Source organism: Nomascus leucogenys, chromosome 4 (genome assembly GCF_006542625.1).
Source record: "Nomascus leucogenys isolate Asia chromosome 4, Asia_NLE_v1, whole genome shotgun sequence".
NCBI lineage: Eukaryota > Metazoa > Chordata > Mammalia > Primates > Hylobatidae > Nomascus > Nomascus leucogenys.
This window is the reverse complement of record NC_044384.1, coordinates 48,342,810-48,407,005: the sequence shown is the minus strand read 5'-3', so window position 1 is coordinate 48,407,005 and position 64,196 is coordinate 48,342,810. Positions and strand designations below refer to the sequence as shown.

The 64,196-nt window shown below is 36.3% G+C and overlaps 1 protein-coding gene across 2 annotated transcripts; it reads left to right on the top strand.

Moving 5' to 3' along the window:
- The first annotated feature begins 14,129 nt into the window (after positions 1 to 14,129).
- Positions 14,130 to 52,304, top strand: DSG4 (desmoglein 4). 2 transcript variants are annotated; one of them, XM_003261967.2, is made up of 16 exons: positions 14,130 to 14,306; positions 22,393 to 22,428; positions 23,947 to 24,078; positions 25,630 to 25,785; positions 26,138 to 26,282; positions 27,911 to 28,077; positions 28,333 to 28,467; positions 29,399 to 29,584; positions 36,549 to 36,820; positions 38,155 to 38,294; positions 40,809 to 41,027; positions 43,476 to 43,772; positions 46,814 to 46,953; positions 47,107 to 47,170; positions 48,618 to 48,844; positions 50,233 to 52,304. In XM_003261967.2, the coding sequence occupies exons 1-16, from the start codon at positions 14,259 to 14,261 to the stop codon at positions 50,998 to 51,000; spliced, it is 3,132 nt and encodes a 1,043-aa protein (XP_003262015.1). In that variant the 5' UTR covers positions 14,130 to 14,258; the 3' UTR covers positions 51,001 to 52,304. The 2 variants fall into 2 exon arrangements, with proteins under 2 accessions (XP_003262015.1, XP_003262016.1); XM_003261968.2 differs by lacking the exon at positions 47,107 to 47,170 and having other exon boundaries at positions 48,494 to 48,844.
- The last annotated feature ends 11,892 nt before the right edge of the window (positions 52,305 to 64,196 follow it).

The following is a 64,196-nucleotide window of genomic DNA, read 5'->3' as shown; positions in this document are numbered from 1 at the left end:
TGAACAGATGATAAAAAGCTGCATTTTTAGTTTTTATTTAATACTTGTAGCATCTTTATACTTTTACCTTTCTTTCTTTCATACTCTGCGTTTTTATTTTTGCCTACACAAGCATTTTATTTCTTTTAAAATGACTTTTCCTCTTTTTTGCCTTTTAAATCATACCCTTTCATCTTTACTGGGATGCATCTCCTTTTGTTCCCCAATGCCACTTCCAGACTACTATCAACTTCATCTTTCACAAAATCTTACCTCTTTCAGACTCGTATGATCCTTTCCCTCTCTTCTCTTCTTCATAATGTCTCTACTTTTAATGAAGTCTCCAATATCCTGGCCTAAAGTCTTTTGTAACTTTCTTAACTTCTGAGAGTGTTCATAGTAACTTAAACATCCACATTGATGAACCACCCAAGGCCCAGATTCTCATTTCTAGACCTCCATTTCCCCCCTCCACTCAGCTGTCATTTCCTTGTCATAACCCAGCATATTGGTACCTGGAATGCCTCAGTTTCTGTCTCTACAGCCTCTGACCATTTCCCTCTCATCCTTCCAGCTCATGGGCTCACATTGTTATCATTCCTCCACTTCATCAAAGCTTCAATGTGTTGACTCTCACCACTTTCTCATTGTCACCTTCACCTCTCTGTCTAATCTAGCTTCATGAGTCCAACTAGAGTCACCTCTTTGTGAATGCCTTCAACCTACTTGCCCTGCTCTCAGACCTTTTGCCCTCCATTTCTATCTGCACACAAACAGCCAAACAAATTATCCAAGTGAGCTGACTTTTTAAATATTAAGCACTCGATCTCAAATCTCAGCATAACATCAGATACTTCCCTGAAATCCTATCTGCTTCTCTTAAAGATGTCCCATCTCATCATACTAGATTGCTACTCTGCATCTTCTCTGTCCTCAAACCTCCCACACCCCCTCTTCCTTTCTCATTCTTTGCTGATGATCTAATCCTATTGTTCATTGAGAAATCAAAGGTCATCTAATACATTCATCTTCCTCTGCGAAACCTCCATATCCACCTCTATTTGCACCCATCTTCTCCTCCCTCCCATGGGTTTATTCCATGGATTTGTGGCCTACTCATACGAAAACACAGTCCTCCAGTTCTGCTAAAATCAAGGACTTTACTCCTCCCTTAATAGTCTCTTTCCTATTCTTTTTCCTCTTTCTCTCTCTCTTTCTGTTTCTTCTCCTTCTCTCTCTCTTCTCATCTTCTCTCTCTCTTTCCTCTCTTTCTCCTGTCTTTTTTCTCTCTCCACTCTCTCTTTTTATCTCCTCTTTCTCATTCTCTTCCTGTCTCCTCTGTCTACCATCTCTCTCTCCTCTCTTCCTTCCCTTTCCTTCCTCTCCCTAGAACATTTTCATCTGCACCCCTCCTTGTAGCTAAAGCCTCATTTGTTTGCTTGTTTCATCAAGCTTCTTGAGGTTCATGTACACATGTTGTCTTTTCTTTTCCATGTCCCATCAGACTTCAAAGTCCTCCCATCAGATTATCATAATGGTCCTTACCAAGCTTGTCTAAGATCTATGCATTGCAAGCACAAGGCCCACTTTTCTCTTCTCCCTCTTTCTTAACCTCTGGGAAAAATCTTTAAAAAGTAACCCTTCTCTCCTCCTTGAAACACTCTTGTGTCTTGGCTTGTGTAACATCATTATCTCCTGATATCCTTTGTATTTCATCAGCCAGTCTCGCTCATTCTATTTCCCTTGTTTCTCATTTATCCAATCCAAAGTTTGGTTCCAAGCCCTCTTCTCTTAACATTTTACACTGACTCTGTGAGACCTCATCAATACCCCTTTTTAAATGTTCAAAATTAAACTTATAATTTTACCTCCAGAGTTTCCCCATTCCAATAATTATTACCCCATCTACCCATTACTCAAGCCAGAAACTAAGTACTCCTTGATCTCATTCTTTCTCTCACTACCCAAATTTTATCCATTAGGAAGTTCTGTTTATTTTATAACCAAAATATATATTAAGCCACTTAATAGTTTGTATTAGTCCATTATCACACTGCTATAAAGATACTACCTGAGACTGGGTAATTTTGAAAGGAAAGAGGTTTAATTGACTCACACTTCTGCATGGCTGGGAGGTCTCAGGAAACTTACAATCATGGTGGAAGGTGAAGGGGAAGCAAGGACCTTCTTCACATGCCAGCAGGAGAGAGAAGCATAAGCAGGGGAAATGCCAGATGCTAATAAAACCATCAGATGTCATGAGAACTCACTCACTATCATGAGAACAGCATGGGGGAAACCACCCCATGATCCAATCACTTCCCTCCCTTTACACATGGGGATTATAATCCAAGATGAGATTTGGGTGGGGACACAAAGCCAAACCATTTAATAGTTTTAATCCGTATCTGTCACCATCCTACTGGCAACGGCCTCCTAGGTAGTCTCTCTGCTTCCACATCAGCCCTCTTCAAACAATTTTCTATAGATGAACCTATGTGGCCTTTTAAAATATTAATTAGGTTGAGTCAACCCCCTATTTTAAAAATTTCAATGGATTTCCAGTGAATGTCCCAAAAAAGCCTGCAGGGAGCTGCCTGAGTTAGTATTGGTCCACAGTGGATGACAGTATTTTGCACTATGATTGTTGTAATGGAAAAGTTGAAAAGAAATGAATTAAGGAAACGGTTTTTTTTTCTTTTTTTTTTATTATTGTTATACTTTAAGTTTTAGGGTACATGTGCACAATGTGTAGGTTTGTTAAATATGTATCCATATGCCACATTGGTGTGCTGCACCCATAAACTCGTCATTTAGCAGTAGGTATATCTCCTAATGCTGTCCCTCCCCCCACCCTCCACCCCACAACAGTTCCCAGAGTGTGATGTTCCCCTTCCTGTGTCCATGTGTTCTCATTGTTCAAATTTACAAGAAAAAAACAAACAACCCCATCAAAAAGTGGGCAAAGGACATGAACAGACACTTCTCAAAAGAAGACATTTATGCAGCCAAAAAACACATGAAGAAATGCTCATCATCACTGGCCATCAGAGAAATGCAAATCAAAACCACAGTGAGGTACCATCTCACACCAGTTAGAATGGCCATCATTAAAAAAGCAGGAAACAACAGGTGCTGGAGAGGATGTGGAGAAATAGGAACACTTTTACACTGTTTGTGGGACTGTAAACTAGTTCAACCATTGTGGAAGTCAGTGTGGCGATTCCTCAGGGATCTAGAACTAGAAATACCATTTGACCCAGCCATCCCATTACTGGGTATATACCCAAAGGACTATAAATCATGCTGCTATAAAGACACATGCACACGTATGTTTATTGCGGCACTATTCACAATAGCAAAGAGTTGGAACCGACCCAAATGTCCAACAACGATAGACTGGATTAAGAAAATGTGGCACATATACACCATGGAATACTATGCAGCCATAAAAAATGATGAGTTCATGTCCTTTGTAGGGACATGGATGAAACTGGAAAACATCATTCTCAGTAAACTGTCGCAAGGACAAAAAACCAAACACCGCATGTTCTCACTCATAGGTGGGAATTGAACAATGAGAACTCATGGACACAGGAAGGGGAACATCACACTCCAGGGACTGTTGTGGGGTTGGGGGAGGGGGGAGGGACAGCATTAGGAGATATACCTAATGCTGAATGATGAGTTAATGGGTGCAGGAAATCAACACGGCACATGGATACATATGTAACAAACCTGCACATTGTGCACATGTACCCTAAAACCTAAAGTATAATAATAAAAAAAGAAAAAAAAAGATGAATAATATATTTAATAGTCATTAAAACCGAAATAAAAATTAAAAATTAATATAATACAAAATTTCAAATACAGGTAGACAATTATCACAAATTATGTGTTATAAAGCACAGAAGCAAACAAAAAAGAAAAATCTTATTTAATAACTATCACTAAAAATTAGATATTAATATATAGAAAAAATCAAGTCAGATCTACACCTCATACTATAGGTTTTAATAAACAAGTTAAAGATATAAACTAGAAATTCTGAAAGGCAGAACACACTCAAAGAGGATAAATTACATGCTATTTTCTTTACATAAAACTATCTAATTTAATCTCCCAAAATTCACTAGGGAGGGAAATAGATTAGGAAATTGTAATTTAGAGAGCTAAATTAACTCGCTTATAGAAACAAACCAAGTTAACAGAAGTTTTGGAATTTGAAGCAGATCTAAAGCTGTACATGTCTCAATATGCCTCAGTGACATAGTACATTTACCTAAACTATAAATAGGGATATAATTATATAACTATTGACAAACTAGAAGCCATAATTAAGAATAAATAAGCTAAAAATATGTACATTTCAACTTCTACAAAATAAAAACTGACAAAGATGATAAAAATGAAGACATCGAGAATGTGCAGTAAATGATATCAGAGTTAAGACATTCTTACTCCACTCAGCTCTACGAAACCAATAAATAATAAATAAAATAAGAATAGAAAATAACCCATCTTCAAAAAGAACCTAAAAATGGCTATTAACCCCTCTGCCCCAAACAAACACACAACACAAAGAATGTCTACTAAATACAGTAAAATTTGTATTCAAATTAGTAACATTTAGAACTAGTTAATTTTCCTTCAGATCTCTTTCAAAGTTGCTATTGCCTGAATGTTCATGTCCTCTCAAAATTAATATGTTGGGTTCCTAATCCCCAAGGTGATGGTATTAAGAGGTGGGACCTTTGAGAGGTGAATAGCTCATGAAGGTGGAGCCCTCATGAATGTTATTAATGCCTATATAGAGTAAGCTTGCTGCATCACATTACCTGACTTTAAACTATACTATAAGGCTACAGCAACCAAAACAGCATGGTAGTGGTACAGAAATAGATACATAGACCAATGGAACAGAATAGAGAACTCAGAAATAAAGCCACACACCTACAGCCATCTGCTCTTTGACAAAATTGATAAAAAATAATCAAATGGGGAAAGGGTTTTCTATTCAATAAATGATGCTGGGATAGCTTGCTAGCCATATGCAGGTGAATGAAACTGGACCCCTACTTTTCATCATATACAAAAATCAACTCAAGATGAATTAAAGACTTAAATGTAAGACCTCAAACTGTAAGAATACTAGAAGAAAACCTAGGAAATACCATCCTGGACATTGGCCTTGGCAAAAAATTTATGGCTAAGTCTTCAAAAGCAATTGCAACAAAAACAAAAAATTGACAAGTGGGGCCTAATTAAACTAAAGAGCTTCTGTACAGCAAAAGAAACTATCAACAGAGTAAACAGACGACCTACAGAATGGGAGAAAATATTTGCAACCATGCATCCAACGATGTCTAATACTCAGAATCTGTAAGGAACTTAAACAGTTGAACAAGCAATAAACAAATAACCACATTAAAAAGTGGGCAAAAGACATGAATGGACACTACTTAAAAGAAGACTATACAAGCAGCCAACAAACACATGAATAAATGCTCCACATCACTAATCATCAGAGAAATGCTAATTAAAATCACAATGAGATACCACCCCAAACCAGTCAGAATGACTATTATTAAAAAGTTCAGGGAAAAAAAAAAAAACAGATGCTGGCGAGGCTGCAGAGAGAAGGGAAAGATTATACACAGTTAGTGGGAATGTAAATTAGTTCAGCCACTGTGAAAAACAGTTTAGAGATTTGTCAAAGAATTTAAAACAGAACCTACCATTCAACACAGCAATCCTGTTACTAGATATATATCCAAAAGAAAATAACTCAGTCTACCAAAAAGATACATGCATGTGTATGTTCATCACAGCACTACTCACAATAGCAAAACATAGAATCAACCTAGGTGCCCATTAATGGTGGACTGGATAAACAAAATGAGGGACATATACACCAGAAATACTACACAGCCCTAAAAAAGAATGAAATTATGTCCTTTGCAGCAGTATGGATGCAGCTGGAGGCAATTATGCTAAAGTGAATTAATTCAGGAACAGAAAACCAAATACTGCATGTTCTCATTTACAAGTAAGAGCTAAGCATTGGTACTAATAGACATAAAGATAGCAACAATAGACACTGAGACTACTAGAGTAGGGAGGGAGGCAAAGGGCAAGGGTTGAAAAACTATTGGGCCCAGCACGGTGGCTCACCTGTAATCCCAGCACTTTGAGGAGCCAAGGCAGGCAGATCACAAGGTCAGGAGTTCAAGACCGGCCTGGCCAACATAGTGAAACCCCGTCTCTACCAAAAATACAAAAATTAGGCGGGCATGGTGGCGGGCATTTGTAGTACCAGCAACTTGGGAGGTAGAGGCAGGAGAATCGCTTGAACCTGGGAGGCAGAGATTGCAGTGAGCCAAGATGGAGCCACTGCACTCCAGCCTAGGCGATAGAGCGAGACCCTGTCTCCAACAAAAAAAAACAACTAACTGTTGAGTACTATGCTCAGACCTGGGTGATGGAATCAATCACACCCCAAACCTTAGCATCACACAATGTACCCATGTAACAACATGTACCCTCTAAATCTAAAATTAAAGTTGAAATTATTTTTAAAAAAGAAAATACAAATTTAAATTCCAAATTTAAATTAAATTATGGAATTATATGTTATGTTATATATATTTATTAAAGTATAGTTTATTTTTTATATATGGGGCTACAGAGTGTGTTCATTTTTTGTTTGACATTTGTCACTCAGCACAATTATTTTGTGATTCATACTCAGAGTTTTGTGCATCAATAGTTCATTCTCTTTTTAAATTGCCGAGTAGTATTTAACTGTATACGTATAGTACAATTGTTTAAACTTTGTTCATCTGTTGATGAACATTTGCATTGTTATCAGTTTGGGGCTATCTGAAATAGAGTTGCTATAAAAATTTGTGTACACATCTTTGTACAGATTTATAGACATTCATTTCTCTTGGGTAAATATCTGGGAGTAGAATGAGGTACCACTATGTGCTTATTAGAACGGCTAAAATTAAAAAGTCTGCCATACCAAGTGCTGGTGGGAAAGCAAAATGATACCTCAAGTTTGGAAAGCAGTTTGGCAGTTTCTTAAAATGTTAAACATGCATCTACACCATGACCCAGACATTCTACTCCCAGATATTTACCCAAGAGAAATGAATGTCTATAAATCTGTACAAAGATGTGTACACAAATTTTTATAGCAACTCTATTTCAGATAGCCCCAAACTGATAACAATGCAAATGTTCATCAACAGATGAACAAAGTTTAAACAATTGTACTATACGTATACAATTAAATACTACTCGGCAATTTAAAAAGAGAATGAACTATTGATGCACAAAACTCTGAGTATGAATCACAAAATAATTGTGCTGAGTGACAAATGTCAAACAAAAAATGAACACACTCTGTAGCCCCATATATAAAAAATAAACTATACTTTAATAAATATATAACATAACATATAATTCCATAAAAAGTAAATTAATCTCTAGTGATAGAAAACATATTAGTGTTGCCTGGGAATAGGGTAGCTGGGTAGGGTGGAAGGAAGGATTATAAAGTTGCATGGGGAAACTTTTAGGGATAATGGATATGTCCATTATCTTGGTTGTAATGAACATGGATGGAAAATTCCTAAACAAAATAGTCACAAACTGAATCCAGGAATATACCAAAAATACTAGTGACCAAATTTGAATTTGTTACCAACAATGCAAGATTAGGTTAACATTAGAAAATCAATCCATATAATATACACAGTAATAGATTGAGAAGAAAACATATAATCATCCCAATATAGATGACATGTTTGCTAAAATCCAGCATGTTCTTATGATTAAACATTCCTAGCAAATTATGAGCAGGAGATTTTCTTAACCTTATATGCAATTTCTATAAAATCAATGAAACAAATATTATACCTGATAGTGGAATATTAAAAGTTTTCTCTTTGAAATAAAGAAATAACAATGATGTTCACTATCACAGCTTCATTTAACATGGCATTGATGGTTCAAAAAGTAGGAGGGAAAGCTGATAGGGACTGGAAGAAAAAGAAAACTATCATTATTGTCAGATTAAAAGATCGTGTAGTCAAAACTCCAAAAGAATCTTTGGATATATCATTCCAATTTTAAATATGGATTTAACAAAATTACTGGACACAAAAATCAAAAGGCTGAAATCAATTGTATTTCTATCTGCAAGAAAACGTAATTAAATAAATATAACATTTATACTAGCATCAAAGAAATCTCAAGTACCAAACAATATGTATTTTAAATGCCTCTGTAAGACCTTGACAGTGAAACATAATTAAACTGTATTAAATAAACCTTAAAAAAGAGATATGTTCTCTGTTTATGTATTCTAATACTTGAGCCAAAATTGAAATTTGATTCTTTCCAGTTTACTTAAACATATTTTGCAATCCTAATCAAAATCCTAGTTCACCTGTGAAATAGATAGCTGATTTTAAAATGTACGGGAAATACAATTGGCCAAGAATAGCCAAAACACTTGAATGGAGCAAAGTGGGAGAACTTTCTCTATCAGATATTAAGATTTACTACAAAACTATGCAATTAAAATGAAATTAGCAATGACATAAGAATAGACAAGTAAGTAAAAGGAAAAAAGAGTATACAGTTTTAAAAGATACACACTTTTATGAACACTTATTTTTATTTAAATTTTCAATATTTTATTATCATTATTTGTATATTATTTATTTTATGCACAGATTTTGACTTATTATAGCTGGTATTGTAAGCAGTGCAAAAAAACACACTGTTTTCAATGAATGTGCTAGGACATTAAGGTATCCATACAAAAACAAAGATGAAATTGACCCTATACCATTTACAAAAATCATCTCCAGGTAATTTAGAGATGTAAACGTGTAAGGCAATATATTATAGGTACATAAAAAGCTTTCTTAAACAAGACATAAGAGCATTAACTATAAAAGAAAGACTTGATAAATGAGGACTGAAAATAAGAGTTTCTAGTCACGATAAGAACTCATTAAAAAATTTAAAAGATGAACCACAGAATGAGTTCAAAATATTTGTAATGCATGTAACCAACAAATAATACATAGATATGCATAACTTAGAGCACTAAAAATTATTTTTAGCAAACAGAGCAATGCAGTTTAAAAAGGGGGAAAACACTTTAATATGCAAATATTAAATGTTTATATTAATATTTAATATTAATAACATTAACTAATTTAATATGAATATTAACAATACTAATAAAGGAAAAAATGCAAAGGGCCAATAGACATATGCAAAGACGCCCAACACAGCAATAATCAGAGAAATGCAAATGAGATATAATACTCATCCTACAAATTAGCTAAAATTTAAAAGTCTAATAATGCTTTTGATATTGGTGTTGGTGAGCAAAGAAAACTCTCCTTAAACTGCTGATGGGAGCTCAGTTGGTATTCTCTAGCAGGCTAGGGAATTCATGTACGTTTGCTGACATAAAGGAGACATGAAGAAGCAAGCAGAGATGATGTGATTGCTGGAAGGAGGACATAAGCCAAAGAGTGAAAGCAGCCTCTACAAGCAGGAAATAGCAGGGAAATACATCTATTCCTAAGAACCTCTAGCAGGAACAAACCTTGCTCAAGATTCATTGTGGACTTCAGACCTCCAGAACAGTAAGATAATAAATTTGTGTTGTTTTAAGTCACTAAGTTTGTGATAACTTATTACAACAACAAACTAACAACAGAAAGCAGAATTGTTTATAAAAAGCTATCCTATGCAAAAACATAATAATTATCAATTGCAAAAAAATCAAAACAAATTCAAAAAAATGCAAATTAAGTGAATTGTGACATGTATGACAGAGGCTGGTTTCTCTCATATACAAAAGTATATGAAAGAACTAGTATTAAAGACATCAGCAGCCCAGTGGAAAACCAGGAAAAAGGAAATAAATATTTCAGATAAAAAGAAATATAAATGGCCAATATCTCCCCCCGGCCCCTGGCCCACCCCATGAAGAGATGCTAATCTTATTCACACTAGAAAAATGTTTTTGACTGGGTGCCGTGGCTCACGCCTGTAATCCCAGCACTTTGGGAGGCAGAGGCAGGCAGATCACTTGAAGTCAGGAGTTCAAGACCAGCCTGACCAACATGGTAAAACCACGTCTTTACTAAAAATACAAAAAATTAGCCGGATGTGGTGGTGGGTGCCTGTAATCACAGGTGCTCAAGAGGCTGAGGCAGGAGAATTGCTTGAACCCAGGAGGTGGAGGTTGCAGTGAGCCGAGATTGCACCACTGCACTCCAGCCGGAGTGACAGAGGGAGACTCTGTCTCAAAAAAAGAAAAAAGAAAAATGTTCTTGTTTACCTGGTGCCGTTTCTCCCTGGGCCACCCATATGGCCAGGTGATTACCCTGATTCAATAATTCTTCAACTTCAGTCTGCCTCCCCAGAATTACCTAAAGAGCATGTTAAGAATGAATAATTCCAGATCTCATTCCCAAAGATTCTGATTCACTAAATTTGGGGCCAGGAAATCTGCATTTTCTACATAATGGCCTAAGAAATAAATTTCAAAAAACACTGCCTACCTTTTGACCTTCCTATTGCTGGATCTCTTCCTCAGACATCCTGAGCTGACCAGATTCCATAGTCGAGCCTGCCAGATATATAACTAACAGCATCAAAGGTTAACCACGTACATGATACAACTTTGTCATAAGAGGGGCACTGCCAGTGTCACTGAAGAAACCGGAGGGACATCTAAGTAATTATCACACTGTAGAATGGCTGCCACTTTAGTCATCGGGAGGCAGGAGGCAAACTAAGATGATATTTCCGAGATAAGTATGCAGCAAGTATGCAATAAGTATGTAAGTAATACGCTTTATTTAATATAGAGCTAGAAGCCACACTCTTCTGTCTCCACTTATTTGGAATACATCCCGTATCTGTGAATTCACAGAGATAATTGACTAGCCATCTCTGTCAGGATGTAAGCATGATTTTAGGGTGTAAACTAACATCATCTTTATGGAAATAACATAACTCTTTATGAAACTGATGTTTAATCTCTATGATTTCTAACACCCACTAAATAACCTGGTTGGCCGGCCCCTTGTTGCCATACATAAGTTGCCTTTAATGAGGGGACAGGATGTTTATATCTTCATTGTGGTAGGTGAACAGACATGTGTTCACAGCAATGACTCTAGGTCAAAACATTTACAAGCCTTGTTTACCTTTTGTCTCCCCCTTCCCAGGCCCAGGCTGATGAAAACTTTTCGCTTGTGTCAGCTCTAGAAACAACCTGTGCTGCATTTGACCAACGTAATTTAGGACCATAAATATTTTTTAAATTTCCTTCCCCCTAACTCTTGCTTTCAAGAAATAGAATTGTCCTTGGATACTTGAATAATATCCACTAGTAACCCTAGACTGGAATAATTTGATGGAAAAGTTTGCCCTAATGTCATTTCCAGAATATCTTTGTCTGTATAAATTACATTTCTGTTTTTCAAAGAGAACTTGTATTGGCATGTATTGAATTCCTTGCCTTCTGTGGCATTGATTTGAAAAGTACAGATGTTAAAGCTCTCACTGTGTTCTACACAGATGTGATGTGGAGAATAAAGGTGTCTTGCTACTTTATACAATATTATAGAAGCATAGTACAATAATTAAATATCAGTAGCATCCCTAAAAGCCAATGTATGGTTTCATCTGAGCAAATGAAATGTCACTGGTTTGACATCAAAAATAAATACTATAAAAAACTTGCTAAAAAATATTCTGCTCATAGAACCAACAGTTCAGTAAAGTCTAAAGTATGGGAAAGTCTTTTAAAGCTAATAGTACTTAACCATCCACTATTTTGCCTTCACATACATAGCTAATAATGAAAAGTGGCTTGGTATTTATATAAACTGACCATGAATGAGGAGATGGAATTCTTGCCTATCTTTGGCCCTAATGAACCACACAGCCTCTCTGGACTATCACTATCACATGGGTAGGAGAGAGGGAAGATAGGAGAGATTGGATTATAAGATCTCTGTGGTATCTTTAAGCATTAATGTTTTATGCTCTGTTTCTATAACGACTGATACTCTTCAAGAGAAACAGAAGTAGCTACTCTTTATCTACACAAGCTCAGAACCATAACCAAGTTTTGTCTTTGGGAATTCCACTGTAAAATCATCCCCTGTGGGAAACAGTAGCTCACACCTGTAATCTCAGCACTTTGGGAGGCCAAGGCAGGAGGATCACTGAAGCCCAAAAGTTTGAGACCACCCTGGACAATATAGCAAGACCTTGTCTCTACAGAATATTTTAAAAATTAGCCAACTGTGGTGATATGCACCTATAAATCCAAGTACTTGAGAGGCTGAGGTGGGAGGATCACTTGAACTCAGGAGGCAGAGGTTGCTGTGAGCTGTGATCAGACCACTACTGCACTCCAGCCTGAGAAACAGAGGAAGACTCTATCTCCAAAAAAAAACTTAAACAAAAGATCATTCCCACAGATCTCCAAGGAGTAAACAGAAATGAAATGATGGGGCTTCAGGTAGTTCCTCCTTAGTTACTGAAGAATCTTTTAAGTATGTTCACAATTATAATCTGGATTCAAATTCTGGATTCCATTGAAATCAGGAGTTTCAAATGGAGAAAGCTAGAGGAACCCACATAAATGATCTAGTACCTATTTCTATTGCTTCCTGTTTCTTTTCTTGAAAACTCATCCTATAAATAGCATTCAAGTAGATAGAAAATCTTGTATTTAAAAGAAATCATCTATAGTGTAAACAAAAGGTAGAAACCTTTGTGAAATATCTCCTTCAAACACAACAATAGAGAAGAATATTGTTTTTCCCTTGTGAAAAGCAATGTCACATAAGGACCTGGAGTTGTTTCATTAATTCTCTTAGGCAAATTAAATTATCTAATTCAACATGACATGAAATAATGCAAAACTAAATTACTTTATCTGTCTTCCAAAAATGCTAAAACTACTTTTCTCAAGAAACTAAGCAATACTTAGAATACATTCTATTACCAGGGTCAACCTTGTTTCTGAATTACAGTGATGGGATAGTGAAGACAGGAGGCAGTGTCCCTTTGAAATTCTCCAACCAACATCTATTATCTATCAATCAGAGAACAGTTAACTACATTTTCTTTTAGTTTATTGATGTTGCTGCCAGCCTGCAATGTTTGCATCAGGACACTCTATACCCTGTTTCAAACCCATGCTAACAAAGGAAAAGGGAGACATGAAAAAAGGGAAATAATATTCGAAAATATCCAGATCCCACTCTGGGCTTTTTTTCATTAAATTCTCACGTTTCCAACTTCAGTTTCTCCTTAATAAATATTTGTGATGGTGTAAAAGGTGTTCCTCACCCACATTATGTAGTTTTTATCAGTGGTAATACTATGAGAAGTGAGAATGTTGTATTGTAGTTACTTTAAAATGATTTTGTAAATATCATATTGTAGAGGTTTGACTGAATAATCAAGAAAGAAAATGCCAAAATATGGAAACAAACATACTGGTACTAGTCAAATCAGAATTCCTTCATCTTAACTTTGTTATTTCAGAACATCTTTAAAATTGAGAGTGCAGTTCAACCACAAGACATTTTAAAGAGAGAAGCAGGAATTAACTGAATTGAAATGAGCATCATTATTCTATCTTTCTTCCTATACCATACTTGAGTCCTGATGACTTTCAACAATGGCCTCTGCTAAAAGTATCATTCCTTGAAGTGGGTTCTGTAGTGGACATGTATGTGTATGTGTTGTCAGTATATGTAATTTTGCTTTTACAATGTTGGCAGTAAGAAGAAGCCTTCTAATTTTATTCAGCATGATGATAGGCCCTAGCATTTTAATTATTTTTTATGTTGTGAGTAATTTATTATTCACTGGCTATCTTCCCTGTAAATCTTGTCCTAGCTCTGTAGGGTTTTTCTTTGGTGTCCAACAAAGGGTTTCATTGCAATAAGAATCAAGGTGTGTCTAAATTCTTACCCAGAGCCCAAACAATGCCAGTCTTCCAGACAAGCCTGGGAGTTTGGGGTGGGGAAACAGAGTCATTATAGAATATCTTCATCTCTCTGCCCAGAGATCACCAGAGTTATCACCCATGCCCTCCTAAAAGGGTGTCTCGAAGCATATCTTGCTGTAGAGCAGAATTTGGAACTGAGAAGACGAGGGCTCAAATTGAATCTCACAGGATTTGTGTGCAAGAGAAACCCAAAGGAATGGATTGGCTCTTCTTCAGAAACATTTACCTTTTGATCATTCTAATGGTAAGTAGAATTTAAAGAGGTGGGAAGGAAATGCAGCCTCAAGGTCTTGTCTCTGTCACCTGTCGGGCTTTCTACATGGGATTTATTCCATTTTTAATCCCCTTCCTGCAAAGAGAGTTCTAGAAGTCCAGCCTCTGTTAATTTCAAACAACTCTCTCCGCCTTGAGGAAGAAAATGCCATAGAGAAGCGGGGTGAGAATCTGGCTGAATTAAATTTATATGCCCTCATAGACATAATCTACTTCACTTTAAGTGTTAGGACTATTCTAAAATTTTAAATTGGAAACAAAATTCATATTCTATGGTCATATAAATAAATCAGATAGATTGCTGTGAAAACTCCCAGTGCAAATGGGTTCTAAATTTGAAGGGAAGTTAATCAAGCCCATTTCTTTTCAGTAGTTATTTCCCTATGAGTTTCTTTCAAAGTGGAGGAATGACAGCCATGTTGAAATTACATTGCAACTAATGATGAAATATTAAAGTCATGAGAATTTTTTCCAGTCAGATATTGCTAAAGAAAAATGAAGCCCAGCCATCAAGATGAACCTTTTCTGGAATTATGAATGCATTCCTACAGACCAGCAAAGAAATATTTAAATGACTTATTTCTTTACAATAAACATGGCATTTTGGGTATTACATTACTTCCCTCTAACTTTTGGGTGCCCAAGGTGTGACATGATTTCCAGACAGGCAGCATGCATAGCAAGTATCCTACCCCAGAAAGAGATAATTCCAACTCCAAAGAAGAACAAAGTTCCAGTTGGCCAATCACCAAACTATTGCCAATTCTGTGAAGATAAGAGGACAGGATTATTAGGAATTGTACAAATTTTTCAAAGTAAATTAAGACAAATGCATTATAGTTGGCCACACTTCAATCTCCCAAGAGTATCCACGTTAGTGCTACAACCTAAGCTTAGAAAATGATTCCCATCCTATTCTTAGGCAAGTGGCAATTATACCAGACTCCTCTGAACATCAGTTGTAAGAGACAGAGAGTAGCTAGGGCTGGGAGAGATGGGAGCACATTATTGTCCAGGAGGCACAGTGAGAGCTACTCTTCTGGAATTCACATTTCTAAACTTCAAGAGCAGCGCAGGAGCCAAACACTGCCAAAAGGCACACAACCCCAAGCTCAAAAGGGAACGTGAGAACAGTGGTAGAATATTGCATCCTCTGAGTTTAGGAGACAGATTATTAAACAAGACCATTTTTGAAAAATATTTTTAAACTTAAAAACACAAGACAGAAGGGCAATATTCTGTTATGATGATCATTATTTATTTACTAAATAAAATAAATGTTACTAAAAGAAGAGGCAAGAATCAGACTTGGTCTTCAATAGAAATAGTATTGGATATACCTCTTGTTCAATAGAAATATTATTAGGATATACCTCTTGTTACTCTTCTACTGAGTATATTAATGCTTTGACTCGGATAAACTTTTGGTTTCTTGTAAGGAAAATTGTATGTGTCAAGATTTTAAGGGCCACTTCTGAGCACTAAATCTTGCCTCCCATTGCCTTCTGCACAGGCATGTTTTATGATAATATTATTTAATTGAAGAGTTGATTCTTCTTGATCTTGAAAGAGTATTATATTTCAGACTCTCAAGATCTTTTTTTGGTAGTATTTATTTATTTTCCTTGGTAATACTAGCATTTTTAATACTTAATTCCTCCTACTCCTCATTGATATTGAAGTCTTTGTGTTTGACATTTCATGGTAATTGTGAAAAAGTTCTTTCAGTATTTTTTCTTTATGCATGTCTAATAGATCCCTTACCATATCAATTAATAATATCTGGAATTGGGAGGTAGAGACTTCTATCATATTTCAAAATTGAAACAAATACAAGAATTGTTTAAGGAGAATCAATATGATGTTATAGATATTATAGGAAAGTAGGCATGCCTACTTCTCTTTAATTTCCTGAACTTGAACTCTGCCCCTTCTTCATTAACTAAATCAAAGACTCTCTGGGGCATCATTGCAGCTTACACTAATGAGGGTGTGGCAGCCTCTCAGAGACTCACAGGTAGTTTGTGTCAGCTACATCTCAACCGCAAAGAGTACTTTAAACAAAGTTCTGACTGGCTAACCAGCAAAAGGTACTCAAAACTCTAGATTACAATAGGGCATTGATTTTATCACGAGTCACTTGGCATTTTCTTCCTAAGGGTGCTTATCATGTTCTTCTCCTACAAAACAGATAGGGGTGGTGAGGGACAATCAACAGTGAATCGAGACTCAGAAGTCCCGGGTTTGAATCACAGCTCCTCTTCAAAGTGGCTGTGTAACTTTGGCAAAAGCACCCAACTTCTCAGGGCTACCTTTGACCCCATGTGAGAATATATGGTTAGACATGATGTTATTAAGTTGCTTCCACTGTAGAAACTCTGCAATTCTTAAATTATCTCCACTGAATACTTATGTAGTAGAAGTTCATTTCTGGCTCATAAATAGTTTTCATAAATTTGGCTGGAGAATCTGAGGATTTAGGTAATGCTATGGATTGTATAAATTTTATAAGGAAAGAATCACTTAAGGCAGGACAGTTATTAGCTGGAAGAGACCTATATTATATCAAGTGGATAAGGTCATAAAAGACAACCATTTATCAGATAAGAATTTTTCTCTATGTGTGGTGACCATTCGTGCTACATATAAGCTGTAAACACTTCCATTAAATAGCCTAATTATTGGAAGTAAAGAAGGTAGGTGGCTAAATATAGCTATTATCTCATTGCAAGTTGAGAGCAGGCATCAAAATTTGAAAACGTATTTAAAACTAACTTAGCCACTTATCAATTTAGTTCTCACATGCACTCAAATATGTTATTCTGAAACATGGAACAGAAATTTGTTTCTATTTACTTGTCAGGCAAATTTCCAGAAATATGATGAAGAGAAAAACACCTTATCCGATTTGGTTTGATAGTTGTACTAAACAGAATACCCTAGATTGCTTTAAATGATTGGTTTCAGTACTGCTTATTACAGAAAGAATGTACTCATCACCACAAAGATTACATCGAAGCAAATCTCACCTCTATTATTGTTTTGTTGATATAAGTGGCTAAGGAATTACTAAATGTATTTTAAATCAGTGGATAAGTTTGTATTTTTTGCCTTCAAATTCCTGCAGAGTCCATGGGGAGAACCTCATATAAAAAAAGTTTTATATCCCAAGAGATATCTAGTATTACCATGACCTATAAATTAGTATAGTTTTCTCAAGACTATCTACCTATTGACTTGTAGGATAAAAATCCTGCCCTAAAAAGATTTCATGGCCCTTGGGATTCTACCACCCTTTTCCTTTTTGAAAGATACATTTTTTGTAGCAGGGAGAGCTTCTGGATCCTGAGTACATAGTCTGATGACTCTCTTCTAGTTCTTAAGTATCCAGGAAGGAGTTCCTTGTAGAGCAATGAAACCGTTGTTTAAGCTGCAGTAATGTTTCCTTTCCTTCCCCAAGTGGGAGCACAGTTGGAATTCCTCACTCGTGGAAAGCAGCTCTGACTACAGGGTGTGTGACAACAGTGCCTGGAGGGAAACCTTCAGACGTAACTTGCATGAGAAATGTTTGCCCTTCTTTTCTACGCAGAAAATTACATGCCTTACAAACTAAGATGCCATTATTGATACACCTTCAATTATAAACAAAAGTGGTATAATTAGGCTTGAACTTGGCAACTCTATCATAGACCTGGTAGGATGGTAACTGCTTTACTCAATTATTATTATAAGCGTTATTCAGGAAAGAGCTGCTTATTAATAAGATGGTCCTACATATGCGGATGACTTCAAAACTGACTACTTCAAAAAGGTAAGTCATGGAGATGAAAAAATAGCCTTGTTCTGTAGCTACTACTTTAAATACACTCAGAATGTAAGAGAATAATATCTATTCCAATATTGCAAGAAGCATATATTATATGCTTAAAGTCTACATATCTTATATAAAATCATCATATTCTCTCTAGAAGTAAGTATTAAAAGAGAAAACAAGACCCAGAAAAATTTCTACAATTTTCTAAAAGTTAGATGACAATAGAGTATGGTGTATCCTATTATTCCTCTCTGGAATATATACATTATTACAGGTCAAAACTTGTCTTGCACACAGAGAGCAGTGTCTGTCACATGCTTTGTCAATGAAAATGTTTCAATGAATGAATGGATTTAGTTTCTAACTTATCTTTCTTACCAAGTCACTTAATCATATATTTCCCACCCACATGTTGATGAGCAACTTTAACATGGTTAGTGAGCTTTAAAAAGAGCTCGAGGATTTCAAATTGAGACAAGGTGTTGGTTCTCTGAAGCTGCCAGCCACTGCATTGCCATTCCAACACCTGACACTAACAAAACATTTCACAGTTAACAAAACCATTTGAAGAGATTACAAAAGTCTCGAAAGGTAAATTTTACAAATTAAAAAAAAAAAATGTTCATGGGATAAATTAGTCAGACAGCTCACAACTGGGACAGTCAGGATGTGAACCCAAAACTCTTTCAACTCTGCCAGCATTGACTCTCTTCTCCCCTTGGGCCAATGCCCAACCCTATACATTCTTCCTTTACATTGCCTAATTCATCCCAATATCTTTTTTTATTTTCCTGCTTGCCCCCTATTTTAACATGTCACTCTTTCTAGGCCTGTGTCTTACTCTTCATTTCTTTCTCAGAAATTAGCAGAGACTGGAATTTTAGTTTCTTTTTTGGGATTAGAGGCACCCGCCACCATGCCCAGCTTTTTGTTTGTTTGTTTGTTTTTGTTTTTCTATTTTTAGTAGAGATGGAGTTTCACTATGTTGGCTAGGCTGGTCTCAAACTCCTGACCTCGTGATCTGCCCACCTCAGCCTCCCAAAGTGCTGGGATTATAGGCATAAGCCACCATGCCCAGCCAAATTTTAGTATCTTAAGCATGTTTATATTTCCAGCAAAAGTCCTGTTCAAGTTTTTGCCATTAATGCAACCTATCAAAAGGACATCCAAAAATAAAGGGAGACAGGAAACCGTCATCAACCAGGCCCACAGAGACTATAATATATTTAGGATACCACACATCTCTCTGGGTTATGTTTGCTCCCTCAGCAGCACGTGCCTCCAACTCCCTTTTCTAGTACTCTACCATTGTGATAAGTGGCTCAGCCATTTCCTTTCTGTGTGTGGGTCTTTTACTCAGGGCCTCAGGTCAAGCCACATCAGCGGATGATGCCTGGCCCACATACTGCTCTGAAAACGTGACTCTTGGGCTGGTCCAAAGGTAGTGAGTTATCTCAACTGATTGTTCACAGTCACTTGCAGGTCAAGCTCCTTGTCCTGTTCTTTCCCCCTGTCTCACTACTGCACTTGACTAGTCTTAAAAAAGAAAAATTTTTAAAAAGACTTTTGTAGGCAAGGAATTTCCACAATTACCTAGGAGTCCATGACTACTTTTCACCGTCTAACTGAGGTTCATACAGTTATGTTGTGCAGTTTAGGAGGCTGATGTCATTCCATACTTCTTCCAAAACACTCATTAACAGGTGTTTCCTAGAAAGTGAGGGCTCCTGATGGGGCTTATAATTTCATAGGGCCTGGGAGTAATACCTGGCAAGTTCCTTCTGGGAGACCTGTACATAAAGTGACAGGATTTGGAGGGTTTGGCTTCTGTTACCCTCATCCTTAGAGCCAGCTGAGCAGGGAGCGGAAATACCACAAATGTACTGTGGAAGCCTCCATCAGCACAGCATAGGTTCTGCTAGATGAGAACCCTGGGTTCTAGTATTCCACTTTCCTGGCCTGAAAATAATGAAAAATAATAAATTCAGGGACAGCAAAAGGATGAGGGGCTTATACTCAAACATTCTCAGTTACTTCAGTTGAGCTGGGCTCTGTAGAAAGGATAAGACCAAGGTAAAATGAACTCAGAACTCCTCATCCCTTTAAACTACAGACAAGTCTGCTTGATGTGGCTACTTTCAAGTCCTTAAAAATGATCGACTAGTACTTTTAGATGTCACGGGGCACTATGAACACGCCCTTGAAAGCCACAGAAGAAAACCCTTCTTTCATTCTTCCTTCCTCTTTACAAATGTACTGAGCATTTGCTGTGCCTTTCACTTCCACCTTGGTCATTCTATTTGAATCAGAGTCTGAAACAGGGAGAAGCCAGGGGATTTGTCCAAAGCCACACTACTCAGTTCTTGTGCCTGCATGTCTCAAGAAATTTTTCATAAATCACATTGTTTTTTATAAAGCCAAATTATAATTTAAGGCTATATATCCATTATGGACTATAAATCATTGGACTTCAAAATGTACATTTGATATCAGCTTAATTGTTCCTATAAGAGTCTTCAAATTGGGACACATATTTTGCTGAATACATATTCCTTTAAAACTCTAGTTTTAAAACTCTAGCTTTATTCTAGTATATTCCTTTAAAACTCTAGTTTAAAACTAGAGTTTTTTATCTGGTTTTAAAACTCTAGTTTTATTCTAGTATATTCCTTTAAAACTCTAGTTTAAAATACTAGAGTTTTAAAACTAGAGTTTTAAAGGAATCATTTTCCAGATCCTCAGCTTCTACTCTTTCCTCAAGTCAATCTACCTCAGCGTGCACCTGAACTTGAGGTATCAAGCTAGTTCTTCTCTCCCAAATCCCCCTTAAAAAGTCACACCTCTCAGCCATGGCAAACGTTATTCTGTTGCACTCTAATGGATTGTGAAATTATCTGGGGCACTAAACTAAGGAATAATGGAAAATATTGACGTCAATATTGAGAAAGAGAGTTAATTTCAAAGCACTTACCAAATCTTTTTGCAAGTCCTGCTTTTCAATTATTTGTTTTCAACAAAATTAAAAGAGGACCTAAAGGAGTTGTCAACTTATACATCATTAAAAATCATTTAGATGATAAATTGCCTTACAGATTTAAGTCATGTAATTCAGAATAAGTTTTAAGAATTTAATGACTCTGCTACCATTAAAAAAATTCCAATGTCATCTATTAATATGAACAAGTTTTCCCAGTACTTACAACTGAAAGACAAAACCAGACAAAACAGAATTGGTTCTGAAGCTTGGTTAATTCTGATAATAAGTAATATTTATTTAAGAACTAATTTTTTTTAAATTTCATCCCCGTGTTTCCAATGCATTTCCAATAAAGTTTTACTTTTCATATTATATTGCATTGAAATTTCAATGTTTGCATTTTGTTTGCTCAATTGTGATACTAAGTATAATTGTAAAACTAATCCAATTCAGAGAAAAAGTGTTTCTTTACACTTAGAGCTTCACAATGGTAGAAATTCCAATAAAATAAAATTTCTATTCATACGTATATTTTCATCACAGACAAGTATGCTAGGCTGCTCAATAAAAACCTTAAAATACATTAAAATATGTTTGAAGCTTGAAAATATATTCCAGTAGGATGAACCTATGGAAGGGATAATTCATCAATAGAAATGTGATATAAGAGTTTAAGGAGTAATAGAAGTAAAATAAATTCCAACTGACAAAGAACTTATTCATCTATTTTTCTAATGGATGAAACTGAGCATCAGAGGGCAACAGCATGTAGATTCTTGCATCTCCCACAGCTCCTCATACATTCCCTTAGCTTCCAGCAAAAATATTATTGACCATTTCTGGAACATCCACTGACTTAGAGCCTTTACAACTGTGTTCTTGTTTCACCCTGGGTGAAATGCGCTTCCTCACCAATTCCTCTTATCAAACTAGCTTCATTCTGCAGAGCCCTTTCAAATCCCTGCTCTCCTAGGAAGTCCTCTTGAAATTCACTTGGATAACTTCAGCTGCCTTCTCTATCCTCCATCGAGCCCACTGAGGTATCCTAACCTGCTGTAGACTTACGTGTTTGTCTTCTCTAAAACGTAAATACTTTGGAGGGCAAAAAGTCTATTATTCATTTGTGTTAGCCATGTTTATTTCACATCATCAACAAAATGTATATTTAAAAATGAAGTAATAAAAGAATATTGTCAATGTTTTTATGACATGGCTTCCTCTAAATTATGCAAATTTATGCTAATGTGTTATCTTCTATTAAAACAGGTGGTGATGGAAGTAAACAGTGAATTTATTGTTGAGGTAATGTAAAATAAAATTGTTTTCTCAATTAAAAATTAAAACAAAAACTGAATTTTGTGATGTATTATATATAAAAATCAGAATATTTGAAATTGTAATTATCCAGGTAAAAGTTAAGAGAAAGAACTAGTGAACTGAAATAGCAATGGTAAAACCCATGCCCCCAAATCTCTATGCTTTTAGGGCATGTGTTTGCAACAGCTTAGTGTCTTAGTAACTCCTGTTTATCAAACTATATGAGTAGTTTATTTATGTTTTCCAATCCATGGCAAAGCAAAAGAAGCAAAGGGACACTTTAGAGTGGGAAGAGACTGTTTAGACACATTAGACAGAAAGACAATTAATGGTTCATCAATGAGAAAAAGGACAAACATTCAAATTGTATAACCACAACTAAATGGAAAACATATAATCTGGTGCCATTTAGAGTGGAACTCAGGAAATAGAGCTGCTGTCCTCTATCTCTGGCAGAGCTTTATTTTATTATAGTAGTTAAATTTTCCTTATGATCCTCTCAAATCATTGAAAAAAATAAAATTACTTTTCTCATCTTTTTGGTGAAATAGGGAATAGGTGGTACATTTCAGTAAGTTGTATCAAAATGGGGAAATAATGTAAATACTCTGGTTGTAAAATACGCTTCATTCAGTGGAACGCCTCCTTCCCCTAAAGTGGTAATTAAATGAAGCTTAGCCTAAATAAACTTATTATCACCTGTGTTTCAGGGGGTACATTAGGACTTACAAAAATAAATACATGCATTTATATAGTTTATGCATGTATACAAATATGCTTGCACATGTAGTGACATTTCTAATCTCATTAATAGTATGAAATTCTTAAGTATACATCAATAGTAGCAACTTAAGGCTACGAAAGAAAAACCATATAGCAAGCACAGATACAAATGACAGCATTGCAAAGCCTTATAGGTGTCCATGGGATTATTGGAGGAATCATCAATTCCTCCAATATTAATAATATGTTTCTAATTCTGCAAAAATATATTTGGGTGCTTAGCCACAGTGGTGTCCTTATCAACAGAAGATAAAAAATCTCTTCTCTCTTTTAGGTGAGCACGACTCACCAGCACAACTTTTATGTTATATAGGATGTGCATACACGGAACAATGATAATCTTTAAACTCTGCAGACTGTAAATTCTGGTGAAAGCTCACTGAAGGGTGAGATAGGCAAGGCTCTCATATGGTGAAGATAGATTGAAAAAAGGAAAACTGCACAACTTATACAGTATAGCACATCATGAGCTCCTCAAGTAGCTAATTAAATTTGTTTCACTAGAATCAAATAATTGGAACCAAGATGATTCCAAAAGAAGTGGCAGCCAGGGGTAACCAAGCTCTATGTATCCAGAGTTGTGAATTCGTGAAAACATTCTCTGTTCTTCAAATTCAGTATCACTGTTTCTTCTAAATGCACCTTACAATATTAAATAAATGTCCTTTCTAAGTAAAATTGTTCTAACACTGTAAGACACCTGAACCATTTTTGCTTAAGGTGAAGGAATTTGACATTGAAAATGGCACTGCAAAATGGCAAACAGTCAGAAGACAAAAGCGGGAGTGGATCAAGTTTGCCGCAGCCTGTCGAGAAGGAGAGGACAACTCGAAGAGGAACCCCATTGCCAAAGTAAGTGACGAAGCAAGCTGATGACAAATGCTTTTGCAGAGCAGGGAAGCTTTCAAATATTTCCAAGATTTGCAGGCTTCACTGCTCCACAGTTATTTAAGAAGACAGAATCTGGTCATTTGCTCCAGTTGCTGAGCCACTGATTTGAATATCATGTGCAGGGAGGCTGACGTGGGGCAGGCAGTCAATGGCAAGTGATTCTAGAAGAAAGGACTGGATCTCCAGCACAACTGGGCTTTGTTCATCCATTTGTGTACTGCTCATTATTGCCTGTCAATGTCATAGGAAATGTATTCACATAGTGACAGTCTGAAGACTTGCCCTCCAGAAAGTCAAGCCAAGTTTACTGCACTAGATGAATTAACTCCAAGAAAGAAAGGATAGTATCAAAAGTTCCCACCAGATCTCTACATCCAGAAAATAAGAGTCTTAAAAGACTTTCACAAATAACGCCTACTGAAAAGGAAGTAGAGTTAAAGAATGTGTAACAAATTGATCCAGGAAGGATGGGATCCACATTAATAGCTTCATTCACTCTTTATGGACATCTTGATCTTGAACAGTAAAGTGATCTGCAGAATTCCCTCCTTCCAGCTTTATATTAAAAACATAGTAAGCCTCAGCAATGATGTTACAGATACAACCTCAGCTCAAGAAAACAGATTTATTCTCTCTCAGATGTTTTCAAATCGGAGGGATGCTTTTAAATTATTATTTCCATTCAACTCATAGTGATAGTTTATGTTATTTCACTTATATTGAATATTCTTTTCTTTTTCTTTGCATTTTGGGAGGTTCTAGAGTTTTCTTGTATGTAAAAAGGGCCTTTGGATTAGAGTTGAGCTAACCAAAGTTCTATTTCCAGCAGTCTTTCTTTGACTGTGAATGTGTGGGTAACAAATCTTACCATTTTACTGAATGCTCTTATCTTTAGTATATAGATGAGATTTCAAAACTGTTTCAGTTTAAATTTATCAGCAACAGATAGTAAAGCTACTAAAGCAAAATCTATGTGGCAGAATATTTGCCATAAAATCTATTTGGCAGAAAAGTGATGCAGTATGTTTACATTTGTAAAATTATTACCAATATCTCTAACCATTATAGTTCTCTGATATTCTCAATTTATCTACCATTTTGACTAAATCTCAGACTCCAGCTTAGGTAGGATACTTATTAATATGACACAAGCTTTTTTAAAAAAATAGTAAAGATTGTAATTTCTTTTGTAAAGCTCTTTCCGTGTATGCTAAAAAATCAGAATTGAACAATGTGTTATTAACAACAAACCTAGCACCAAGTGTGGATGTTATACACATTACCTCATGTAATTCCCACAACAAATCTGTGTGATAGGTGGTGTTATCCCCACCGTAAGCTGATCTGGGCAAACTTAAGTAAATTTTCCAAGGTCACACAGGACTAAGTCATGGTGCCAAGTTTCAATCCAATGCCCATTTGGTTAAGAAACCCATTCCCTTCTCATTCCACTACACTCTTAAGCATTATCTGCTCTAAACTGGATCACAATACTAGCTATTTTTCTCATAGATTCGATCAGACTGCGAATCAAACCAGAAGATTACATACCGAATTTCTGGGGTAGGGATCGATCGACCACCATATGGGGTATTCACCATTAATCCTCGCACTGGGGAAATTAACATCACTTCAGTGGTAGACAGAGAGATAACTCCACTTTTCCTGGTAAGTCATACCCATATGTTTTGATTTGTTCATGTTAGTTTTCTTCCCTTTTTCAAAAAATATTATCTTAAGATAATGGATTACTTTTGATAAAACATGGTAGACTGAACCCAAATAGAAGACTTGAAGCAATGGAAAGAGTGTGAAAATAAAAGTTTATAGTTCAGGATTCTCTGGTATGTTGCATGTACATGTAGTCAAGTGTCCTGATCATATTTAAATTATTTGACTGTACTGCAGTCTGAATTCACTGGAAAAAAATTGTTTCTTTGCCTATTTTCTGATATATTTTCAAGCATGTTACTAAAATTCCTTTGGTGGAAAAAGACAGCTTTTTTCCAACTTTCCACAGATCTATTGCCGAGCTCTGAATTCACGGGGTGAAGACTTAGAAAGGCCTCTTGAGCTTAGAGTCAAAGTTATGGACATAAATGATAATGCTCCAGTCTTTTCACAAAGTGTATACACAGCCAGTATTGAAGAAAATAGTGATGCCAGTAAGTAGAATGACATTCCTTCTCTATATCACAGCATATCTACTTCTCTTGGTCAAAAGCTTTAGAAGACTGACATACAGGAAATGTACAGGACAGAAAATGTCACACTTGTATTTTGAATAAACCCCACATATTTTAATTTATAATTGAGCTAGAAAAAGAAATCATGTCTAAAATGATAAAATAAAATATCTTCTTACTTGCGGAAGGTCCCTACAGGGATTTAGCAGGTGCTTAGCACCTTCTTTAGAGATTGTTACTGGGCTCATGAACAACTAAATCCAAGTGAGCAAACTGAGGAATAAACCAGGAATGTTTAAGAAGGCTCTGTTCTGGTCTATTACCCAAAATGTTTGGCTGACCCACACCAGGTAGAGCGTGATGGTGGAAGCAAGTACAATTGTACCCATCAGATCAATCACTAAGGGTAATCATTGATCTTCACAGACTACATAGCAAACTACATTCTATTCTCTCATTTTCTTTCATTTCTTTTCATTCCACTTAATTCCATTTGCAGTTCTAATACCCTCTGTCTTTCCTTTATATTAGTTCTCCTGAACTTCTTTCCTTTCTACTCTTATGCTTTTCCTATACAGCTACTTTCCTGTCTCTCCTCTCCCTTTGCCTTCTGACCTTGATTTTCCGTATAGCACATGAATATCAGTTTGTTCCCCAATCCTCTAATGTCCCTTTCCCTTTCAAATCTATGCCTGTCCATATACCTCTACACAAATTTTGGGGGAAATAATAGGAAAAATTAATTTCAGGAAAAAAGGCAGATAAACACAAAATGTTTTTTTGAACTAGGATGGTCCTCCCATAGAGAGGCAAAGAGATTTTGCCTAGGAGAGCCAACACAAAGAGAGACTCCAAAGTCCATCTTTACTTCCTCATCAACACACCTCAAGACAACATAGGTGAAGGAAGAGAAGGTGAAACCCACAACCAAGTCCCCCTGCCTAGGAAGCAAAAGAATATCAGGGACCTGACAATTCTGAAAAATCTGTCCAGTAGATTGACATCCTTGGGGATTTGCCTAGGATACCTGTTCTTTCTATCTATGAGTAATTAGGAACTTCTTATATTGCTATGGACAAGTCTTCTTTTCAATAATTACATATTTGTGACTGGTAAAGTGCTGTCTTCCAAAACAAAGAAGAGTGATTATCTGCTTTCCGGAAAGTGGCAATTAAGAATATAGGTGTTCAATAAATAATTACAATGTTGCATTTAATTAAACTATAATCTTCCTTAATTAAGCATTTTAAAATGATTTCACAAGACCATGGCAAAAAATAAAACAGATAAAAATCTGTTTATTCAGCTTTATGATAAAGAATCTATTGAACTTCTTTTTCATACTTTAAAGAGAACTATGTTTGCTACTAATTTAGCATTTAATCATTTAAGGAGTGCAAGTACTTTTAAAACAGTAAAGGGTTTTATAAAGCAAACCACAGTTTTTTTAATCACTGGTAGAGCTGAAAGTTATGGTACTATAATCCCATGGAAAACTCAAACAGAGAGAATTCAGAAGGCCAGCCGCTCTGTCTTCTTATGCCTAATGATTTGCTGAATTTATTCTAAGAGTCCCAACCATTCTCCACCTCCATTTCTATTTCTAGATGCATTGGTAGTAAAGTTATGTGCCACAGATGCAGATGAAGAAAATCATCTGAATTCTAAAATTGCCTACAAGATCGTCTCTCAGGAGCCGTCAGGTGCACCCATGTTCATTCTGAATAGGTACACTGGAGAAGTCCGCACCATGTCCAGTTTCTTGGACAGAGAGGTAAAGCCTTCTGTGAATGAATAAGAAATAAAAAATTCAATTTTGAAAAGACAAAGATAAAACGATCCATATGTACCCTTACTCCAATATAAAGGAGGGAAGGAAAATAATCCATTTTTAATAAAAATTAAAAGCTCAATTATATAAATTTCATTTGATATGTAAATAAAAGAGTCGAGAAATAATGGCGTTGAATGCATTGGATTCTATTCAAGACAAAACCTAAGTCTTATGTTCTTTTTCATCTTGATTAAGCAACACAGTATGTACAACCTTGTTGTGAGAGGCTCAGATCGGGATGGAGCTGCAGATGGACTGTCTTCTGAATGTGACTGTAGAATCAAGGTTTTAGATGTCAACGATAATTTCCCCACCTTAGAGAAAACTTCAGTAAGTTTGTATTCTTATCATCCTTTTTCCATAAGTGTCAATAATCAATTTGCTTTCATGCTGGCTCATGAGCCTGGTTCTGTCCTATGTATGGACATACTCAACTTTGTTATAGAAACTTTGGAATTTCTTACGTATACTAATATACCTTCAAATTGTAAGTTTGTCTTTGACTCACTACTCCAAACAAGCCTTCTGTGTGAAAGCAATGAACTACCTACTCTGTATACTCCATTCACAGAAACACAGAAATCTGTTGATCTAACTCTGGGAATAACATAGCAACATTAATGTTTTTGTATATGCCTCATGATTTGCTGAATGAATTCTACTCGAGTCCCAGACATTCTCAACTTCCATTTTCATCTCTAAGCATAAAGAAGCATAAAATCCAAACTAGCAGGGCCAAATCTGGCTTGCTGTCTGTTTCAGTTTAAAAACAAACAAACAAACATGTTATTGGAGAGCATAGCTGTCCTCATGCCTTTACATATTGTCTGTGGGGGCTTTGTGCTGCAACAGCAGAGATGAGGGGTTGCAACACCAATTCTCTGGCCCACAGTATCTAATATATTTACTATTCAGCCCTTTACAGAAAAAAATCTGATCCTCTATCTAAAAGAAAAGAATAAAGAAAATTAACAATAAGCAAAATAAATAAATAAATAAATAAATAAATAAATAAATAAATAAAAGAGAAAGAAACAAAGTGCCAATTTGACCTTGATTTTACACACAGCACATGAATGTCAGTTTTATTATCTTATAATCATTTTATTGTTATTTTCCTGATTGGACTATGGGCATTTAATAATGGTGCAAAAGTCATTGACATAGTCTGTTGTTAGTATTTTAAATAATAATTATGTGTTTTAAGTAAGTTTCTTCTTTTGAAAATTCATTGACCACAAAATTAATCCCTGCATTTTAGTACTCAGCCAGTATTGAAGAGAATTGTTTAAGTTCAGAACTGATACGATTACAAGCAATTGATCTTGATGAAGAAGGCACCGATAATTGGTTGGCGCAATATTTAATTCTCTCTGGAAATGATGGAAATTGGTTCGATATTCAAACAGACCCACAAACCAATGAAGGCATTTTGAAAGTTGTCAAGGTACAGTATAAGGATCTGCAATATTTTCTTCTGCAATATTTTCTTCCAAAGAAGTTTTCAATGACCTTAGTGACAGAATCTGCCTTCAAAAATAGTACTTCATAACTCTGAATGTTGCTTATATCAGGGGTCCTAAGTAACTGCTATGTCAGTCTGAGTCTCCAAGCTAGCAACACAAAACTTATTACCAAGAAAAATAGGAAGGCTGTTTTGTTCTGACAGTGTCCAATATCTAGTTGTGAAGATAAGGTAAGCACCCCCAAATTAGATGATGTATGGGAGTTCACAGTGTAATAAATAGTACAGATGTCATGATATAAAACATAATTAATTGCCAAGGGAGTGGAATGTGAAATAATGAATGAGATAAGAAATGGTGAGATCCTTCTGAGCTAGATTTGTCTGAAAAGATTTCATGCAGGAAATAAGGCTTAAGCAAGATGTTATAGCTAAGATTGCTAACGTGGATAATAAAATAAACAAACACACAGAGTGAGAAAACATGAAGGATGTTCCGGGCATGGTGAGCAACCCCGTGGGGCTGTAGTGGGGCATTCAAGTAGGGAAGTAATCAGAAGTCAGATCAGAGAAGTGAAGCTGGAATCGATCTGCTGAGAACCTTGCATACTGAAATACCGGGTTTGATTTTTTTTCTATAGGTTAATTTTTCTTTAATTGCTTGCTTTTAATTCACAGACAATGATAAAACTGAAAAATTTATAATTACAAACGGATAAAACCACAAACCAATAAGATTCAGATTAATATTAATGTAATGAGGGAAATTGTTATTTTTTATCAAAGGAAATTGCTGCTAACAACATAAACACTTATAGCCAGGAAAATATATATTAAGACATATACGTACACACATTTAGTTTGCTACACAGTGTGACTGTGGAATTTACAGTGTGATTATCCAGTTCTGTTACTATTTTTCTCTATTCAAGCACATAAGGCTGTTTTTGTGTTACTATAAAGTAATAGCTGAGACTGGGTAATTTATAAAGAAAAGAGGTTCAGTTGAATCACCATTTTGCAGGCCGTACAGGAAGCAAAGTGCCGACATGTCCTTCCAGTGAGGGCCTCAGGAATCTTACAATCATTGTGGAAGGCAAAGGGGGAGCCAGTGCATCACATGACAAGGGCAGTAGCAAAAGAGAGAAGGGGGAGGTCCTAGACTCTTGTAAACAACCAGATCTCGCAAAAACTCATTCATCACCAAGGATGTGGTGCTAAACCATTCGTGAGGGATCTGCCCGATCACCCCTCACCAGGCCCCACCTCCAACTTTGGGAATCACATTTAAAGATGAGATTTGTGGGTGACAGACATCCAAACCATATCATCAAGTTACTATGAAGTTTTTTCAGATAGCATATTAGGAAGCCATTTAACCTTCTGGATGCAAACATATCGTTTATTCATTGGGTCTTTCTGTTTTCTTTCTCAAGTATCTGAGCAATTTTAGTATTAGTACTTTACCACCAAAGCACAACCATACACACTGAAATCATATGGTATATTAACTTATGAGCTGGCCACCAAAATTATGAAAAATATTTATATATAAGATTGTCATCCAAATGAATACACACAATTTTATAATTTCTTAAATGAACACAAGGACTCAAAGAGTATATCATGGACTTTCTGTTTGAAAAACATTGCTTTGGGCCAGAGGTCAGCAAACTATGATCCAGAGGTCAGCAAACTATGATCCAGAGGTCAAATTTAACCTGTCCCCTGTTTCATAAATAGTTTTATTGGAACACAGCCACATACATTCATTTACATATTTTCTATGGCTGTTTCCACACTCAAGTGGCTGATTTGAATACTTGAGATAGAAACTATGTATCATATGACCCCTAAAACCTAGAACATTTACTATCTGGCCCTTAACCAAAAAAGTTTTTCAATTCCTACTTATAGACCAAGGAAAGCTTTCGGATATTTTCTAAAATAACAATAACATCGGCCTGGCGAGGTGGCTCATGTCTGTAATACCAGCACTTTGGGAGGCCAAGGCGGGCAGATCACCTGAGGTCGGGAGTTTGAGACCAGCCTGACCAACATGGAGAAACCCCATCTCTACTAAAAATACAAAATTAGCCAGGTGTGGTGACACATGCCTGTAATCCCAGCTACTCAGGAGGCTGAGGCAGGATAATTGCTTGAACCCGGGAAGTGGAGGTTGCAGTGAGCTGAGATTGTGCCATTGCACTCCAGCCTTGGCAACAAGAGTGAAACTTAACATGAGTTCAACTCTGAAAAGACAAAAGTTATAAAAATTATTATCACATTGATTAAGTCCTGAGGTACTAAGCATCTGATCTAAGGCAATGGCAGTAAAAATGGAAAAAAAAAAAAAAAAAAAAAAGGAATGGGTTTAGGAGCCATTGCCAAATATAACACAAAGAGGAATAGAGGAACAAGAGGTCACCTCCCACCATATCAAATGCTGAATATTTAGTCAAGTTTTCCTTCCAGGAATCAGAATTTGTTAAACCTTGCATCCTGGTTAAAAATCAAGAGCTAGACATAACATGCAATTCTTACCTATGTTCTTACCATCTTAGTGACTAACTTTGTATATTATCTCATAATATGTAACTGTTCTTCACTTTTGGTCTGTCTCCCAACCTACTAAAATAACAGAAGAATTTTGTGCATAAAGAACTTGATCTAAATATCTTTCTACCCCCAGCACCCGGTCCAGTGTCCGAAAGATAGTAGAGACTCACAAAATTTGAGAATAGTATTGATGATAATATTTACCTGAAACTAATGGTGTAGATACCATCCAAACAGAAGTCACTGGACTTGATTGCATCATTCGTAACTTCTGCATAAAATTATAAATGTGAAAAAAATTAACAACGCAGGCAATGTACTATCTGACTTAATGTAATGTGCCTTCTGTGATAACGTTTTTTAAAGATATACTTAATTGCTAAAACAAAAACTATTGAAATATCAATTTCATGAAAAATTTGTCAAGGTAATTTGGATGTTGTATATACAAAGCCCTATCTATTTTTTTCTGAATGATAACTTTCCAAGTCTCTTAAAAAGAGTGAGAAAAAATTTGCTTAAAAATAGCAAAGTAATAGAGAAAGGCTAATTAAAATGAAACTTTAAACCTTGATGTTTGTGTTACTACCTAGCCAAAAGAACTATTTTAGAGAACATACGCATAATTTTCCCATGTTTGACATTTTCAACAGCCAGAGGTCAGCCTCTCATTCCAGATACATTTGGAATGAGGTTACTAATGTCCTCTTACACCTTCTCCATTTTCATTCAGGATACCCCTTAACCTTGTGGAAACTGGACTTTTGACTAAGCTTTATATAACCCTTCTCTTAGTCTGAGGAAATTACAAAGATTCAATTCAAAGGATTTAAGGTGGCTCATGCCTGTAATCCCAGCACTTTGGGAGGCCAAGGCGGGAGGGTCACTTGAGTCCAGGAGTTGGAGACCAGCCTGGACAACAGGGTGAAAACAAGTCTCTACTGAAAGATGGGTGTGGGGCGGTCACCTGTAATTCCAGTTACTCGGGAGGGCTAAGGCATGAAAATCACTTGAACCCAGACCAGGGAGGCAGAAGGAAAAAAAATTTATTGAGAATTGCTATGTGTTAAGGACATGAAGGCAAATAAGATATGGTCCCTGTTCTCCAGGAATTTACAGTTTAACAAGAGAAAGGTCTCAGAAAAATGAAAGAAGTCTCTCTGTCAATAACAGCCTCTCCTTGTTATTTATTGATAAGTGTATATTAAAACACAAGCAATAAAAAAGTGTGTGTGTGTGTATATATATATATATATATATATACATTTGACTTCAACACTGAGAAAAAAGCAAAGCAAAATGCTACACAATTGGAATTCTAACAAAAAAATTGATTCTCTATTTTTATAATAATTCTAACATTTATTAAGCAATTACTAAACACCAACTATTCTGTTATAAGGTGTATCCAGAGGGTTCACATATATTATCTCATTTAATCTTCACATCTCTCGGAAGAAAATAGGGTCATTGCTTTTTTTTTTTTTTTTTTTCTTTTTTTTTTGAGACAGAGTCTCACTCTGTCACTCAGGCTGGAGTGCAGTGGTGTGATCATTGCAACTCCTCCTCCCAACTTCAAGCGATTTTCACGCGTCAGCCTCCGGAGTAGCTGGGATTACAGGCATGCGCCACCACAGCCGGCTAATGTTTGTATTTTCGGTAGAGACGGGGTTTCACCATTGTTGGCCAGGCTGGTCTCAAACTCCTGACCTCAAGTGAGCTGCCCACCTCAGCTTCGCACAGTGCTGGGATTATGTGTGTGAGCCACCGCACCCAACCAGTAATTCCATTTTTAGAGAAAGTGAAACAAAACTGAAGAGGACAAATAGCTAGTCTCAATTTACAAAGGTGGTGAACGGCAAAGACAAGATCCATCCGGAACTCTCTGGTCCCAAAGTCATATTTAACTGCCACCTTCGTGTCTCACTGTGTAATCGGGGGCCAGTAAAACCGATTTTAGGAAAGAACTAGCACGCTGAGATTTTCCTTCCAAGTCTGTGTACCACTATAAACTCCTTCCCAGCTGTGTGTGCCCTGCTTCTCTCTTCCAGACACATTTGTACCAGAAAATGAGCCTTCCTGGAAACAGAACATACGCACTCAGGCAGATATTTGACCATTTCCCCAGTCCCCTGCTGTTGAAAAACTGCTATCACATTCTCTTTTGGATGGACACTTCTAACTTTCTCCTTCTTTCATACTTAATTCTAAAATGAATCAGTGTCCCCACTAGAATTAGCAGTGTCATATTAAATTAGAACAAAAAAATTGGATGTGAGAATCTAAGCTTCACTTCTATACTACAATTTACAGCAGCCAAAAGCCTGCCAGAAGCCAAATACATTTCTGGATGTGTTATCTTCATCCTGAGCCCTTCCAGAGCCTCACTCTAGGTCACTGCAGGTAAAACCCCCAGCCACTCTAACACACGCCTGTGTACCTTGTTAAGTGGTTATTCCTCATTTCTTCCCTAAACTGCAGAGACTGAGTTTCCCCAGCCTCTCCCTTTACTTTATGAAGAGACTCCAGGGTAAACCATTGTTTCCATTGCTCTTTACAATCCTTGACCTCTGCACACAATCAGAAAATCCTGACTAAAGGGCTCCACTTGCAAAGAATAAATAAACAATTTTATGCCTTTCCTCTATTTGGCTTTCCCTCCTAGAGGAAAGATTGACCCCAGACCAATTTCCTGTTCCGAGATTATGTGAAGATCTTTAATTGATACAACTTTAGGCACATATTGGTATATTTTCATCACACTCTGTTCAATGGGGAGAGAACAATTAATATTCTTACAAACAAAAGTGCGTTTGTGTGTATACATAAGAAAACCACAAGAGATTTCTCTATCAGAATAGAGGTTATCAGGCCGGGCACAGTGGCTCATGCCTGTAATCCCAGCACTTTGAGAGGCCAAGGCAGGTGGATCACCCGAGGTCAGGAGTTTGAGACCAGCCTGGCCAACAGGCAAAACCCCCATCTATACTAAAAATGCAAAAATTAGCCCAGTGTGGTGGCACATGCCTATAGTCCCAGCTGCTTGGGAGGCTGAGGCAGGAGAATTGCTTGAACCCAGGAGGCAGAGGTTGCAGTGAGCTGAGATTGCGCCACTGCACTCCAGCCTGAGCGACGGAATGAGACCCTGTCTCAAAAAAAAAAAAAAAGAGGTTCTCGATTTTTCATTTATTTGAAGATAGCATGGAATTCTATTAAATAAAAAAATGATTTGTAGAAGAAAGATCTCTTCCAGTTGAAAATTGATTTTTGAGTACATAATTTATATTCAGTTTTGTGCTAAGTATCATGTGGGGTGGTCTATTATGTGGACCAGTGGGCTAGGTATTATGTGGATCTGTAAACAGATGTGCAAAAGGAATCAAAATCTCAGACCTCAAGGGTTTTGACTGAAATTCAAGCGTGGCATGCTGAGCCATCTCCAAAGAAGAACCTAAGTAAATTTCTGTGAATGTTTTTCTTATCAGCTCTTCTAAAAAATGTAACTCCAAAACCTAAGGAAACATTCATGATGTCAGGGAGTTTCCCTAAAAAGCAGAGATGTACCTCAGAGTTCTGCTGATGGCAAGCCTTGCTGATATCTTGACTTCTGCTGTTGGAAATGCATTGCAAGTGATGCTTACCTTAGCTTCCAGGACACTTCTAAGCAGACATTGATCAGCAATTCGTTCTTTGCAACTACTTTTTCATTGTGACTTTTCATGTCACCACATCAATCATTCTGGATCAAAAGATTCTATTTTTTATCCAGAATACCCATTTCAAAGGTGACTTTTCTCTGGGCATGGCATTTACTTATTTGAGTATGCCCCATAAAGCAGTCTTCCTGTCCACCAGACCCAGCGACTATAATCATCATAAATTCTTTGTAAGTTGTTTACATCATTAAAAAATAATTACGTGTTCAGTGACATCATATATATTAGCACCTTTATTCTGCTGATCATACTTTCAAAAGATTCTCAGATGTGAGTTCTATAAAGGAAATCTGGGTACTATTTATTTATTCATTCAATAGTCTGAACAGTTTTTATTTTATTATAAAGCTTTTTTTCATAAACACCTCATTTGGAAAATATAGTTTTTCATTTCAGCGTTTTTGCATAAAAAGTCCAAAACTCCAAAATTTTATTCCAATTTAAAATCACAGGCTTAAATGATCTACATAGCTGATTATGCTAAAAGATAAACAGAATAACATATCTAAGATACCTAATGCAGTAATAAGTGAAATTTTTTTCAATTCAAAATCTAAACAGCATATCTCCTGGACCTTATTCTAGTGTGTGGTTTGCTTTATCATGGCTTCTTACTTTATCAAAAGAGAGTTCTTTGCTGTTTCAGAGTTTTTTATTTTCTTTCATTTCAGATGCTGGATTATGAGCAAGCACCTAATATTCAGCTTAGTATCGGAGTTAAAAACCAAGCTGATTTTCACTACTCCGTTGCTTCTCAATTCCGAATGCACCCAACCCCTGTGAGAATTCAAGTTGTTAATGTGAGAGAAGGACTTGCATTTCATCCAAGTACTATGGCTTTTAGTGTGCGGGAAGGAATAAAAGGAAGTTCCTTATTGAATTATGTGCTTGGCACATATACAGCCATAGATTTGGACACAGGAAACCCTGCAACAGATGTCAGGTACTGCAAATATTTTCTTCACGTTCTATGGTTCTATCCAGCGTTAATTCATGTAGCATGTGCTAGTATATGTTGATCGTAATACTTTTGGAGGGCTTTTTTGCTTTATTCCTTTGATTTAAAAGACTATTAGAGCATTTGAAATCTTAGAATTTTAAGTGTTTTAGAGGCTTCAATAATGTAAGGGCTCCAACTAGTTATAAAAGTAATTGTGTCCAGTGAGCAACTGTAAGATCAAAGAGCCTCCTAAATTACTCCATAAGTCTTTTTGATCTTTTGTGGCCAGTTTGTACTACCCTGGACCTAGGCCGATTAAGCCATATTGTAGGCAATAAGACACCATAAAAGTTGAGTCACCGCTTGTTTTCTGAAACCTGTGTTACCTATGACTTTGAGACTAATTTCAATCCTCTGCTTAATCTAAGACAAAAAACACAATCATAGAAGCTAAAAACAGTATTTTAGAAATCTGATAAGCATAAGGAGAGTCAGAAGAGGAGAAATAAAAAGATAGTATTGGGGCAGTAGGTACGTAGATTATATGTGAATTAGAACAGTGTAAAATATTCTGGAAATAACCACAGTGAAGTACACGGGTCTTCTCTATATCTTGCCCTTCTCTATCTCCTCTTCTTCTTCCCAATATTCTTGGAGTAAACAAAGTCTACTGACTTATAAGTTACTTTGATGTTCACAATTTTAGTTATTAAATCAGTTAACAAATTGACAGACTCAGAAAAAACCTGTGAAGTCTGCCAGGATGGGTGGAGGTAAAAGCAGTTCAGATAAAGGAACTGAAGACTTGAAATTGTGCCTGGTAGAGACCAGATCTTCTTCCAGTGAGGTCAAGCACTTTAAATCTATCACCTGTAACAAGATCCAGATAGACACACTGAACAGAGGATACCACAAGCCCCCAACAGGCCATCAGTGAGGTGCTCTGAAATCAACATGGCTGAAAAGCTACAAAAAAATCCTAAGTATACCACATGTGAAAATAAATAAGCAATATTTGTTTCTGAAAATGAATAAAGGATGTTTGATATTGCTATGATTTAATAAATAGAGCTGAAATAATCTCATGCATTTTATTAACAATTATCCTAGGAGGCAGAAGAGTAAGAATTATGAAATTTTAAAACTTGCAGACCTGTATATTAATGTATTTATCATTGAATTTTTATTGATACATATATACTTTTTATAAACCAAGGCAATCATCACTATAAACATAAAAACACAATATTTAAGTTTGCCACATTATAGCTCTTATGTGATTTTAAAGTACTGACTTTCATAAAAGCATAATAATGAACTTTTTTATTTAAAAACAGATATATCATAGGGCATGATGCAGGCAGCTGGTTAAAAATTGATTCAAGAACTGGTGAGATACAACTTTCTAGAGAATTTGATAAGAAGTCAAAATATATTATCAATGGGATATACACAGCAGAGATCCTGGCTATAGATGGTAAGAAAATTTATTTTCAGTATTTTAAAAAAACTAGTACTATTATATTAAATATTATGTTATTCTAATGCTGATGTTTGAGTGACTCAGACATTTTTAATGGTGTATGCAAGACTTATAGAAAGTCCTAAACGCCTTAAATCAAAAATTGAAGTCAATTAAAATAATAATTTACACTTAAGCCATAGTTTATTTCATCTACTTCCAAAAATGAGTTGTATATGGCTTACAGCATAAAAGTTAAAATATAATTCATCTTCTGATTATGACTTTGTCTCTTGAGTATGGCTAATCTCACTTGTAGGATATGTTGGGAATGTTTACTTAAAGTAAGGGCTACATGCTCTACAAAGTTCATTTGGGGATCACCTTGTAGGGAGGCAATGTCTCCAAGAATACAATTATTTTAGAGCCATTAAAACTGAACTACAGTGAGAAGCTTGTGTGAGTGTTGCTTGATTAGACATATTTCCACAGTAAGGTGCTATGGACCACGAAAGCACAGATTATTCCAAATATAAGATCCATATTAAAAGTCATAAATGCAGATGCACTGGCTTAACTTGTAAGTGAACCACTTCTCACATGGGTAAATCTGTTAAGCAGTCCTCTTGGTGAGCAGCAACAGGATTTGTTTATTTATCAATAGTTAATGATTCTATGAAGCAGTGCCTAGGAAACCAGCAGCTACAGAACAAAACAAGAGACAAAGGTCAGGAATCATGAAGGAAGGGGAAAGATAGGTGTCCGAGATACGTGCCAAATGTAAGATAGATACTGTAGGTTTGCCTTAAGTTTATAGCTGACCTTTCCAGTATCAAAACAAGAATAAAGATAAAGAAGCAGCATAAAATTCAAAAAGAAACCATGATAAAACCAAACCAACCATCGTCCGTACATCCTGGGCTTCATCCTGTGGTGGGTAACTTTTAATGCCTGGGTCAGTTTTATAAATAACATTGTCTCATTTATTATCAGTATTCTGAAAGATCTAATTTGAAAATGGATTCTAACCATGTTGATTGCACCCTATGTTTGCATATTGGTCATATGTGAACATCTTCAAATGCTAGAATAAATAATTAGTCATTCCAAGCAAATAAAGAGAGAGAAGTGCTATCAAAATGTACCAAGAGAAATCCAAAAACAAAGCTGATTGTTTATTCACCTAAGCAGAGTGTCTGCACTGGCACAGAGCTATCTGAATGGTTGGAATAAGTTTGCTTCAGCACACACCATCATCAGGTGAAGAGACGGACCTCTAAAAAGAGCAAACTTTATTGGGAAGCAAATGCTATAAGCAATAGTTTGAGCTTTGGTTGCCAATCACGAGGTAATAGAAGAGCTACCAAAGATCAAAGAATGACAAAACAATCTGTGGAATAATCTGATGCCTCTCTAATGAGAAACTAAGTGAAATCGACATCTTTCATCTAGTGAAATCAAGTCCAATGCTGAATAGGGTATATAAACATATTATACAAAATCATATAGACTTTAGGTAGGCTCTCAGTTTATTCTCATTCAGTGACCTCAGTGACTACTACTTAGGCACACAGAAAACATCTGTAAAAGGAATTTATTGCTTTCTCAGAAAAGGACCTAGTAAGGTACCCTAGAGATGACAATGTTTTAGTTTAAAAGCGAGAAAGCTAAGATTCTTTTCAAGTTAAAAACAAGCAAAAAAAAATTCTGTATTCGCTGTAACAGAACATAGAGTAGAAAAGTGGACTAAAAAGCTCCTGGACTTTAGTCTTTGGCCCTTTCTGATAAATTATACTATCCAAAAACTTGTTTCAAGTGGATTAGGGAAAAATCTAATAGACTTATATTTGTTTTCAGAAACGCCATTTCAGAAAGAAATAGCATGTAACAGATGCAATTAAAATAAACAGTGAGCACAGAAGAAAAACACAAACAAGTATTTATTTCAACTGTGGTTATTTCTACAAACACAGGACTCAGTGAGCATCCTGAATGGAGGTCCATAACTGACCTGGGGGTCTAATTTATGGGAACAGGGTGAGATTAGAAAGCAGTAAACCTCCTCTGAGGAAGAACATTTGATTTTGCACCTTAGGATGTGTCAGAATTAGCAAAATGAAATGAGGGTGGAAAACATTTTAGGAAGGGTGAAAAGAATGTGCCAGAGTCCAGAGTAAAAAAGAAACTTGTTTAAAGAACAAGTCCTCTTGGTGAGCAGCAACAGGATTTGTTTATTTATCAATAGTTAATGATTCTATGAAGCAGTGCCTAGGAAACAAGCAGTGCTATAGAACAAAACAAGAGACAAAAGAACTGACCTGCTTTTTCTTTTCAAAAGAAGCAGTGCGGCTGGAAGGTAGCACACAAAGGGAAGAGTGACTTTGGGTCACTAAAGCGGGCAGGAACCTGTCAAGCCTCCCAAGTCACGTATATGTTTCCTACAAGTTCCATGGCACCATCAGGGGATATGAGAAAGAGTTTTCTCCCTAACACCATTTACCTCAACACCTATGACACTTACTCTTTCAGATGGCTCTGGAAAAACAGCTACAGGAACCATATGTATTGAGGTTCCTGATATCCATGATTATTGTCCAAACATTTTTCCTGAAAGAAGAACCATCTGCATTGACTCTCCATCAATCCTTATCTCTGTTAATGAACATTCTTATGGGTCTCCGTTTACTTTCTGTGTTGTTGATGAGCCACCGGGAACAGCTGACATGTGGGATGTCAGATCAACAAATGGTAAGTGAAATGTAAGCTTGCTTTTTGGACTTTAAGTCCAAAAGCAAAACAATTACCAAAATATGTCAAGTCACTTAATAAAACATTGTACTTCTGTTTCCACAATTCTTGCCATATTAACATTAAATAAAAAAAAATTTCATGTACACAGAGGATATTTGATAAAATTTTGAACTGAAATTAAATGAGTCAAAATGTTTTGATTTTGATTTACCAGTTTTACCAGATTTACCAGTTTACCCATCATTTTGAGTAGGTAAAACATTAAACCAATATTTATTCAGTTTAAAATAAACAAAACCCTTAACAAACTCATAAATTGAGAATGTCACAATTCCCTATTCTGAATAAATTCAGACAAATCATATAAATGTCTCTGAAACTCATATATCCCATAGATACATTTAAACATTTACTACTCACTTAGGAGCACATAAAATCAATTAAATTGTTTTTAACAATAACTATGAGCTCAGATTTATTTTTAAGGGTAAAAATTTAAATCCGAATTGCTCAGTATTAGAGGAATGATTAAACAAACTATAGTACATATTATTAAGATGTACTAATATACATCCATTAAAATTAGAATTATGCAAATTATGTAGATACAAAAGAATGCATAAACCAAAGAAAGTAAAGTGAAAAACAGATCACGAAGTTGTGTATGTATGTATCTTGACTATAACTACATACAACTGAATGGCTGACAATGATAAAAATTAAGAATAAATTTCAGATAACTTAACATGTTATCTACCTTGGGATCTTTTCCCTAAAACGTTAAGTGCATAATAAAAAAGAAAATGCTATGAGAGGATCCCATTTGGGCTAAGATAGCTCCCTAATCTCATATTCAATTGGGGCTACAGGGAAAATCTCATGGGCTAGTCAGTGGCCATCAGACTACAGAGCCCAGGGTGAGAGGAAATACTTCCCACCTCTTTGAGGCCACCAAGCCCCTCTATTTACAGAATGGAGAAACCCTAAAATAAGGTGGGGAAAATACCACCAATAAAGACTTGGTCAAAGTAAGAAATTAGGCAATTTGTTTTTATCATCAAACCTTTAGCTCTTTTCAACAAAACCACTTTAATATTTTTTAAAGTTAATCACGTTAAAGCAATTCCATCAATATCAAATCAACTCTGAATTCACCATCTCCTATAAATTTAGCTCAATAGACCATTCGTAAACAATAATAATTGCTAACCACTTTTTTCCTCATTCAGATCCTAGATATTATGATTATACATATAAGAAAAAATGTTCTGCATGGAAGTATAATATTATAGCTATTACAGGTTTGCCAATAAAAATATAACCACACTGGAGATAATATTCCTAGAGACCTGCTTCAATGCTTGCTGGTGTCTTAGAACAGAATGAACTTCACTTAATGTGCTGTGGCATTGTCTTATCTTATTTTTACCTTGTGCACAGGTTAGATTTTGGTGAACATAGCTGGCTTGCCATCTAGCTAACTGAGGATAATAAACCATCATAATAAAAAATATTGTGTGCTATGGATCAATCAGTTACCATTCATGGTTTAGCTGTAAATTTAATCATCTCTTAACACTCCTTGTATTAATAAATAAATTCCAATCAATATTTTAGACAATATGTTTTATAAAAATTCACAGGCAATGATAGCACAAAGAATTAGGAGAATTTGAGCAATTTTAAATGAAAGGGCAACAATTTTGAGTAAGATACGTATAAACAGTCTTAAGGAAGGTATTGTGTAAACTGTAATCCTAAATAGAAGACTTCCAATATTTTCTTTCAGCTCAATATTATTTATTCACTGGGCAAATATTTATTGAATGTATATTATATGTCAATTACTGTTGCTCTGGAAAGATGCAACAAGGTCCTTGCCTGCATTGTAGAAGTAGCAATCCAGCAGTAAGCAATACTTATTTAAAAATTAGTTATAAATGTTAAAAAAAAGAAAAAGAAAAAGAAAAAAAGGCCAGGCACAATGGCTCATGCTTGTAATCCCAACACTTTAAGAGGCCAAGGCAGGTGGATCGCTAGAGCCCAGGAGTTCAAGACCACCCTGGGCAGTATGGCAAAATCCTGTCTCTACTAAATATATATATATATATATTAGCCAGTCATGGTGCCACACGCCTGTAGTCCCAGCTTCTCAGGAGGCTGAGGTGGGAGAATCACTTAAACCTAGGAAGTCAAGGCTGCAGTGAGTCATGTTCGTGCCACTGCACTCTGGCTTGGGCAATAGGAATGAGACCCTGTCTCAAAAATAACAAGAATAATAATAATAATAAAGTAAATGTTAAAAAAGTACAAGGTGCTTTATGACTAAGAAAACATGGAAAATCAAGTGTTTTAAGTCAATGCTTGGTATTAGGGAGAGTTAACCACCCCCCCAGCCAAGCAAGGAATTTCCATTTATTTTCTGTTTCCTCTCTTCCATTTCAGCTACCTCGGCAATCCTTACGGCTAAGCAGGTTTTATCTCCAGGATTTTACGAAATCCCAATCCTGGTGAAGGACAGCTATAACAGAGCATGTGAATTGGCACAGATGGTGCAGTTATATGCCTGCGATTGCGATGACAACCACATGTGCCTGGACTCTGGTGCCGCGGGCATCTACACAGAGGACATAACTGGTGACACGTATGGGCCTGTCACTGAAGACCAAGCTGGAGTTTCAAATGTTGGTCTTGGACCAGCAGGGATCGGCATGATGGTTCTGGGCATCCTGCTACTGCTTTGTAAGTACTCGATTAAATCCTTCTTTTCAATAGTTCTTCAAAATAGGACTGTAACGAGGCTCACTGGGATGGTTAGGTTCATGGAGCCATTTCTTTTTGTTAACTCTAGCAATTCTTGAGTGCCTTAGAAATAAACAATGGTACTGAGAAGTATATGCGCTTAATCCACAATGATAACTAAGAAAGCCTAGGATGAGTGAGAGTCCTAAAAATGGGAAACACATGCAAATCACTACATATACTACATAAAAGCACAAAACAAATCCCATCATGGAAATGTCCTTAAAATGCTTTAAGAGTAGAGAGGCAGAAGCAATTAAGTCAGCGTGGAAAAGTTAGGACAATCTTTTTGGAAAAGTGGATTTTGAGGTGGGCCTGAAAAGCTGAGGATTTTTTTTTCTTTTTCTTTTTCTTTTTCTTTTATTTATTTATTTTTTTTTTTTTTGAGATGGAATCTTGCTCTATTGCCCAGGCTGGAGTGCAGCGGTGCAATCTCGCCTCAACTACAGGTGCCCACCACCACGACTGGCTAATTTTTGTATTTTTAGTAGAGATGGGGTTTCACCGTGGTAGCCAGGATGGTCTTGAACTCCTGACCTCGTGATCCACCCGCCTTGGCCTCCCAAAGTGCTGGGATTACAGGCGTGAGCCACTGCACCCTGCTGAGAATTTCTTTTAAAGGAGGATGATGTCTAAGGAAATTTGAAAGGTAATCAAAAACAAAAAGAAAAAAAAAACCACACACTCAAACAAAAGGGAGCAAGATATGGAAGAGCATAGCACACCTAGGAAGCAGAGAGGCTAAAAGGGAGGCTGGGAGCCAGCATGGAGGCATGTTCATGACACACCAGGCATTCTGGGCTTCAGTACAATGGCACAGAAGAGTCGATGAGGGCTGATGAGCGCAGGTGACCCTGCGGTAGGAAGCAAGTAGAAGAGACTAGAACAGAGAATTAGCCTCTGGGCTCTGGGTGAGTGCCTAAACTAAGACTGGTCACAGAAGTGGCAAGATCACCAAACAAAAATTTCCCAAAAAGGGCCCTCCTTTCCCCATAGAGTTTTTTTAAACATACAGATCCTCAGAGGAAGAATACTTCATACACTTTAGGTTGCCCTTGCGATATTTAGGTTTCATGGGGATCGAAAGCTGGGTTCTAAAATTAAAGAGAATTAAATTCGTCAAACTGTATTGTTGCTATGTTTTCAGGGATGATCGCTAATTAAAATGTAATCATTTCAAGGCATAAAAAATAACAGCTGACTTTTGGTGAGAATTTCTTTCTTGAAATAATCCGTGAGGTTTCAAAGCTATGCAAAGATCATGAGTGATTCTCACAATGATATTAGACGTATTTTCCCAGAATATAACTCTACAGCAATTGAGTAGTGGTTTCAGGTAAGCTTTGAGTTAGTGGTTCTCAACCCTAGTTGTACATAAGAATTAGTTAAAGGTCTTCCAAAATTACTCATACTTGGGTCATACTCAAGCTTGAGAACAAGCATCAGCATGTTCAAGCCCTTTGGTGAGACTAATGTGCAGTTCAGGGTTAAAAACCCAGTGCCAGCTGCATTTCCAGAAGGTTAGCACTAAGAATTTCAAGACTTTTTCCTGACCCAGTCAAAGAAAGCACAAGAGTTGTTCAACTGATTGATTGTAGAATAGGAGAGGAATACCCCTATGGACACTTGTTTCCAATGGAGAAGCCCATGGTCTATTTTAGGAGAGAGGGGGCAGTGTGATGGTAGTGGGACGGATCTGAGCCCAAACCTATGTTCCCAAAGGACCTCAAATTGACACTTTTGATGTTAGCTCCAAATGAGATTACACATACAGCAATTGTATTGGGTATGTGCTAAAAACAATTCATTTCATTTATTTGATAGTGCCTTTGTTAGAGTTCCTGCCTGCAATGGTACATGATCCAGCTCACATTTAAATTCACAGAAATATAGAATAGGTGGAATCATGGCCTAGGGGCTACCAATTCTAGTTTTAGTCCTTTTCCAGAAAATGCTATAGAAATATATAACTTGACCTTTCACTGTTCATAGTGAAAATTTGCAAAATTGCCAAATTAATTGTTGTAGTAAGATTAAAGCTGATTTTGCAGCTTTGATATTCTCTTCTTTTGTATCTGTTTTTAATTTTTAATTTTTGTGGGTACATAATAGGTGTACATATTTATGGGGTACATTAGCTGCTTTAATACAGGCATGCAATGTGAAATATTCACATCCTGGAGAATGGGGCATCCATCCCCTCAAGCATTTATCCTTCTATTCTTTATCTTTAATTAACCCACTTAGTAAAATGCATGCCGTGCTAGAGAATTAGGAAAGTATGAAAAGCAACTAGAGTGGGCCCAAAGAACTAAACAGAATGTATTCTAGAATCTTAGAAAACTTAAGCAGTGTCTATATTTATGGATTAAAACATAGAATTGAGGTGATTATTAGGGTAACAAATAGGAAATTTCCTCTTAGAAGAAACACTTGGATAGCTAAACATTTTTGATAGCTTTAATTTTTCATTATAGTCTATAAACAAAGTCTTAAAATCATTGTAAATATCTCCATTAAATTTAGTGAGTATCATTTGACTTCTATTTTAAGTGTAACTGTAATAAGGATTGAAGATAGGATCTCCAGGTCCTATAGCTGAATCCTGTATTCAATCCTCTTGATAACATATATTCATGATGCGTTTAACTTACATGTATGTGTGCATCTGCCCCAACCAGCTCAAGAGTCTTAGACTAAAGACGACCTTACTTTTCTAATCTGTCAGTAAAGAAATTCAATTACCTGATCTCAAACTCCTTGCCATCTAGCGCTAAAGTTCTATGTGATTTGGTGGTGTTGTATTTATAAACTTGATATGTATACTCAATCCTCTAAAGGAAAAAAATGAGATTTTCTTACATATATTTGTATTTTTGTTCGAAATATACTGCCACCAAATGCTTCCCAAAATGATTCATCCAGTGACTTCCTAAGCTGGGCAATTTGTGTTAACTCGACATTGTCACTTTCTTGGGCAGTGTCTCCACTCTTGCTGCTCCTGTGTTGCTGCAAACAGAGACAGCCAGAAGGCCTGGGAACAAGATTTGCTCCTGTGCCTGAGGGTGGAGAAGGAGTGATGCAGTCTTGGAGAATTGAAGGGGCCCATCCCGAGGACAGGGTAAGTGGACTGTCACTTTCCAGAGAAGTGTGGAGTTTCAGTGGAAATTGAGCATGTCTTAACAATTACATGCTGCAAGAAAATGAACAGATGTCAGTTTTTAAATGTTTAACATAAAGCATTTGTTTTTAAAATGTTTATTTTTCTTTTCAGGATGTGTCAAATATATGTGCACCCATGACAGCCTCAAATACCCAGGATCGGATGGATTCCTCTGGTCAGTAGACACCAAAATCTGTTTTTCCTTTTAAATTTTTCAAAATTATTCAACCAGACCAACTTCATGTAAAAGTACCTTATGGAAAAGTCTGTCAATCTCTTTGGGTGACGGTATAATTAGAGGGAATGTGACCTGTTTGAAGTAGCCACTTTTTTTTTTCTATCTGAAACTACAGACAGTGAAGTATGACACAGCAGTTAAAAGAGCAAACTCTGGAAGCAGAATGCTTGGATTTGATTCCCAGCTCTGCCACTTGCTTAAGGGTTGCATATCTTTTATCCGAAATGCACAGCACCATGAGTTTGAGTTTGGCTCAAACTTTTTGTGCCATGGTGATCAAAAAGTTTCAGACTTAGGAGCATTTTGGATTCTTGATTATCGGATTTGGGATGCTCAACCTGTAGTAATAAGTCCTTAGTCAAGACATTTCACCTCACTGGGCCTCAGTTTCCTTATCTTTAAAATTGAGCTTATGATAGCACCTACTTTAAAGTGTTGCTGTGAGGAGTAAATAATACATATTATATATGTAATATATAATATACACATATATTGTATAGATTATTTTATTATATATAACATACATGTATGTGTGTCTATATATATACACACACACATATATAAGTGTGTATATATACATATATCACAAAATACACGTTAGAGTAGTGCCTGGCACAGAGTACATGCTACTGTACTAACTATTTATAATACAAGCTGGTTTTTGTTTTTTTTTAAAAAAAAGGAGCTAAAGAAAAGGCAGTAAATGTACTCTAATAATACACTGAATAACTTTTCTTAAATTCAGACAAGCTTTTGCCTCAAAAGAGTGTCATAAACTCTCCTATCTTACCAGCCCCACAAATATCTAAGAATACTGAACCCACTACTTAGCTATATGGCAATGATTGCACCAAATAGGGTGCTTAATTCTGCAGTGCACGTGAGCTTTCTCTGATGGTTCCTTAGTATCCCAAGCTTGGCCCTTTGTATGCAAAGAAACTCGTGACTGAACATCCCTGTGAGCCCAGCTCCATCTTGTTCGGGAGTGAAGGAGGACTATGAGCTCAGTTTCTGCAATCACGCCGCTGGCCTTGCTTTGGAGGGCTCTCGGGTGGGTCAAGCCCGCAGCAGCCACGGCGGGAACGGGCGCCTGCTTGTAGTTCCCCTTGGCAAGTTCTACACCTTTAAGTCTAGGGCGAAGTCTGTGCAAATGTGGGAAGGCCACTTCCCACCACTGACTCCCTCTGTGTAATTAATTTACTTTTATTTGGTCAACAAGCCTGGAGATGTATCGATGTAACTCGTATCGCTCTTTGTCAGCTTTTTAGCGCCTACGCCTTGCCCGGTGGTGGTGGCACCGCAGATGGCGGCGGCGACAGCGTTTTAGGTAGATGCGCGCTGCAGGCAACTCGAGCGCTGTTACACCAACATCCTCCCTTTTCAGAAATCTACACCAACACCTATGCAGCCGGGGGCACGGTGGAAGGAGGTGTATCGGGAGTGGAGCTCAACACAGGTATGGGGACAGCCGTTGGCCTCGTGGCCGCAGGGGCCGCAGGGGCCGCGGGAGCCGCAGGGGCCGCAAGGAAGAGGAGCTCTACCATGGGAACCCTGCGGGACTACGCTGACTCAGACATCAACATGGCTTTCTTGGACAGCTACTTCTCGGAGGTAATGCCCTCACAGTCACACACCAAATCGTCTTGAGATTGAATAATAATAATAGTAAAATACTCACAATGGCAGTAGGCCTCTTCTGAAATATGCTGTTATTCTCAACCCTATCCCAAACCTGAATAAAAAATATTTCACTTCTCCTTAAAACACAAAATACTAATTTGCCACAGGATTTCATATTCAACTGCCATAGCGCATCTTAGTACTGTGAACAAGGCCACACCCCTCATCATTCTCCACTTCCCTTTTCCATTTTTCTATCTTCTGTTTCCTTGATTCCTCACCTTGTTTCCCATAGCAGTAGCAAAGAAGGAAAATGCTCATCAAGGGGGAAAAAAGGTGCATTTATGACCTCTGTTTTTGATGTCCTTCATGTTCTCCTGGAGCCTCCAACAGAAAAGAGAAAATAAAAAGAATTGGGAACGAAAGGAGTTAAAACTCAGGAACACAGCATCACCACAACTCGCGCTAGATTAAGACCTAGAAGATAGCTCTCCTATTCTCAGTCCAGTGACTTATCCACCAACTGACCTTCACTAAGAAAAGGGGTCCAGCAATAGCACTGCTGGGTATATATCCAAAAGAAAGGAAATCAGTATATCAAAGAAATATATGCACTCCCATGTTTATTGCAGCACTAGTCACGTAGCCAATACATGGAATCAACCTATGTCCATCAACAGATGATTGGACTTTTAAAATGTGATTCATATACCCAATGGAATATTATTCAGCCATACAAAATGAAATTTTGTCATTTTGCAACAACATGGATGGAACTGGGGGACACTGTGTTAAGTGAAATATGCCAGGCACAGAAAGACTAACTTGACATGTTCTCACTCATTTGTGGAAGCTAAAAGAAAAAAACCAAACTCATGGAGATAGAGAGTAGAATGATGGTTACTAGAGGCTGACAAGGGTAGTAGGGAGGGGAAACAAAGTGGGATGGTTAATAGGTGCAAAAATACTCTTAGATAGAATGAAGAAGATCTAGTATTTGGTAGCACAACAGGATTACTATAGTTAACAATAATTTATTACACATTTTAGAAGAACTAAAATAGAACTAGAATTTTATCTCATATTTCGCTTAGCCTGCTTTATTCCCCATCTGTTCATACATGAATTTCACCATTATTCTTTACCAAAAAAATGCTGAAGATGTTGTTGCAATTGTAAACTATATCTTAAAATTGGTAGTTACAAATGCTATCACAGAATGTGCATGGATAGTATCAATTATTTTAATGAGTGATTGATACCATTATTCGGTTTATTCTGTAACAACTTAACTCAGAAGTCTCTCTGAGGGATTGCTGTTATTCTTCCTTATTTTAGGGAAAAAGAAATTTCTAATTCGCATTTCCTTTTAATTTTAGAAGGCATATGCTTATGCAGATGAAGATGAAGGTCGACCAGCCAATGACTGCTTGCTCATTTATGACCACGAGGGAGTCGGGTCTCCCGTAGGCTCTATTGGTTGTTGCAGTTGGATTGTGGATGACTTAGATGAAAGCTGCATGGAAACTTTAGATCCAAAATTTAGGACTCTTGCTGAGATCTGCCTAAACACAGAGATTGAACCATTTCCTTCACACCAGGCTTGTATACCAATCAGTACTGACCTCCCTTTGCTTGGACCTAATTACTTTGTTAATGAATCTTCAGGATTGACTCCCTCAGAAGTTGAATTCCAAGAAGAAATGGCAGCATCTGAACCTGTGGTCCATGGGGATATTATTGTGACTGAGACTTATGGTAATGCTGATCAAGGTGTGCAACCCACTACAATTATTTTTGATCCTCAGCTCGCACCCAATGTTGTAGTAACTGAAGCAGTAATGGCACCTGTCTATGATATTCAAGGGAATATTTGTGTACCTGCTGAGTTAGCAGATTACAACAATGTAATCTATGCTGAGAGAGTACTGGCTAGTCCTGGTGTGCCTGACATGAGCAATAGTAGCATGACTGATGGTTGTATGGGACCTGTGATGAGCGGCAATATTTTAGTAGGGCCAGAAATTCAAGTGATGCAAATGATGAGTCCAGACCTTCCCATAAGCCAAACCGTTGGCTCCACATCCCCAATGACATCTCGACACAGAGTAACACGATACAGTAACATACATTACACCCAACAGTAAGTGCTTTATGGTCAGTATTCTATATGGAGACCTTGCACCTTGTGATCACCAATACATCCACCAAAAATATATAATGTACCATATATATTAATAGTCAACAAATACTCAGATATTCTAAGGTCAATGCCATTATTTGATTATACCATTTTGAGGGTGAATATGGCTAGGCACTTTAGATAAGCCTTTTAAAAATTCTTTCTGATTTTAAATAATGTGTCAAAAAATGTGCAGAAAAATGTATTGCATCCCTTGATACTGTCTAATGAATAGCACATAACTCATATTGTGAATCCTATGGGTCTTGAGGCCCCTAGAACCAGTCTTGTAAACCAAGATGCCTTGTTCTTGGAAGTTACAAAAGAAGCCCTGTCTACATCCACCAGCCATATTTTTCTTTAGAGAAATATTTATATTAAAATTTTTAATTGAAAAGCTGAATGAAATGTACATTTCTGAAAGGAACGTAGAGTATCTGTCAATATCTTTAAATATCTGAAGTCGTTTTTCTCTTCAAAAGATTTTTCAAGATTATGCGCTATTAAGCAATAGGGGATGCTTAATATAATAAGAAAAGAGTTTGCCAACTGAAAGCATTGCTGGAAATGGTTCATCAAAGAAAAATATATATTTTTATTGAACTTTATTGATTTATATGATTAACTGTAAATTAATCTAGAATAGCAAAAAAAAATGACAATCCTAAAGTAGAAAGAGTTATTGGGGAAATATTAGAGTTTTCCCCACTTACAGGGAATTTTTTCCCTACTGTTGCCAATTATGTCAGAAAAATACATGAAATATGGCTTAATCAATTTCATTGACCTGAATCATAGAGCTTTCAACTGGCAACCAGATATTTTCCAAAAACACTCTGTAGTTATTCATATATTCAACAATATTTACTTAGAAGCAACTAGGTGTTGAGTGCTAGTCTTGGCTCTGTGAATGTACAGGTAAAGAAGACAGACATGGTTTCTGCCTTCATAGAGCTTCTATTCATTTCTAGACTTAAAATAAAACTCTGGGATATGGCTTTAAGTTCCTAACAACAATAATTAACCAACTATTTAAGTCCATTACCAAGTTGTGTTTCTCTTTGCAACACTACTGTTTATGTTGAATAAATAAAATGGAAACACTTTGCTTACTTTTAGTAGGCATAAAGCTGACTTGAGAAAAAGAAACTCTAGCCAGGTAATTTTACTTAATTCTGTAAAATATGTATACAGTAGCAGCAATAATGTGACTGAGATAATGTAAATGAAATAAACTTATTTTCAAGGCTTAATCCTTTTGAAAGGAAATAATTGTAGTGCCTCTTGCCTATCTTTTGCTCCTTTATGAATAAAACTGTTGTAGAATTTAAGTCATCTCAGATAACCTCTTACCTAGTTCTCTCATTTTCTAGACAAGGAATCTAGAAATAGAGAGGTTAAAGGACCACAACCAGCTAGTTGTGGTACAAAGCCTTGAACCCATTGTTCAGATACCCTAGCCAGTATGCTTTTTTATACTATAACTTCACCAGATATGAAGAGGATCCAAACCTGCCTGTTGCATACTCTTTGCTATTCCCTAATTGGAAGAAAAATTATCTCTCAAAAAATTAAGTTTTATGAAGTGTAAGCTCAGACCAGCTAAAACATTGTAATGCTACAAAGTTATTTACAGATTTCCTAATATTTTCCAAATTATGTGTACTGCCAGCTGCTACATCCATTTCTCACTTTAGTAAATTTTACTACTCTGTAATTGATGAAATCCATGGGGTAGCTAAGGAGCATTGGTCTCATGGTGATTAAACACTCAAGCAACAACCAGCCACATAGCATCTGGCACACACTCCGTTCTGTGGCAAATCCTGACATGGACATTTCTCGCTTAAAGTTTGCATTGGATGGCTTTTGTTAAGTCAAAAACTAACATGTTGGTGAGACTGCAGAGAAAAGGGGACACTAATACAATGTTGGTGGGAATGCAAATTAGTCTAGCTACTGTGGAAAATAGTTTGGAGAATTCTCAAGGAACTGGGAGTGGAATAGCCATTTGACCTAGCAATCCCATTACTGGGTATAAACCCAAAGAAAAATAAACTGTTCTACCAACAGGACACGTGTACCCACGTGTTCACTGCAGTGCTATTCACAACAGCAAAAACATGGAATCAACCCAGGTGCCCATCAACAGTGGACTGGACAAAGAAAATGTGGTACATATACACCATGGACTACTATGCAGCCATAAAAAAGAATGAAGAATGAAATCACGTCCTTTGCAGCAACATGGATGCAGCTGAAGGCCATTATGCTGAGCAAATTAATGCGGGAACAGAAAACCAACTACCTTATGTTCTCACTTATAAGTGGGAGCAAAACACTGGGTTCACATGGACATAAAGATGGAAACAATAGACACTGGGGGCTATTAGAGGAAGGAGAGAAGGAGAGGGGCAAGGGCTGAAAAACTGTCTATTGGGTACTATGCTCACTACCTGAGTGATGAGTTCGGTCATACCGCAAACCTCAGCGTCACGTGATATAGCTTTGTAACAAACCTACGCATGTATTCCTTGATTCTAAAATAAAAGTTGAAAAAGAAAAATAACAAAATAAAAAATTTATAAACAGGTATCTTTTTTATATAATGATTTCCATTCTTTTGGGTAGATGCCCAGTGGCGAGATTTCTGCGTTGAATGGTAGTTCTATTTTTAGTTCTTTGTGAAATCTCCATACTGTTTGAATGTTTTTAACTACAAATGGATAAGTAGGATCATACTCTTGGTATATAGAAATACATGTTGTCGTTAGAGAAATTTTTTGAGTGTATTTTAAATTACTGTTATCATTTAACATTTAAAACATGTTAAAAAAATTATAAAAATGAACTCAATAAGTTTTCTCTTCTAGAATATAGTGATTATTTAAAATTTGGGTCTTTTTTATATTTTAAACTGACCAAAATTGTGGAAATTGACCTGCAAAAATAGAGTTTGCATTCTATTAGTCCAATCATTCTAAGAATTATAAAATAGTCAAAACACTATGAGATTTAAGAAATGAAGAATAGTACCAAGCATTTAACTAATAGATTACTCTTTTTTTTTTTTTTTTTTTGAGACAGTCTTGCTCTGTTGCCCAGGCTGGAGTGCAGTGGCATGATTTTGACTCACTGCAACCTCCACCTCCCAGATTCAAGCGATTCTTGTGCCTCAGCCTCCCGAGTAGCTGGAACTATAGGTGCGTGCCACCAAGCCCGGCTAAATTTTTTGTATTTTTAGTAGAGACGGATTTTTGCCATGTTGGCCAGGCTGGTCTCAAACTTCTGGCCTCAATCAATCCACCCACCTCGGTCTCCCAAATTGCTGGGATTACAGGCGTGAGCCACCACACCTGGCCCTGCTTACAATTTTAAAAGGAGGTTAAAACACCACTTGTGAAAAGGATAAGATAATGTTCCTGTGAGCTTTTTCTTCTCTTTATCAATACACAAAGACTTAAAGCTGCTTCCAAAGAAAAGATTTACCTCTAATAGATGCCCTCCTCCATACGATCTGTGGAAATAAGAGCTGAACAATGTAACTTTCTCTCAACATTGTTAGTAAGGAGGAACTCTTCCACCATTCCAAGGTGATCAGTATCATTCGGAAGCAACTCAAACTTCCAAAATTGACATATTTTTTAAATGTCATCTCAAACGAAATAGCATAAACCAATATTCTCTTTACTGCTTAAGACTCAGGGTATTAATTTGTCTAAGAAGTAAAAATGATATTGTGTTTATGTTAAGGTTTGAAAATGAACCCAAAAGCTCGAGAAATTATATTTTATAAATAAATATGATAACATATAATCTGAATCATATTTCCTGCCCTGTGAAATTACCTGAGGGGGTAGCATCATTACATGAATAAATGGGTTATCTTGGAAAAGTCTTATAGGTGAAGGGAAAGGAAAACATTAAGAACATAGAGTTAATAAACTTGTTCAAGAAAAAAGTTATTTTCTAAAAAAATTCTTCTTTTGAACTAACTATTTCTGATCATGGTGTATTAATTACTAAATGTAATAATTTTTTATGTATTTATTTAAAAAATATATATGATGAAACGATGTTTTATTTTCTCTTTGGTGAATGTAGCATTTCATAGGTAAACACAGACAAATTCAGAAAATCTTTTCCCATTTTACTGATAATCATCTTTATTATTACGTGCACAGTACAGGGGCATGAATTCACTTGTAAATTAAAATTTAGAATAATTCATTTGTTTTTAATAATAAAATTTATCAATAGAATTATTATTTTATTATTAAATGCTTATTATAAAATAACAAATTTAATAAACTCCATAAATTATTGTAGATACTGCAATTAAAAAATTATCACCATAGAATACTATGCAGCCATAAAAAAGAATGGCATCATGTCTTTTGCAGGAACACAGATGGAGATGAAAGCTATTATCCTTAGCAAACTCATGCACGAAAAGAAAACCAAATACCATGTGTTCTCACTTATAAATGGGAGCTAAATGATGACAGCACATGGGTACATAGAGGGGAACAACAGACAATGGGACCTCTTGGAGGGTGGAGAGTGGGAGAAGGGAGAGGATCAGGAAAAATAACTAATAGGTACTAGGCTTAATACCTGAGTGACAAAATAATCTGTACAACAAATCCCCATGACACAAGTTTACCCATGTAACAGACATGTACATGTACCCCTGAACTTAAAATAAAAGTTTAAAAAAAATTATCTCTTCCCACTGGATTCAATCTTGGGGCATGAGATTTAAGATACGAATTTAAAATAAAATAGTACTAAGCATTTAACTACCAAATTAAAATTTTAGAAAGAGGTGAAAACAGTACTTGTGAAAAGGGTAAGAAAATTTTCCTGTACAATTTTTTTTCACCAATTCTCTATTCAACAAAATTATTACTATTGTTTCTGTGCCAGAGGTACCAATTTACATAGAATAAGGAAAGAATAATTATTTTCAATCAGGGGAATTGAGGAAGGATGTAGAATTGAAGATGATGTAGAATTTTGTCTGACGGAAATTACAAAGATATAAAAGCCAAAACACAGGCTGTATCCAAAGACTATTAAGTAGCCAAATTAAACATACTTAAAAATGTCTGAAACAAAATAGGAATTTTAAAATTATCATATAGTCAACCATTTTAAGATGATGGTTACTGCATTAATTACTCAAAATATACTATCCTATTGAATTATCAAAATAACACTCTGAGGTATGATTTATACCCATGTCATAGATGAAGACACAAAAGCTAAGCTAAGAGAAATCCTCTTTTATTTTTCGAGATAGAGTCTCACTCTGTGTCCCAGGCTGGAGTGCAGTGGCGCGATCTCGGCTCACTACAACGTCCACCTCCGGGGTTCAAGCGATTCTCCTGTCTCAGCCTCACGAGTAGTTGGGATTACAGGTGCGTGCCACCACACACGGCTAATTTTTGTATTTTTAGTAGAGACAGGGTTTCTACTAAACCAGGCTCGTCTGAAACTCCAGATCTCAAGGGATCCGCCAGCCTCGGCCTCTCAAAGTGCTGGGATTACAGGCATAAGTCACCACACACGGCCAGAAATCATTTTTGTTAGAGCTTAAGTGGGTAGCAAAATTAAAATTCAAACCCAGGACTCACTCCAAAACTCTTACTACTACTCACCAAATTCTTTTATTTAATTCTGGAAGGATGTGTGAGAGGCAGCCTGTAGAAGGATCTTGAATCCAGTTAGGAGGTTGGATTTAACTTGGTAGGAAATGGAGAACCAGTGAAATTTTTTTGTACCGGCCAATGGGCAGGCCCAATTTTATGAGGTGGCACTGAGACGGCCCTCAGGAATCCTCATGATAGTCTGTCTGTGTTCTGTTGAGACACCCAGGTGGCTCGTTCACTGCGGTGGAGAGCCTAGTGTTTGTCTCTGTGGAAGTCAGGATCTCCTGATAAGTCACCATTCCAAGCCTAGGAAATCCTTTAGCTCACCACTGAGGTGAGCAGGTCTGTGATGTTTCTAAAGCGACTCCAATTAATCATCCTACTTGTTAGCCAAAGTATTTGCACATTGAATGCCCTTCCCGTTTTGATCACTTTAAGTGAGGTGTTTGGACTAATTGTAGTTCCTAGAACAGGGCCTGCTTTCTCATACCTCTGTCACGCTGCTCCACCCTAGTTTCTTAATCTGGAGCCCTCTCCACCTGCCTCATCTGTTTAGCTTTTCCTTACTCACTCACCTCAAGCATTGCCAGTTCTCAGAAGCATTTCTTGTTATCTCTTCCACCACCCCAGCCTGCTGGGGTGCTGCTAATAGTCTCTCTTCTATTAGGTTGACATACGATTAGATATGCTGATAATTCTGACTATTGTTACAGCTAGCTCTCCTTTATTCCCTTCAGAAATTACCACACTACTTCCCTGTGCCTGCTAGCCTGTGAGCCCCTTAAGAATACAGACAATGCTTTTCTCTTTCCTGTATCTGTGATGTTAGAAAGTCTAGTGTATAGCACGCATTCATTTAATTTTAGAAGTGAAAAATATAGTCAAGTTTTCTCAAGCACCTAAAAGTAAGTGTCTACAGTTCAACAGTGTCGCCTCTAGATAGCAGCCTTCTGAATGGTCTCCAAAAAGCTTGTGTCAATGTCACCCTTAAGGAGAAGATGCAAGCCTATTAACTAACAGGACAATCACATTTCCAGAGAAATCGATCTTTTGCAGAAAGAGTACTAAAATAAAGTCACGGAAAATAACTTGGCATGCTTTTTGAAAGAAATTGTGGTATAGATGGATAAACTAAATTCTAAAAATGCTACAGAGAAAGTGAAGCTGGGAAATGTAGTTCCACAAAGGCCTTAAAAGTGTGTGATGGTAGAGCAAAATTGACAATTGGTAATTGTCAATCCAGCACAGATACCCAACACAGCCAGTTTTTAAAGCAGTGATAGCAGATTTGCTTTTCCTACAGTTAGCCAAACAGAGGTATTTGAATGTGAATTTAGTGCCAAGAGTTTGTCATTGAATTTTTTCTAGTATACTCTTCTGTAGCTTGATTTTCTCACATTATTATGAACATCATGCGGTGTCAGCACACGTTTATCAACCTCATTCATTCAAAAATCTGCATAATACTCATAAATTTGCACCACACCTTTTTAACCATTCTCTTATTACCAGAAAATTAGGCTGGTTTCAGTTTTTGCTATTACAAATAATGCTACAATGAATATTTACATATCTAATATAGACATGATATAGATGTACATACAAGAACAAACACATGGAAGTTGAAATATTTGTATCGGATAGACTCTTTAAAGAGGGATGCCGTATCAAAGCACATGGACAAATAATTTTTATAGCGTTTTCCCAAATTTTTCTGTCAACAAGAATGTCCACTTAGACTTTTGCCAGCTGTTCTTGACAGGGCTTGCTTAGCCATAGACCTAATAATAATTGATGTTATCAGCTTTTTAATGTTTAATAATCTAATAAAGATTATAATTACTTGATATTACTCATCATTATACAAAATTTGGCATTCAGTAAATATTAGTTGACAATAAAAGAAATTAATCAATCAATATAAATTACCATATATACTTAAATACATTTCTAGTCTCTCTTCTATTAGATTGATGTATTATTGGGTATGCTGATAATTCTGACTATTGTTACAGCTGTAGTATACTGTTTTCAGTGTGTTTACTATCTGACAGGTACAATCCCCACCCATTGACTCTTTTTTTATTATTATTATCTTGGCACTTCTAATACATTGAAGTTAAAAAAATTTGAAGGATATGTTTAGAATTAATTAAAATTAAATTGGATTATACATTAATAACTTTGATATCTTCAAAACTCCGGCATTAATTTGTAACTTTGCCTGTTCCATTATGACATTTACACAAGATAAATGATTTAGAAGAATGTTAAAAGTTCTGGAAATTTGCTGATCATTGACAGAGGCAATTGATAATAAGATTGCTTTCATTATAGCCATTAGTTGATTAATAGTTTTTCTTTTCTTTTGAAGTTATTTCTTATGTATAAATTCAGTAACAAAAAAAATTACATGACAAGCAGCAAAATAGAGCTCTCGATATTAAGAACTAGATGAAAGTTATTTATTTTAATCATATTTTCCAAAGCAACATGAAAGCCAAATAAATGAATCCTAAACTTAAACTTACATGTCACATGGAAAAATCCCACTTCCAGAAAGCCAACTTAATATCAGTAAATGTGAGATAATTTTCAACTTTTATCATAAAATTTGAAATACGTAAATGATTGCTACAATATTTTAAACATAGACTATCAAATACAGATCATGAAAATTAATTTGCTAAGACAACTTCTTTAAATTCTATTTTAGCTTACTTGAAATACCAGTAGGCTGAAGAAACCCAGTTGATAATGAGAAGGAATTACTGGCAGCAATTTTGCCAAGGCTTTTATGGATTAAGAAAGCAAATAAATAAAAAAGATTGTGAGATGTCTTATCATTTTTGAAAATAATAAGGTAAAAGGCAATAAAACTATTCAAGCAATTATATACATTATTTTATATAAATTATACACATCCATTTATATATTTATATATAAATTTTTATAAATAAAATTATATAAATCCATTTTACAGATAACAATGTGTATTGTCTGGTTACTGAAGTGTTGGCACACAGGTAGCATGTGCTAGCACAAAGTGTTTGTTCACTAGCTGAATTGTGCATAAGAAAGGTAGTGTCAGGGTGCCAATATATAAAGTAGATAAAGTGAGTTGAATGAAAGGGGAACAAATGAAAATTGAAGACTACCTGTATTTATTGTTGTTGGCATAAAAGATTGACCCTAGAAAACTTTTCTTAAAAAGCAGACCACAAAATATAAATCAAAACCACAATAAGACAGCATCTCACTCCAGTCAGAATGGCTTTTGTTAAAAAGTCAAAAAATAACAGATGTTGGCAAGGCTGCATAGAAAAGTGGACACTGATACACTGTTTGTGGGAATGTAAATTCCTCCAGCTACTGTGGAGAGCAGTTAGGAGATTGTCAAAAACTAAGAATTGAACTACCATTCCACCCAGCAATCCCATTACTGAGTATATACCCAAAGGAAAATAAATTGCTCTACCAAAAGGACACATGCACCCATATATTCATCACAGCACTATCCACGATAGCAAAAACATGGAATCAACCCAGGTGCCCATCAGTGATGGGCTGGATAAAGGGAATGTGGTACGTATACACCATGGAATACTATGCAGCCATAAAAAGGAAGAAAATCATGTCCTTTGCAGCAAGGTGGATGCAACTGGAGTGATTACCCTAAGGAACTAATGCAAAAACAGAAATCCAAGTACCACATGTTCTCAGTTATAAGTGGGAGCTAAACATTGGGTACCCATGGACATAAAGATGGGAAAATAGACACAGGGCCTACTGGAGTGGAGGTGGGTGTGGGACAAGGACTGAAAAACTACCTGTCTGGTACTGTGCTCACTACCTGGGTGACAGTCATATCCTAAACCTCAGCATCACGTAATATACCTTTGTAATAAACCTGCACATGTACTCCCTGATTCTAAAATACAACTTTTAAAAAATGAAAAAAAAAAAGAGAGAGGAAAACAAAAAAGGACCATACTTTGGTTAGACATTCAGAGCTAAGGTTTTCTGAGATTGATAAGATTACCGAGTTAAAGGTAAGAGAGAGGCTGAATGTGTGTTTGATAGGGAGGCAGCAAGTTTGTGTGGTGAGTGATGGTGAGGTGTTGGCACAAAAGTCACCATGCACGCATGTGATCAGAATAAATATTGATTGACTACGAAGTCTTGTTAAATACACATTATGTATTTAACAAGGAGGCACTGACTGGGTGACGACTTTGATATCAGTGTGGCATGAGCCACCATATGTGGAGAACATGAAACTAGATAGGAATTTAAAAAAAAAAAAAAGTAAAAAACAAGTATTTACTAAAATGTGTCTAGCACTAGGCTAATTGTTTCTCAAAATTTTTCTTATTTAATACAGCTTATGATCTTTCTTTTATAGTTGAAGAAAATTGAAAAGAAAAACTATAAGGAAATCACCGTGAACCAATTCCAATGTTCATTCATTCATTCATTAAATGTTTTTTGAGCATTTTCATTATTTGCATATGAGCTAAGGGCTAGGAATAGAAAGGTGAATTAGGGTCCTTACCATCAAGGACCTCAGTCAGATTCAGGAAGAAGTAAAGGGTTGAAATACAGTATGAGAAACAGTTATACAAGGGGGTATGACTGAGAGTGTTAAGGGAGAAGAGAAGGGGTGCCTAGCCTTAATGAGGTGGGAAAGGCTTCCCATAAGAAACGACCTTTGAGCCAAGCCTGGAAGGAACCACAGGAAACAGCCAGATGAACAAATGAGAAGAGCATTCCAGGCCAATAGGATGGAATTGGAGAGAAGGAGAGAAACAGGGAAGATGGAGAAAGACTGGCTCCTCTGACAACTGGAAGCAGCTGGTAAGGCTGAAGAATAAAGGCAGATCATCACAAGATAGGAAGGAGTCAGAAACCTGGAAATGAATTACATGCTAAGGAATTTCCATTTTAATCTGAAAGTTAAATCTGAAAGAGAACCATTGAATATGCCTAAAGAAGAACAGTGAATTTGAAATCTCTCGTGAAGTTTGCCTCGGCATGCATAGGAGGAGAATGAAGCTGTTGATGAGAAGACCAGAAAGGAGCTGTTTCGATAAACCAAGGCAGTGAAGAAATAATATGCGTTCCATCTACACATCTTAACGCTTGGGATAACTGAATAATTAGCTGCCCACATCACAAAACCTTACTACAATTGTGCATTTCACATCATCAGCAAATGGTGGTAACGAGTGATGCCGGCTGTATCCCAAAGGTGGCGCTGTAACCTAAAAGCACGGAGCCCAGGAAATGCCCTGCAAACTCTAAGGGTCTCTCTGTAGGACTACGCGCTGAAGGAGCTGACTCAGACCTAGTCCTCCACCTCAAGAAAAATATGCCTTCTACATTTACAAGGAATAGAAATGAAATGAAAAGACAAACTCCGTGTTACGATGTCAAGGTTTTTTTTTTTTTTTTTTTTTTGCTCTTAGTGCAGGATGATTATTTTCCCAGTATAAAATTAACATGTGCTCATTGTAGAAAATTTAGAAAATGTAAAAATATAAAAGAAAATGAAAATAATTTCCCATTACCCAGAGACAACAACGAACACTATGATAATTCTCCTCAACTAATACTAACATAGCTCTACCCTTCAACTGATAGGTAAGGCCTAGAAACCCAAATCTGTGACTGAAATTTAGTCTTTCTCTAATACCCATATTCATCGTACACATTATTTTTTTAGTTGAGGTTATCCTATATAAAAGCCTGTACCTGCATTTTACACTTAATATTCTTTGTAAAATAATTAAAGAGATATTTCATCCCATGAAAGGACACTGAGGTTTCCTCTACTCCTTTTATATTATAAGTGATTGTGTGATTAATATCTTTGTGCATAGAGCTTAACATGCACTTTACATTATTTCCATTAGAACTGAAGTTTTGGGGTCAACGACTATGCACATATTTTAAAATCTGTATATTACAACACATTGTTATGTTAACAAGAGAGTCCTTGATGTTAGTGAAGACACCTTATACACCAAAGTACAATAATCATAGCTATAAATTTTTTTATATCTCTGGAGTTCTAGTTTTCCTTCCAGTTCTGAGTCTGTGAGACCAATAGATATCATTATGAAGCTTACATTTGTTTATAAGGATGCCAGCATTATAAAGGCGTATTTAAATAGATAACCTCTGCTATCAAGGGTTAGATTGTGCCAGTTGTTTTTGGTGGCCATAAAACTTACTTGGTTTTTGGACTGAAGACAATGTAGGCTTTGCTATCTATAATGTGTCCAGCTCCATCTATATATAGTATAGTCCTAGAACCAAAGTTATAGGACATAATTTTCTAAGAAAGAGCCATATTACATCTAACAATTTGAACCCTGAAGAACTCTCTCCTCCAAGAAAATAGGCATGAGAAGACCTGAACCACAATACCACAACAGAATCTCCCAGGTATTACCTGTGGGCTGATTGATAGAACTCGGTAGACAGCGATCAATAAGTATCCTTAGATTTAAATACACATTTTAGAGGAAAAAAAATATTCCCAGCTTAGTCCTTCAGTGCAAATGAGAACAAGAAAAAAAGAAAAATATATATATTCCCAGCAAAAAGGACATGATCTGACTTGATAATGGTGGATCTTATCCTGAGATGGCACTTATTACTTATCTTCATTCCTAATGTCAAACAATTGAAGATTTTTACACTGTCCAGAATACATTACACTATGACTAATCTTTCATAATTTGTGGATTTCATGTACCAACCTGCTCCTTCTTATTTTCTATTTCCATAGTTTCCATTTCCACCCCTCTCTTTGCCTCCCTTAATTTAGGGAATGTATATGCTCTGCCTCACCTGCACTGTGATATTGGCAAGAAAGAAGGTACTGTGACAACTGACATTTTAACTCAGATAAAAGGTCTTGTTTTATCCCTTGGACAGGATGGGAGACCTGGACATGTGAAGGAACATTCCATTTATATAGTAATCACTTTCATAACAGTTACAAGCTGGGTGCAAACTCCGCCAAACAAATGTCGCAAGCTAATAAGAGTCACCAACTTTTTCTGATGGCTGTTATCTATTCATACAGCAGCATAATCTTCACAGCATGATTAGAATCCTTTATCAAAGACTCAGAATGCCTCCACCAACTACTGAAATCTAGTAGTACTTGAGGACCAAGCCACAGAGCAAGCGCTAAAAAAAGTTAACTAGAACCTTACCACTTTTTCACTCACCCCAATTTCATAAAATGTATCAGTAAAAAACAACCAATTATCTAAAGAAACAAAAAGTAAAGCAAAATTATTTATCACGTAGGTAACTTGGTATCAACTAGGTAACTTATCTATTTTAATTTAGGAAGTTAGTGTCTTCCTTCCTCAATTTTCAGATTTTCCGAGGGGAGGCTAAAAAGGCTCGAGAGGTTCTCTACAAGGAGAAAGCAAGCCAGAGAATCTGAAAAAGTGAGCAATTCGCTAGCAGAATAAGACAGAACAGT

Bases quoted from the DNA above. Each gene is read 5' to 3' on its own strand.
- DSG4 (XM_003261968.2), top strand. From the start codon at position 14,259: ATGGATTGGCTCTTCTTCAGAAACATTTACCTTTTGATCATTCTAATG. The intron at 24,079-25,629 runs GTAAGTGACGAA...TTTTTCTCATAG, and splicing joins AGAGGAACCCCATTGCCAAA to ATTCGATCAGACTGCGAATC. The intron at 38,295-40,808 runs GTAAGAAAATTT...TTACTCTTTCAG, and splicing joins AGAGATCCTGGCTATAGATG to ATGGCTCTGGAAAAACAGCT.